This window comes from Scomber scombrus, chromosome 11, assembly GCF_963691925.1.
Source record: "Scomber scombrus chromosome 11, fScoSco1.1, whole genome shotgun sequence".
In the NCBI taxonomy this organism is placed as follows: domain Eukaryota; kingdom Metazoa; phylum Chordata; class Actinopteri; order Scombriformes; family Scombridae; genus Scomber; species Scomber scombrus.
The window spans coordinates 9,911,565-9,981,334 of NC_084980.1; the positions used below are offsets into that span (position 1 = coordinate 9,911,565).

Genomic DNA, 69,770 nt, shown 5'->3' on the forward strand with positions numbered 1-69,770 from the left:
TTATGAAAGATCTGTCTTGTTCTCGTGAGACTGTAACATCGCTCTGTACAAAAATAAATCTATAGCAATTTACCAAATAACATTTAATCATATTTTACTTCATTAAAATGCCCTTTTACGTCATACACCATACTAAAATAGTGTACAGCAGAGCACGCTCTCTGATCTGTTTACCAGACAGGTGGGGAGGAAGGCTAAGAGCATCCTGACAGATTACATTTCTAGTTGGGTTTACTGTTGTGTAAAATGACATCAGTCCACTGATTTAATTTTATACAATCAAGTTTATTATTAAATTGTAAAATATCATGTCTATATATTCACTGCAAAAAAAAAAGGTGGGTGAACTCAAAATTTCAAGGCAACAAACTTTGATACAATTTTAAGTTGGGCAGTTGGGCCATAAGTTGCACTAACTTATAATTTTACATTGTAATTACTTTATATCCTTACTTCTATGAACTCAACTGTAAGTTGCAGTAATTTATAATTTTACATTGTAATAACTATGAATCCTTATTTCTATGAACTCATCTGTAAGTTGCAGTAACTTATAATTTTACATTGTAATAACTTCTAATTCTTACACATAGAACCCAAATGTAATTTGGTTAAGTTAGTATCAGAATAAGGGGAATTTAGAATTTCACACTGCAATGTTAATAATGTAACTAAATTATCAATTAGAACCATTAACCTCCCATCAAAGTATAAATAATTACAGATGCAACATATACATTCAAAACATTTGTTCTATTTAAACTGTATCTGCATTAAATCCTTTCAAACAGGACCAAGTAAATGCAAACTAATGACAACCAATTGTCCCAGTCCTAGCAGTCAACGTGTGCTACATTGTAGACCTGTAAACATCTTTGAGGTTGAGTAATCTACTAAGATAAAAGATGGAACATGAGTCATGTATACAAGACCATACAGAACAAGTATGATACACAACCATGAGTCTAATAAATCTGCTAACAAGATTACTGAGAGCAAGAACTTTCAGTCTCAAACTGATCAGTAAATGCCTTTGTAATACTGCTCAATACTATGTGTCCTCAATTTACAAATATTGAATCTGAACATGTAACATGTTTAGGAAAAACCCAAAAAGTGCAAGACAAGTGTAAGGGAGTAGGAGTTTGAGGTAGATAAGAGTTGAGAGTGAGTAACACAAAGAGTAAATTAACATGGTGTTGGCTGGACAGAAAGGAACTTTTAGAGATCAACAATTCCAGATCCATCATTCTCACTTAACTTGTGGATTCACTGAAGGAGTTTGTTTTTGAGGGATCTGACCCTTGCAGAGAGGTCTGTTCCGAGTTCCATGAAAACCTTCTGAATAGTTTCAAACGTGTACCTGAGATCTTTTGGGTACTTTAGGTTTAAAGCATAGATCAGCCCAAAGAGGTAAGCAAAAGCAGTTGGCAGGTCAGGGAGATCTTGAAGGACAATCTCTTCTTCCACAACAACAGCGACAATTGTAGGAGCTGCAGTATTATCATCCTCCAACACAGTGAGGATACCCACAATGACGCCCTTCGTCTGCTCCTCTTCTGGGTCAGTGTACTTGTGATGACAGACAGGAAAAGACCAACACATGAATTGCAAGTCAAACTGCAAGACATTAGTCATTAAAATACTGTGAATCAGAATAAGCTATTACTCTAAAATAATTCCAAATAATTGAATAAACATTTTTTTTCCAACTAGAATGAATTATGAGTTTGACATATTAAATATTTCCATCCCATACCCCACAACCAAAAATGTAACCCCCATATAAACCAACTGACATCCATTACATCAAGTCATAGCCAGCACAGTACAACTATTGAAGACACTCTGGACATGGGGACAGATGAAGGGAACAAGGAGGACAGTAAAATAATCTAGAATGTCTAAGAGTTGAAGTCAACGTCAAATACAGCATTATAAATACAGTACAATAACATATATTTACAATTTCTATTTATAACCACTCACAAGACAGTTCCTGAGGAGCTTCTCCTGACTGTCACGGACATACAAGGGAAGACCCTTCAATTCCGCAGTTTGTCGATGTACAGTGATGTCAGTTGTCTGAAATAGAAAGAATTGTATGAAATATTACAATATGTAACTGACATACAGCAATCTTAGAGTAAACATGCAAACAGCTGTCCTCTTCCATATCCAGAAAATTGAATGAATGAATTTGAACTGCAAAAGTTTATTCCTTTTAAAGGCTAATTTGGCATTTTTCAACCTGGGCCCTATGACAATTGCTCACTGTCAAGGTATGTCCACTGAAAGTTAGTGCCACTGATAGGCTAAGATTGTTATTAAAAGAGTCTGACAACATTATGAAAAAGATCCCCACAGAGCAAGATCTTTTTTTAAAGATCAAAATCTCCTTTGTTTAACAAGAAAGAGCCACTATATCTCATATCTATGACAGTAATTTTATGTGTTTGTGTTATTGTGTCAGTCCCTTAGGTTATGTACCCGTGCATTTATTATGAGGGTGTTTCACTACAAGCAAAACTTAAGATTGAAACAATTGCTACCAAAAATATTAAAAACTGCAGCTTCATAAAAATATAAAAAGGCCACAATTCCCTTTTATATCCATAATGTTCAGTTATTAAATGATTACATCTAAAAATCACCTCTTGATCCAGGCTGTTAAGGAGTCGATCCATCTCAGATGGAAAAGCTGTCCTCCTCGCCCGATACAGTCTCAGGAGCCTCCAAGTGTGTTGATTAAGGGCTGCTCTGAAGTTGTCCATAGGTTCTTATTGGTGATGCGATGAAACTCTTCCCTAATCTGTTGAAAAATGTGGAACAGGAAACAAGAAATTTTAAATCCTCAATACAAAGTCGATACAATTTCAACACAATCTTCATGTTAAAATATGCATTTTAATAAAGACACTTAACTCTTCTACTCTCTTATTTTAAAAAGACTAAATCAGAAACACAACATAATATATTCTTGGTTCACTTGCTATCTGCCTGGCAAAACAGAGCAGTATCCAAAGATGATGTTTTGATGTAGTTACTTTCTCCACATGTAACATTGGCTTGAAAAGACTCTAGCTATCAAACTGGCATGCCATCATCTGTTGGTGTTTTGAGGACAGCATGAACATCATGAAATGTCAGCTAAAGTTACGACCACAATTTCAAGCATGAATACCCTAATGGCTATTTTTGTAACTGTAACAAGTTAGCGAACATAAATTAACACAATACCAACCAGTCAGAAGAAAACATGCCTGTCCTGTTTGAATGGTACTTGCCCAGACAAGCTAGCGGCTAGCATCAGTTAGCCGCTAGCTTTCGCTAATGACTGTTAAACTGTTTGTGTTTAAATGTTGAAAATGTGTAGGTCGCCCTCTCCATTAATGTAAAATGTACGGCACAACACTACTATTAATAAAATTAATGTATGATTTTAACTAAGGTTGGTTAAAACTTACCTGCGTGGAGTCCAGCTGCAGCAGCACAGCCAGACAGACTTTAAGTGTCAAGTGCCAACTCGGAAATTTGGCTTTCCCGCATTTCACAATAAAGAAATAAGAGTTAGCAGAACTATTGTCCCTTGTATTGAACCCCAACTTAAAGATGTAAGTATTATCAACTCACCAAGTTGTTTTGAAGCAAATAATTGGCTTGTTAACTAATATTATTGCCTAAAAATGTGAATAATTTATATTTTCAAGTTTTATCAACTTAAATTTCTGTTTTAGGCCAAAAAATACAAGTTGGCTTTTTTACAGTGTTGTTGTCATAAGTGTTGTAGAAAAACATGTATAGTAATGTTTTTTTTACCTCTATTGTTTTATATGAACTCTTTTACATACATACTATGCCTTTTAAAGGTATTGAAAAAGCACTTTAATTATAAGAAACAATGTAACCTTCAAGTCATATGTTGTAGTAGTCAAAATAGTTAAGTTTGAGCACATAATATAAGATTATTAGCCTTTTTAGCTAATATTTTTGAAAATATAATTTTCTTTAATACAGTGTCAATCATTTTAAACAAGCTATGTACTTTAAGATTTATGGGGGCTATATTAGTGTGACGCAAATAAAACTCTTTAAATATCACAGAAAATATTTCACGGAAGTACCTGGAAGCACACTAATTCATGTAATTGTACATTAAATGTTCCCATAGCCCCTGTTGAACAATAAAGAAGAGAGAGGCAGTAATACAGCTAAAGCATGGGGCTCTTATAACCTAACAATAGCCCCAGTCATGAAACATGACTACACTAGTAGAATACACTAGTTACTGTTTTCTCATGATGAATCTGCTTTTACTGGTTACTTATCTGTGAATAAAATCAAAGGAAAGATCTTCAGTGAACGTCCATGTCTCCATCTGTACTGGTGTAAGACAGGAGTAAGAGTTGTCACACTCACTGCTCCGAAATGAGGATCCAACAGATGGCAATCACAGACCGACAACTCAACCGTAAAACCAGAAGATATTCGTCAATACCAATATGTGGGATGGTTCATATTTGTTTTGGGGTTGTTTTGGGTTTTTTTTTTTTTTTACAATCAAATAGATTATTCCTGTTTCTACAGGCTGACTTTTGGCACAGCTGTATTTGGTATTTCAAAAGTCTGACCTCTGATCACAACAGTCCGGGAAATCATTTTGAAATCTAAACAAATTAGTCATTGTTGTGGGTTTAACAAACAAGCCAAGTTCTCTAGAACTTTATTCCCTGTCCTCTTTCTTTCAAAGTTTAGGTTTCAGTGAATCATAATGTGGACAAACATTAAAACATACCGAATCCGAGTTTTGACTGAAGCCTTAAGACACTAAATGTGTACATATCATCTTTGGTCAGGAAAGCAAGGTACTTAAGTGTGCTTACTAACCTAGTTTTTATGATTTGTTTAGTAAAATAACACAATATAATTACAATATATAGATCATGTAATTGTGAAATACTCAATCATTATTACTACATTATTACTTCTTTACTCATAATTACTAAGATAAATTAATAATCCAGGCACTATCTCATGAATATCACTTAATATGTCATAATTACTTTTGAAAAATGATCTTGTAATTTTGATGTAAGTCATATTATGAGACTTAATCTCATGTTAATCTCATGTCATACAAAGCATCAAAAACACTGAAGAAACTTGTGAAAAGTGTGTTTGTAATGTGCTTCATGTGCTTGCTGCATTTCATCAACATATTGACTTCTGGCCTGTGATGTCACAGTTTCAGTGTTTACTCCAAATTTCTTCATTTTTTGGGGGAGAGGCTTTCAACAATCATTAATTGGTGGTGAGCTGAACAAGGCTCTTCATTCTGCTTTATGGTGGAATATTTCACTTCCCAGCAAAATGTGCATCAGATATATTGGATTTCTTCTTCTGATTTTGATTCCTGACTTGCTACATGGTAAGAATATTCAATTCTATTACCTAGAAATGATTTGATTTTATTAATTTATTCTTGTTTAAATCATTTCACTGTAGTGCTCTCTTGCTTATCTCTGTTACAGCACAAAGTGCAAAAGAGTCTTGTCATGCTCCCCAACTGGATAATGGTTATTTTGAGACTGAACAAGAGAGTTATCGTGATGAAGAGAGCCTCAATTATGCCTGCGATGAAGGACATAAGCCAGTTGTGGAAGGTTGGTGGGCAACAAGCATATGTAAAAACGGCACATGGTCTCATGAACCACAATGTATAGGTAAGTGTCCAATAAATATTTCCACTGGTTGATTTGAATGAAAAGCTGAAAGCCTGAAGCATGTTTTTCAAGGTAATGTCACGTTTCATGTTGTTTAGTTGGGTTGTTCAATGTAGCCATTTATGCTGTAAATACATGATGTTATCCATCTGTCTCTGTGTGACTCTGTAGAATAATGAAAATGAGGAGATCAATAACATTTCATTTCTATTTAGGCTACTGTGAACCTGGAGTTAGGAGATGGTTAGCCTTGTGTAGCCTAAAGACTGGAAATATAGAGAAACAGGGTCAGGCTTAGGGTTAGGGTTATCATATCTCGGATATGTAAATGTTGAACCCTATTTTAAAACAAAGTGACATGAAATGTGAATTTTATTGCACTGAATTTACACACTTCCCCTTTGCTTAACATGCTTTACGAAATACAGTCAAGACGTCATGCTCAGATAATCACCCCAAACCTAACCCCATTTTTTGAGTGTAACAATTAGTTTCATCCTACAAGCACAATTAGGGCAGCAAAGTATTCCCTTTAACAGTAATTCTTTTAAGATATTAGTTATTAACTAAAAAAAAAGAAGGTTAAAGACAGTTGCGATGGTAAAAATGATGTCACACTGCCTATTTGTTATGTTTTTTTCCCTCAGACGAAAAAGCCTGCTCTCCACCAAACATACCCCATGCAGAATACAATCAGGAACAAGAGCATTGGCATGAGGACGGATTCAAATTAAGGGTATCATGTCAAAACGGATATGAGCATAAAGACAGGATTGCAACAACTGTATGTTCAAATGGAGCATGGTCCCCTCAGCTGGTCTGTGAGAGTAAGTCTAAATAAAATCTGTGTCTAGACTTTAATTCTTAGGTTTGAAAAACTAGTCTCACCAAATATCCCTATGAAGTAGCTACTAATCAAAAGCACCTTTTCTTATTCATGACTGATGTGTTTATTTACAGGAAAATTCTCAGCATGTGACATGCCCCCTAAAATCCCCCATGCAGTAATCATTCATCAGGAATACCAGGATGTGTTTTCTCAAGATTCAGTACTACAGTATGAATGTGAAGAAGGATTTACTGTAGAAGGAGTAAACACCAATAAAACCATCATTTGTATCGCTGGAATCTGGACTTCAGGCCCACAGTGCAGTAAGTGAATAATGTTGTTAGATATACAGCAATGAAAATAGACAAAGAGTTCAAACCATTATCATACTCTGTATCTGCAGAGGGCGTCTTTTTCCAAACAAGTGTAATATCAGGCTGTAGCTGCAGAATGGTGTTGTGATGATGTTGGTATGGCAACAACAGCAATTACAAACTAGCATTGGCCAAATTCTCTAGCTCTTCTTCATCATTAGATATTTTTCTCTTGTAAAAACTTAATGTGCTAGGTTTACATTAAAGTTTAAACCTATCCATTATGTCACTAGTTACATAATTAGCTTTCAGACCACCTGGGGCTCCATTTCAAAAGATGATTTGGTTCTCTCTGCTGCTGAATTTGAGAATTTGCTATTAATTTACTATGATGTTTGTTAATCTAATGTTTTTCCACTTAGGCGAAGCAACCAGACCAAGTGCTGGACGTGATGAATCCACTGTGGGGGGAGGAGGTGGGGGACACACTTCGTCTGCTGGTAGGGGGACACAACATGCACATGGAGATAATTTATTCATCTGCATTAAATACAATTTAGTATATCCATTTAGACCTTCTCTGTGTAGAATATTTCTATACTGTATATCCAACTCCTTTTTTCCCCCCAACTAGGCAGTACAGGAAGTGGATCCACAGTGGGGGTAACAAATGGTGGACACACTACATCTACACAACCTACAGGTCGAGGTAGGTTATCGAAATTTATAACATTGTGCAAAGAAATGTACAATCGATTTCAAGGTCAATGGTTGAAGGATGACATTTTATCTGTAGACCGTAAAAAATACAAATAACAAAGACAATAAGAAAATCTGAGTGTTAATTCCTATCCATGCCTTGGTTTGCCTAAAAGAATCTAAGGATCTAAACACCAGACTCAACTAGCATCTGATTGGCTGGCGGGTATGCTGTGGCCCATTGCCGTGCTTGCTCTCATTGATTTGATGAAAAAAGAATATCATTTTAAAATATTTCTTTCTATTTTCTAATTATGTGTTGTTGGGTTTTTTCAGTGAAAAACTGAACTGAGGAATGTCATACGGTTCTACAATCTTTCAAGTTTAAAAAGCCTTTTGAGAAAATTATTTAGACATCACTGTGTATAAAAATAGATGCCAAATAACATCCCAGTCATACTTACTGCTGTGTCTTTGGTTAAAGTGTGTATGCTCTGTATCTTTCAGGATCTTCTACCACTTCTGGCATGAATGACAGAAACAGTGGACCTTCAATCGTATCAAGTAAATCATTTATATTCTTTGCTCCTTTTACATCACATGTATCAGACTTGGTTTGTATATTTGCTTAGTATAACTATTCATACATCTACAACATACATCTTCAAATTCTGACCAAGTGATAGAGTGTATTTCCTGTGGGTATCACTACGCAGGGGAAGCAGGAAATACAAATGTACACAAACAGGAATTAGTTATATTTTTTTTAAACCCCTGACCTAAGCAACACACAACATACTGACAGTCTTAAATAACCTGTTTTTTTATTTCAGTCAAGAACTGTGGAACACAACCAGTCATCCAAAACAGTGTTGTTGTGCAAAAACAAGACAAGTATTTGAAATACAAATGTGTGGCTTATCACACACTAGTCGGATTAGACACAGTGGTGTGTTACAGTGATGGCAGTTGGTCACAAACACCCGTCTGCAAAGGTATGAACACGAATACTCTTCATTTCAAAAAGTCTATCAAAGATGTTACCTAAACTATTATCTATGAGTTACTTTCTGTTCATTTTGTGCAGAATCATTCTGTCTCATCAATCCTGATCAATTTGCTGGGACAAATATTAAAGTTTCTGGAAGTAACATATATATGGAGGAAGGAGAGAGGAAGTACTATTACTGTACTCAGGACAATCAGTTCAGCTTGTTTGAGTGCACTAATCAACAACTTAGTGTTACTGACTGTAAGTATATAAATTGGATCTTTACATTTTAATTTACGTCAGTGCTTTTAGTTTAGTTTGCTTTGCTTTATATTTTCTTATTGTCAAGAAATCCCATGAAAAGAAAAGAAAACCAACAATTTATTGATGCTTCTATAACTTGTATATATCTATATATGACTCAACCAGAGCATATTGCACCCGATGAAGAAATTATAATAAAGATTCAACAACAGATAAAATGCCGCTCCGATAGTTTCCTGTGCCCACTTATAGGTGTGTCTTTGCCCTTTTTTTTTTCTTCATCACATCGCTTCCACACCTCCCACCACTAGCTGTTTTGCCTTTCCCATTGCAAAACTTTTGGCCAACAGCTTTTTACTTTTATCCTCCACTTTGTTTGCCCCATTTGTCACAATTCTGAACTATACTGCTGTTAGTTTGAAGCTGGTTCCTCTCTGGCTTGTGGTGCACATGGTTTCTTTTGCCTACAGTTCAACTCCACAGAGCATCAACCAGAGATAGAAGACTCATACTTTACCAGCATATACCAGCTGCATATTTTATAGTAATAGTAATTCTTTTGGTAGCAACGTCTCAAGTTTTTTCCAAACTTGCTCCTCCTGTGACAGTCCCCATGCTTGTCCCTATAAGACCACCAAGCATGGTTTATGACTCACTCAATACCTCAAAAAAACTTTTCATGGAAATGTATTGACACTAAGGAAAAATATAGATTAACAACAGTCTTGTCTATTAAGAATTAAACTGGTTTTCCTCTGTTGGTGCAGTCATGCAGATATTTAGAGAATCAGACCTCAAAAAGAAAAGTTTGTGAATTAAACTGACGACTGAAATATTAACTGATTTACTGTTGTTATTTGGTTATTTTTAGGTTGTCTTCTTTATTACCACGATCATGTAAGTGTTATTCTTTTATCTACTTTTCAAAGAATTACTTTATTATTGTTAATAAAGTGTTTTGTATATTCAGTACTAGATAATACTTTATTTTAATTTTATTCTTCCAGCAGTTTTACATAATTCAACTCTTAACGTTATTGCTTATTGTCTGTGTTCTAACCAGGGATGGTGCCAAAAAATACAACTGCGCTCTGGTTAACTCTCCATCGAGTGAAAACAAAAGTCAAGTTGGAAACTATTGAACAACTTCCACCAGAAAAAAACTACACTCAAAGAATGTTGTATTTGATTGATTCAAACATGTAGTTGTTTTGTTTGTTGTTGTTGTTTTAATTAAAGTACAAACACACACACTGCTGGAGCAGATTATTTTGTGACTATCAGCAGAATCTTATAACAGGAAGTGTAATGCACTAATATCATAAACAAATCAATACAGTGTGAATGGCCTGCAGTACTTTGAATTAAAAAATATGTCAATCTAACTGAAATAGGACATAATCTCTCCTTGGCAGTATATTCATATTTGATTGCTTATAAATACATTACATTATGAAGTTGCATCTGTTCTCCTAAAATGAGGACTATTGATTTGAATGATGTGATAAAATCACCTCCTTCTCTCAAAATAATGTTTGTGTTTTCATTCTTTTTATCCAGAAGAGGGGAACCTGTCATTGAATCACATAGTTTAGTCTCATACATGGGACCAGATGGAGGTAACTCACTCATGCTGTACATGAGATGATGACTGTAAACATTTAAAGGTTTTGGGGAGAAATAAAATTCCATAAATCTTTAATTATTATTATTAATGTTCTGCAACTGAGTCTCATTCTAACATAACTGTAGATTATACATGAGGATCTGAGCATCTATCTCCTCAGATTGTTATTGAAGGTGTCTAAAGGAAACAATACTAACATCAAGTCAATTAGGATCTTCTTTTGAGGTTAACCAGTTCTCAGGTGATGGCCTAAAAATATGTTTTTAGATATTCTGTTAATCCAGGAGGTGATGAGGACCAGCTGGATAAATGGTTTGATCAGGGCAGGAACAGGACTGACCTCTGATCACACCAATCCAGTAAATCCTTTTGAAATTTGGACTCATGTTGATTTTTGTAAAGAGCTTTCTGGCAGATGATCTGATTTGTATGCCAGTGTTTTAGCTGTACTTTTTTTGTCTTATTTTTACAAAAATGCTGGTGTAAACTAAGCCTTTTTTGTATGCTTCAGGAGAAAAACATTCAATGTGTGTATGATGTGACTCATTTAATAAACCAATAATATATAACACGTAACTAGCCTATTCTCCCTGTTTTGTTTTGGCTCCAGCACAGCAGCATGATGTCTGAGTGTTTACTCCACAAACATTTTGGGGAGAGGGTCCACAACAATCATTAACTGATTCTGAATTCAAATAGACTCTTAGCTCCACTTTGCTGTTGGATGATTTCACTCCTGTCAAAATGTGCATCAGATATCTTGGATTTCTTCTTCTGATTTGTCTTCCTGGAATATTACACGGTGAGAACATTGAATATGTTCACATGCAACCATTTTTGTATGAAAACAAAGTTTCTGTAGAATAATCATACTCACTATTTCATTTTAGGACAAAGTGCACCACAGTCCTGTAGTGCTCCCAACCTCGATGGGGGTTCTCTTTGCCCCGAATTGGTGACTTATCCTCATGGATTACTGCTGACCTACATCTGTAACAGTGGACGTGTACCAGTAGTGAGGGGGTGGTGGGCAACAAGCTCATGTCAAAATGGAATATGGTCTCATGAACCACAATGTATAGGTAAGTATTGGATACATTGCCGTGACATTAGTCATATCTCATAAAAAGTAAAAATGAAAAATATATCAACAGACGTGGACATTAGTGTCATCTCTAAGCCTCAAATCACACATTTAATGTTCTTCTTTGTAAAAATCGAGAGTAACTTCAACTGTTTATGTATTTGTTTGCTTGCAGAAAGTCTCCATGCATGCAGTGCACCCCCTAAAATCCCCCATGCAGTAATCATTCATCAGGGATACCAGTATGTGTTTTCTGCAGATTCAGTACTACAGTATGAATGTGAAGAAGGATTTACTGTAGAAGGAGTAAACACCAATAAAACCATCATTTGTATCGCTGGAAACTGGACTTCAGGCCCACAGTGCGGTAAGTGGACAATGTTGTTAGATATGCAATGATGAAAATATTAAATTGAGTAGCTGTAGTGTTGAATAGGTGACCACATCACCTAGCTGTAGTACAAAACTTGTAGATGGAAGGAGCTTATTGGTCAGTATCAAATATAAATTAACATACCTTTTTATGTAATCCCTTTATAAAAAATATTTTCATTGTACTGTATACACAATGTATTTTATTTTTTATTTTCCACCTAGAGAAGGACCAAGAGAAAGACACTGCTGCCTTTGGATTTGTCCACAACTGACTGAAGACCACCCTGGAAACTTTAAACAGACACCTACATTATGCTCATGCTGTGACACACTGTGCTGGGCTTTTCAAAATAACATATCTGGTTTTTCATTTTCAACTATGAATTTTTTCATAATTTAGGAGCAAATGTTTTATCTGTATGCTCAAAGCTGTGAAAATAACTTGACAGATATAAATATATGCAATAAATATATTGCATATTTGATTGATACTGATATTTATATTGATATTTTGATACTGTATGACTGGAATGTTTATAATGATCTTTCTACAACTATGTCTGCAGAGTTTTCATGTCTAAATCATAGACTGTATATAAAGATGAACGTATCAAAGTGTGACATCACCCACTGATGCCGGTTTGAAGCCCAGAGTTGCTGCTTATGGTTGGCACCATCTTTACATTTGGAGCAAGGGCCTTTCAAATAAAGAGTGCATGATGTCGCCTTTTCATTCTGTGGAAATACATAGAGAACTCTAACTTACTGGGAACACCATGCTGTGTAGACTTTGACAAAAATGAACTACTTTAGTTACATTGTGCTAACAGGGCTGGTATTGGAATCAAGTAACATTAAACTTAATGAAACAACAATTTATTGCAACAATAGTCTGACTCAGTAAGAGTCCCCCTAGTCACGGAGGGCAAAATGTGAGTGAACTGTGAATCAACACATACACAGCAAACTTTACAGCCAGGATGAGAGGGTGGAAGAAATTAATGATTGAGAACACAATGTGTAATAATTTAGACTTTTCTGTTGATTTTAGTGATCATGAAACAAAGTTTGAGAGGACCACTGTAACTGTCCGACAGTCAATTCTGAACATATTCCTGTAAGTGACACAGAATCATGATCCACTCGAAAAAACCATCCCAGGAAGCCGCAGTTGGTGTGGTAAAGTGAAAGAAAAGTACTGTTTTTGTCTGCCTTCCACCACTTAAATACTTAAAAACTAAAAAAATGTTATTTAATTTCTTTAATCACATTTTACACATCTGTTTAAATAAGGTTGATGCACTGCACACATGAGTAGTACATCCACCTGTAGTCATGTAATCATTGTGCTCATATGTACATTGTTCAAGTAATAAATAAATTCCTTCCATTACAAACCTAAAGCTTTTGAGAGACAGTTTGTACAGGCAATACACAAATTACAAAATACACTCAGCAGGCTTTATTAGAAACACCTGTGCAATCGAATGCAATCTGGTACAACAGCTCTGCCATAAATTCTACTTTTACAAAACTTAATCATTTTCAGTTTTTGCTAATATTGCCAGAGAGGTAATAATTCTATGTAAAGTTTATTACTGAGGTTGTCGTGGGTGGTTATGGTATACCTGGAGTACATCATATTGAAGTGCTAAAATTTTACCCCCCTCATGTTGGGGTTGAGAAAAATATTAGGAACAGGCCAGATCCAGATTTCCTTTCCTGAAACCCTTAGTCCTTTCCATGTAGATGTGCATGGCAGTGGGCACAACAATTAGAGCCTCCTGGAAAGCTATTAGCTCCAATGTGTCTAAAACAGCTGGCAGATCCCATGATGGAGAAATCTGTTTAGACACCAGCCACAGCTGCCAAGCACCTTTCATAAAAACGACAGACTGGTGGGTGTTGGCCCATGAGTTTGCTAAATCAGGTGTGACAGGCTAAAATCTGCCAAATAAACATTTATGGTAGAAAATGCCCTCACTTTTTCCAGAAGATCCTGCAGAAATGACAGGATATCTCACAAAGTGGTAACTGAATGATATGGTCTGGCTTTGAAAGCACCATTCTTCAGATACTCACTCTCCATCTACAATTGTTAAGTGCTAGTCTCATTTAAAGCTGTGCCCCCTTGTGGACATTTGTAAAAAAAAAAAAAAAACAAAAAAAAAAAAAACATTTATTTTAGTTGATTGGTGGTTTGAATTCAATTTCAATTTTTTTTCCCATTTAGCACCAAATTGCAAGAAAAGTATCTCAAAGAACTTTTCACATAGAGCAGGTCTAGACTACACTCTTAAATTTGATTTAAAGTGAACCAATGACTTCTTTGTTTCGTTACATGATCGTAAAGTGCATTTCTTTCCTTTAAATTCTTTGTTGCAAACTGATGCACAGCAGTTTTCAAGTCAAGTCAAGTCTTTTTTTTTTGTAGCCGAAAATCACAAATTTGCCTTAGGGCGCTTTACAGTCTGTACAGCAATACAACATCCATAGAAGAACAGATGGACAGACATGTAATAGATGTGTATTAACAGAAATACAGCAGCATGGACTAGGATAAAATGAATTATAGTGGATTTATAATATATATGAAGAACATGAAGAAGGATGATTTAGTTGCATACCTTAAAAGCTGAGGTAGCAGCCATCTAATGGACCGTCAGATGATCATGGCACGTCAAGCACTTCCCGCATTATTCACATTGATGTGTTTTCTCATCTGGAATACATTTTAAGTTTTCAGCACTTGATTTTTGGAACAATTTACAATCTGTAGGCTACTTCAACTTCAAAACCTCGTACCCTAAACAAACATTAACATTAAAACATTAGTGAAAGTGTTTTATATGCAGTGATGGGAATAACGGTGTTATGAATAAACGGCGTTGCTTTTCTACTTTCTACTGTTTCCCCCGTTACAACGCCGTTACCGTTACTGCCAAAAAAAATGCGGCGTTACTTCTTCAGACCTCACTACCACTAGGGGCACTAAAGATACTGGTCATGACCAGTGGTCAGTGGTCCGGACCAGCTCCTCAGTGGTCTGTCCTGTGTTCCTTGTGGTCTGTCTGTTGTCTGGATCAGTTAATGAGTATTACAAATTAGCTGAATGACCTAATCAATTTGATTAAGTCAGCCTTGTCTTTGGACTACACAGTCTTGAGGAATGTTGACTTCATCATTGATGTGATGGTGCCAGAGGTATGTTCAATTTCTGTAGAACAGATGAGGCACTTTTAGTCTACAATGATATCATTATTTAGGTCATACTGTTTACTTAATGCAAATGACACAATCTCCCGAAATCTGAAGGGAGGGAGCAAGAGTGTGCTGTAGAGAGTGACTGCATGTGTGTGTGCTTATGTGACTATCATTGCAGTGTGTGTGTGTGTGTGTGTGTGTGTGTGTGTGTGTGTGTGTGTGTGTGTGTGTGTGTGTGTGTGTGTGTGTGTGTGTGTGTGTGTGTGTGTGTGTGTGTGTTCATGTGACTATCAATGCAGCGCATATGAGAGCAAAGCGTCCTGATAGCTCTGTGTTGCTGCTTATTAAACCGACACCCCCCTACCGGACCTTTTTAATTTTTTAATTCATATCCAGTACAATTTTTCATTATCATATATTAAGAGAAGTTTATATTGTTATTGCTTATTGAGGAATAAAATTCAATCGCTACACATCTGCTACATGTACAATTTTATTATTTAGTTATTTTTAGTACATTTCGTAAGCATAATCTAATTTTGAATGTGTTTTGGGCCAGTTGTTGTTGATTGGGGCAGCCAAGTAATTTGACGTATTTGAACAATTTTTAAAAAAGGTAACGTAATAGTTACTTTTCCTGGTAGACTAATTAATTACTTTGACATTGATGTAACTTAGTTACTAACGCAGTTACTTTTGGGGAGAAGTAATGAGTAACTATAATTAATTACTTTCAAAGTACCGTGCCCAACACTGTTTATATGTAAGTTTTAATGTAACTAATGTATGTGTTGTCTGATTCTTTTACTGTAACTGTGTTGCTGCTGTCTTGGCCAGGTCTCCCTTGTAAAAGAGATCATTGATCTCAATGGGACTAACCTGGTTAAATAAAGGCTAAATAAAATTAATAAAAATAAAAATAAACATGGGTTTTACATTTAAAAAAAAAAAATCTGACTAGATTAGTATCTGAGTGTATATCATATAAACATTTTAGTACTCTTGCTTTAGTTTCTGTGATGATGCGTGCATGTGAAATACATACGTGCAACTGAATAGACTGCAGCACCATTGTAAATCTGACTGTACTGTAGCCTTTTTGGCTGCTGTAGCCCTTATTATCAAGATAAAAGTACCTAATAAATTATATATTTGACTGTTATAGTGTCCCTAAAACTTCCCTCTGTTTTGTATGGTAACTAGAAACAAAATTAAACATGTAAAAGAGTCCAAAGCAGACCTGGTCGCAAAAGAGGCCAGACAAAGACATATTAGAATACTGCTCCTGTATGTCGTATTATGTACCAGAAGGTTTGCTCAGGTGTTCCCACATCGTGACACTCATAGAATTATTATAGAAAAATGGTGGCCTTCAAGCTACCAGTTTCACATGATTAACAGTTTTGAGTCAGTGTGTCCAGAGAGATCTTCAGGGAGTTTGCTGGTATAGATTTTGTCTTGTATTGTGATTTTGTCATCTCAGAGCTGGCTCAAATACTTATTATTTTAGCAACGGGTGATGGTGTTCTCTTTTTTGACTACCACAGTGCTACTTTGTAAATATAATTCAAGCTGTGTGCCCACCATTCAACAGTCTTTGCCTCACTGAAAGTAGAAGTCTGAATAGAAACATTTAATATAAACTCACATTAGAATTTAATACTGACTTGTCCTGCAATGAATTTCAATTAATATTCAATTTAATAATCTCACTTCCTGACGAAGGCTCCTTAGCCGAAACGCGTAGAAGTACAGTTTTTAGTTCATTCATTAAACATGCACAACTCGCATCTTCGTCATCTTCCCGAGATTATTTGTTATTTTCTTTGAATGCTCACAGCGACAATGTTAATGTGCTGGTTTCAGCAGGTATAGCCTAAAAGTTACTATGGCAACCATTTTAGTATAGCACATTACATTGCCTATTTAGCGAAAAACACAAAGTACATGCTGATGGGAGGATTGTTAGTTTTGCAGCTGGTCATTTTTAACCTGGCCATGACACTAGATGAAAAGTAAATGAATCACCAAAGTTATTAAAATTTACTGTGAGGGGGCTAGGGTTATTACTACTACTACTACTACTACTAATAATAATAATACAAATAATAATAATAATAATAATAATAATAATAATAAAACAATCTCAAATACTATACACAATAAACAATACATTTGCAAAACATTAGTGGGAGTGGGAGGTACTGGAAGCTGTAGTTTTTTACAGTCTGATGGCTGAGCCCCCCAAGCGCTTTGAGGCTTTGAGTCTGTGGCTGAACGTACTCCTGATGTAAGCTCTCTCTGCCTCAGCTTGGCATAGAGAGGATGAGAGGGATTGTCCATGATAGCTTCCAGTTTTCTTTTCATCTTCCTCTCTGTCACTGCCTCCACACTGTTCTGTTCCATCCCCACTACAGAGCTGGCTTATTCACTTTATTTGCACCACAGCTCCCGATGTCATCTCCCCAGCCACTTCTTGGCTGGGGAGATGACATCGGGAGCTGGCCACCACAGATTGGTAGAATATACATAGCAGCCTGGTGCACATATTAAAGGGCCTGAGCCTCCTCAGAAAGAACAGCCTGCTCTGTCCTTTCCTGTAGATTTCATAGCAATCCATCTAATAGTTATAGAAACATTTCTCTTAAAACCCCAAATTCAAACCTCATGGTGCTCCAAAGTAAAAATCAGGTGAGTTGTACTCAAAACATTAAAAAAACGGCTCTGGCGCTTCTAAACTGATTTCAACCTTTATCAATGTTTTTATTCACACCTGTTATTTTCCTACTGTGATATGTCAAAATGTCCTCTTAGCCTGGTAGGCCTATTAACCACTGTTAAGGTCTGTGGTCCTCTTTCCATATTGCATTATCATGCTGTGGAACACACTTTTAGCTGCCAGCAAGAAATATGGCTCTAGTGGGATCTTTAAATCTTAGTTTAAAAGTTGATTAAACTTTAATCCCTCTGTATTATTAGTGCTCGTATAGCCCTCGAATTTTAGTTGGATTCAGTGCAAGCCTCAGTTGTGCAATGCAAGTGTTGGTGCAACTCTGGCTTAGCTCAGCTTTTGCTACATTTATTTCTGTTTTACTAAGTTGTGAGACTTTTGCTTTTGATGCATGCATGATGCTCAGCTGGCCCCACTTCATAATGTCTTTCATCTTCCTTTCTCACCCCATGTTACACTGTGGACCAACATAGCTATGATACATTTTGATGTGAGACTGCATTGCTACATGACACAATGCAGCGCACATGAGGATCCAGCAGATGGCAGTCAGGGTCTAAGATGGAAATTTGCTTCATGATTGACCATGCGACCTCAAGGTAAACATGATTCCCTTTCTACTTGTGTTTTAAAATTGAATGTATTTTTATGAAAATTACACCTCTGTTTGTAGCGTCTGTCCTCTGACTTTACTGTTGTTTTGGTATATCTTAATGCTGACCTCTGGTCACAGCACTCCGGAAAGTCATTTTGAAATCTGGACTGTGAACAGTCTCATAGATTTTTTTCCAGGGACAAATAAATCGCAGTGGATTTCCAAAACAAATTAAATATGCAATAATAAGAGCAGTGTTTTCTAAAAAAAATGGTAATCCTCCTCTTAGATATGTTCATGGTGTAGTTCAGACTGTATCAAAGTGGAACAAAATTTTAAAAAAGAAAGAAAGAAAGAAAGAAAGAAAGAAAGAAAGAAAGAAAGAAAGAAAGAAAGAAAGAAAGAAAGAAAGAATTTTCACCATAAAATCAGCTATACAGAAAATAGGTCTGTGTACTTTAGGAGCATGTTACCATTTGTAAGGAACCTCATGTAAACAAAACACTGATCTGATCAGTGTACATGTAACCTCTGTGTACATTTGTGTGTTAGATTCCGAGCAACAGTGTGATAGCAGTTACTCAACGTAATGTTTACTATTTCTTAACTTGATAACTCTTTGGGGAAATGACCCCAGCAATTATTAACTGGCCCTCATCTCAACTAGGTTGCTTTGGTTTGTCTGCTTAGTCGTGGTGGTTTCATACTTGGCAAAATGTGTGTGAGATTTCTTCTTCTCATTTGGTTTCCTGGAGCATTACATGGTAAGAACATTAAATTCTGTCAATTAGAAACATTTTAATTCAAAATAACCTGTATATGTGTCTAGCACGTACAATTGTTAATAATTGTATTTCAGCACTAAGTGGGCAACAACGTTGTCGTGCTCCCAAACTGGATCATGGTTATTTTGTCCCTGATGAAAAGTCTTATACTCATGAAACCAGTCTCACTTATGCCTGTGATAAGGGGCATAAGCCAGTAGTGGAGGGTTGGTGGGCAAGAAGTACATGTCAAGACGGGCAATGGTCTCATGAACCACAATGTATAGGTAAGTGTTTACTATTCTGTATCTGTCTACTGGGTTACTTGAAGGAACTGAAGGGTTGCTTTTGGGCCATTTAAATTAAAGGTACCCATGAAATTTTGTGTAGGCTGCTACGGAATGTCATTCATTATCGTCGTACACAAGATGAACTTGTCAGGAAATTCATTTCAGATCATTTCAGAAATTAATAAATATGTACAGGAATAAATGGCATTTCTGGATTTTTTTAAAATCATGTCTTTCTGATATACTGTGTGTATTTTCTATAAATTCTGTTAAAAATGCAAATTAAACACACTAATAAATACTCTCATGTTAAAATATAAAATACCTTCCAACCAATGCTTCATAACCTTTAAAAAGCAAGTCGTTTATGGCTGTAACCCTAATGACATTTATTATTACTACGCTAGTCTTGAACTGGGGTTCCAAACCCCATGAGGAATCACAAGATGAATCTAAGGAGTCACTAGTAGGGAAAAAAGGATCCTGTTACACAGATTTGTTTGGGTTTTTTTGTCAAACTATATAGTTAAATTTTTTTACACCAGTGACTACTACTACTACTACTACTAACTACTCATGAAACATCTTTTCTAATGCTCTCTAATTCAGGACCTTACAATATGATTATATCTATTATGATTAATATGACATGTTAGTAATGACAATAAAATCAGTACCATAAATTCATCTGAGTCTGAAAATGTTTTTTGTTTTGTTGTTGTTTTTTTATAACAGATGAAAACGCTTGCATTCCACCAACTATCCCGAATGCAAAATACACTGAAAACTTAAATGGTTGGTATGATAATGGACATAAAATAAAAATAAAATGTGACATTGGTTATGAACACAAAAACTGGAGCGCCTTGGCTGAATGTACAAATGGAACATGGTCCTCTTTGCCGCCGGTCTGTGAGAGTAAGTCTGTGAGATGTGTTTCTCAAGTTAGCTGTGAAAACATATTTACAGTAACCAGAAACCCTTAGCATACATCTCGACACCTTTTCCTTCTCCTATTTATTTATTTATTTTTACAGAAAAACTCCAAGCATGTGATGAGCCTCCTAAAATCCCCCATGCAGTAATCATATATGGGGGATACCAGGATGTGTTTGATGCAAAATCAGTACTACAGTATGAATGTGAAGAAGGATTTACTGTAAACGGAGTAAACACCAATAAAACCATCATTTGCACCAATGGAAACTGGACTTCAGGCCCACAGTGCGGTAAGTGGACAATGTTGTTAGATATGCAATGATGAAAATATTAAATTTAGTAGTTGTAGTGTTGAATAGGTGACCACATCACCTAGCTATAGGACAAAGCTTTTAGATGGAAGGAGCTCATTGATCAGTATCAAATATAAATTAACATACCTTTTTATCTAATCCCTTTATAAAAATATTTTCATTGTACTGTATATACAATCTATTTTATTTTTCAAAACCTAGACAGCAGACCAGATACTGGAAGGGATGGATCTGCAGCAGGGGGAGGAGGTAACACTTGTGGAGGACACAGTACATCTGCTGGCTGTGGGACACGGCCTACAGGTTGAAGCAGTATATTGATCTGTATTAAATATAAATTAATCATTTTATTTAATCCCTCTATAAAACATGTTTACATATACAATGTATTTTCTATTTCCACCTAGACAGCAAACCAGATGCTGGAAGGGGTGGATCTGCAGCGGGGGGAGGAGGTAGCACTTGTGGAGGACATAGTACATTTGCTGGCTTTGGGACACGGCCTGTATCAAATATGAATGAAGAATATAATATTTTTACTCTCCATGTCACTGATTGAAGTTTATATTTCATATTATTCGTTTTATTATTTAAATTTTAGAGGACACAATGGGAAAATGTTAAGACATTACTCTGATTCTGGAAGAATTGCAGGACAATATCATACTAACTGCTGTGTCTAATGTATGTTACAGGATCATCCTCCAGCTCCGGAGGGAATGACAGAGAGGGAGGACATCACACCACAAGTAAATCAGAAGCTACATTCTTCTTTTTCTTCAGTTGCTGGCCAGTTAGTTACAAAGCTTATTTGAGGATAGATTGAGTCCATTAGTGAGGCCGTTGGTAAGGAAATTTTAGAAATTAAGTGGATTAACTACTATGGCAACATGAAACCTTTTCATTTTTTCTATTTCAGTCTCCAATTGTGGAAGAATCCCCAGAGTTTCTAATGGAGATGTTGTGGAAACTGGACCACTGTTTTTGAAATACCAATGCATTTCTTTTTACAAAAGAGTGGGTCCACAGAGAGTGGTGTGCTACAGTGATGGCACATGGTCACAAGTACCAACCTGCAAAGGTATGAACAAGTCCATTGTAAAGATGGTTTAAAATGGTAAAAGGCTGACACTGAGGAACAACGTTACCAAACTTGCTATTGTTTCTTTTGTGCAGCCGCCTTCTGTGAAGTGGACACTGCTGATTATTCTCAGTTGAAAAATGTTGGAGTTAAATTTATAAGCGATGGTGAAGATGTGAGATTGGAATGTGAGAAACTAAAATGGTACTGGTTTAATGATCATCATTCTGCGGTCCAGTGCACTGATGGAAGAATAACGCTCGGCAGATGTAAGTATCACTTTAAGCTGTTGACATTTTAATATATTAATATTCCATTTACAAAAATAATGAAAGCTACAACATTTAGTGTGATCATTATAGACTTGGTCTGGACTCAAATCTGTTGTATGTGCAACCTTAAAGGAGAATTGTACACATTTTTAGGTCTGTATTTATAATCTGGGGCTCTACTGGAGTATCTTTGCATGATTTACAGTTAAAGGACCCTTCATATCATATTTATCTCATAAGCCCACTTACCCTTTTTAAAGCCTGTCAGTTCAGCCTGTGTTTGAAACAGGCCATTTTAGCTCCAATATGTTCAAGCTTGCCCTCCCGATGTGCCTCTGTTCTGATTGGTTTGTTTCCAGCAGATACAGATGTTTAGGAGTCTGCGACAACAAACTATGAGACAACTGTAGTTGTAGGATATCACTATTTTTTGTAATTCTTTACTCAAAATGTCGACTCAAATACATTGAGCTTAAATCAGATCTGAAAGTTTAGAGTGGACAATGCAAACAACGCTTGGAAAAACCTTAGCAAGAATGTTAGTGTTGCCCCCCTAACTTGATGGGAGTTAGGAGGAGTGGCTGGAAACCCGGCTGCCGCTGAAGCTATGGCAGTCGCAGACCATGTAAAGTGAATTCAGACATTTTCTTCTAAACACATTAAATACATCATAAATGTATTTCTAAAAAAGGTGTAAAAAGCATTTTTACCATTTAGATTTGAATTGTGGAGCTAGGCTTCACAAACTGTGTTTCAAGATTTCTGTGTCTGGATTTAATGTCCGGGTCTGAAAATCACTGCCGTGTTACATAACCCGGCGGTGTTTAGCATAAACCCGCCCCTGCTGCTGTAGGTATAAATACATTCAGCGCACACTACTACTACTACAGTCTACAGTTAGCCAGTTAGCTGAGTTAACAATCAACCGTAACATAGTCCCTCAATGAACTGACTTTTTTTTAACATCTTTGAAATTTCCTTCATATCACCTTTCAAATACATATGCTGCATTTTTTAACCCTTTACATTAGCACCCAAGGTTATGGAACAGACAGCTGTTTATGAGCATGCATGACGAGCCAACCTCAGCTCGTTGGCAAAAGACAGCACAAAAAAGGTGTTCAGGGCAGGTTGAAGCCGTAGATGTATTACAGTGAACTGGATACCATGTTCAAAAATGGTGCCCAGTTCATTCCTCAAAAATGTATCAGATTCTCTTTATACAGCCATGGCTTGACAGCCCAATGCAGTTCTTGGGGGCTTGGTTGACACCTGGCTTTTGACTTGCAGGGAGCATTTCTACGTATGTTTTGGCACTTTGGCCATGTTTAGCATAGATATCATAACAGTATATAAACAAGAGAAAATCAAAAAACAATAATATGGCCCCTTTATAGGAAGTCTGACAAGTATTCTTATGGATGTGGAGATTGATATTACTCAGGTATCAATCTTCTCATCTAACACTCATCAAGAAAATGAATAAACACATTTCCCAATATGTTGAACTTTTTTTTTTTACTCCACTAATTAAAGCATTGCACTCCTATAAAATGGTCTTACTTGAAGTGGACTGTTCAAAAATCTGAATCCATGCAGCAGAACCAGAGTCCCTCTCCAATTAAAAATACATAAGCTGTTTCACATATTCACTGCTGTGTTTCTATATGATTGTTTTCAGGTTGTAGCTGGGTAAATGATCTGCTGGTGAGTGTTACTCCTGAGTCTACTTTAAAAAACAATGTATTTACACTAATGTTGTCATGTTGTCTTCTATTATGAAGTGTCTAATATGAATCACTACTACTTTTATAACTTTTCTTATATGTGTGTGTGTGTGTGTGTGTGTGTGTGTGTGTGTGTGTGTGTGTGTGTGTGTGTGTGTGTGTGTGTGTGTGTGTGTGTGTGTGTTTATTTTTTTATTATATTTGATTGTTGTTGTTTATTGTTTGTAAATCCTCTGTCTAAGGATTGCTAAGGCTGTACCACCAAGAGAAAGACACTGCTGCCTTTGGATTTGTCCACAACTGACTGAAGACCAGCCTGGAAACTTTTAACAGACACCTACATTATGCTCATGCTGTGACACACTGTGCTGGGCTTTTCAAAATAACAAATCATTCGCTTTTTTTCCCAACTATGTATGTCTACATCATTTAGGAGCAAACGTTTTGTCTATATGCTCAAAGCTGTGAAAATAACTTGACAGATAAATATGTTGCATATTTGATGAACTGTCCTGAATAAAACCTTTGACTGGAATGTCTACAATCATGTTTCTACAACTGCATCTGCAGAGTTTTCCACACCCACCGATCCTGTTCATGGTTATGAGTGGCTGGAGGCTCTTAGGTCACAGCATTTACACACACAGTCATCTAGGTTTTCAAATCTGATTTTATTGATCATGACACAAAGTTTGAAAATACCATACCAACTGTTTCAACTTTACAGGAACTCAATAACAATTAATTCTGATCTTTTTGTAACTGCCACAAAATTGCATCTGTAAAACTATCCTCAGATGCAACAAGTATTTTACCACACGGTGTGTAGTAGTGATTCCACTTCACTGTTTTGTTGGTTCTTACGCTTCTAAAAGCCTTTTAGTGAAATTTAGCTCATTGTTTAACTGTCCAGTCCATAACTTAACTTTTTTGGTTCACTCCCTCTGCTCCCATAGCAACATTTTTGGCTGAATCAGGCAGCTGTATTAGCATAACAAGCTCTTAAAACCCACTGTACACTACCTGCTCAGCAACAGCAAACAGATACAGTTAGGGACAAGCTGGTGAACGTAGTGGAGCATTTAGCAGCTACAGAGTAAGATATTTCTTCAGGAGTTCATAGACTGAAAACAGCTAAAAGAGAGAGAAAAATAAAAAAACAAATGAATGCCAACGTTGCTTCATAACTGCTGGATGTTTCAATTAGCACATTTGCTAACAAGTTTACGATAATCAATGTGAAAGGTGACAATATGAGTTTTGTGTCCACAACTTGTTTCCGCTGCCCCCAAGAGGCCAAAAAAAAAAATCCCTTAATGCAGATTTAAATACTAAGAACAGAACAAGATGTGACTCTAATTATTCCATCACCTTGTACATGACTTTACAACTTTTAAAAAAGACAGGTTGTACAGGCAGTACACAAATTACAGTTTTAAGTCTCCTTCGTACCAGACTGCAACAAGTGATCTTTTTATCCTAAAGATGGATATTTCTTAATTTAGCAGTTCAATTAATTGTTCAGTTCAAACAAATATTAAAACAGTAAATGTCATATCATAAGCCATTAAAGGCTAGATTGATAAAATAGAACCAGCAAATCATTTTTACCAGATAAATGACTATTGTCAAAACTGTCTTCAATTCATTTTCTGTCAATCATTGAATCCATTAAAAAGTTCATTGTTCCAGCTCAAACAGAAAAAAACAAAAACAAACTATCAGTGAGAATGAGAAGAAAATAGAAAATAGAAAGATAAAGCTAAAGAAAAAAGTGAAAACTCGACGCATGTGTGATGCATACTGTATGACAGCCATGTTTTTGCTTTAGTTCTACTGAAAATAGCTCTGTTTGCATCCTGCTTTCAAACACGTCACGTTTATTTTTTCAACAATAAGGGGAATTTTCTGTGAGATCAGGCTGACTACAATGCAAGTTATCATCCCATGTCGCAGCAGAACCAAAATGAATCAAGTGCAATGGTGCAGTTTAAATGTAATCATTTAACATAGAGGTCAATAATTGGGTATTCGAAATGTAGATATTTATTAGTGGTTGTATAATGTAGCTTTTGTTCCTCTGACTTAATAATTGTTTAAGTTGTTGGACTGGTCCAGTGTTTGGTTATAGAGCATCAGTGGGTGTGGTCAGAGTTGGAGATGTTCTGCACAGCAGAGGCTGAATCCAGTCCAAGCAGAGTGCCCAGATAAGACTGCTCTCGGGGGTCCAGCATCTGATCAGGTCTCACAGGATGGACAATGTTGGTGGGCTGTGGGGTAAGGGTGTACTTCTCTAAGAAGGCCAGGTCTGTAGCGGCCTGGTAGGCAGAGTTCTGCTGCTGCCCTTGAGCCTGGATGCCCACAACGGTGTGAGTTTGGGAGGAGAGAGACGTGGCCCCGTGTGTGTTCAAGTTGCCCTGCGCCCCTCCTGCCATCTGGACAGGAACTAAAGTGACAGGCACGCAGACATTCGTAGGAGGGGGGCTGCTCTGGAGGGTCGACTTAGGCTCAGCATGATATACCTTTGAGGTTTCCTCAAAAGGAATAGAGACTATTTTGTCCTCGCTGAGCGTCGTGAGGGGCTGCTCTGTGAAGCGGGTGCTGTGCACATGGTCCACATGGTACTTGAGCTTGTCTTTTCTTTTAAAGGTGGCGCTGCAGTGGGGGCAGTTAAAAGGACGAGCGTCTGAGTGAATCACCATGTGCTTTGTCAAGGTCTTCTTGATCCGAAATGTCTGGTGGCACTCAGGACATCTGTGCGGTTTCTCACCTGTACATGAACACACAAATGAGCATCAGTGTGGAAATATTTAAAAAGTATAATTTAGATTACCTTTCCTGTTGAAAACCCTGTTTTCAAGACTAATATTTTTTTTTAAAAACAATGGCTTGCATCGTGAAGCATGTAACTGTTAAGTTTTTATTCTTTGTTTCCTTACCAGAGTGGGTCCTGAAGTGCATTTCTAGACTGGACTTTCCTTTAAATTCTTTCTTGCAAACCTCACACTGATGCACAGCAGTTTTATACCTAGGGGGGAAAAAAGAAAGAAATTACTTAACTGTGACAGAAAACTGAAATTTTGCAAAACTTCCAGTTTAATCTTTCAATGTAGTAGCCAAAGGAAAAAACTATAGCTCTTACAACATTACCAAAGCTAAGCTATTTGTGTGATTACATACTTCTGCCAAACTTTCTCTCCCAAATGAACGCTTTTGTAGTGGACCGTTAGATGATCATGGCGCCTAAAACACTTCCCACATTCTTCACACTGATGTGCTTTCTCACCTGGAATAAACATAAAAAAATGTTTATAATGTTTTTAAGATACCAACTAGATGCAGTAAAATGATAATTCATCAAAGTAAATATGATATTATAAACAGTATACATTTTATTACTCTAGTTTTAAAGGTATTCTCTCTGTGACTGTATCTGCAACTGGAATGCAAAAGTGCAGCTGAATAGAGTACAGCACCATTGTAATGACAAAAACAAACCAACACATGCATACAATGTCATTTATTGCATTCAAACAAAGAAGGTGCACAGATTGAAATGTTATCTCAAGGCAGTCTGGCATACTGTAGCCTTTTAACTATCAAGATACAAGATATGTATCTCTAAATAATATAATTGACTATTAATAATAGCTCTCCTGAAATGTCCCACTGTGTTATATTGTAACAATAAACAAAATTAAACAGGGCTGTAGGTCTTATACTTTACCAGAGTGTATTTTCTGATGTTTGGTCAGGTGATCATGGCGTATGAAGGTTTTCCCACATTCGCCACACTCATAGCGTTTGTCATCATGGTGGACTCTCAGGTGGAGCCTGTCCCCGAAACAGATGCCTCATTTTAGGGGACTCTAATAATGACACAGCTAGTAAAACTGACAAACGTCTTCAAATCTTTCTGGACCCACCTATAGGAGCTGCCGTGACGAAAACTCTGCCCACATATGCTACACAGGTGAGGTTTCTCCCCACTGTGGATCCGCAAGTGCTCCCTCAAAGTGGTCCTGCCAGGAGAAAAACACATCAGCTGAGAATTTGCAAATAGGGATGCAGAGAATTCAACGTTTTTGCAGCTAAGCATGATGCTCTTGAGGGAAAATGTGAAGAAAGTATCGGGATAGAGACGCACCTTTCTCTTACTGATTTCCCACAAATAAAACAGGTCCACTTTCTTTTGCCTCCATGTGTACATTCAATGTGCCTCTTCCTGTTGCCTGTGTCATTAAACTGTCGGCCACAAATCTCACAGGGAAAAGGACCTGGAAGTGAGACATTGTTATACACACTTCTTATGCATAGTTTGCTACAGTAACCGGGTTTTTGACTACAGCTTCAGAAAGGTAGAAAAGAACAAAGCAAAAAGGCCACACATTTTATCTCCTGATTTTTTTTTTTATCACCTCACCTAAATGGTACTTTTCCTGGTGCTTCAGCCGGGCAAACCTGGACTTGAAGTGTTCATCACAGAAGGAGCATTTGAAAGGTCGGTCCTGGGTGTGCAGGATCATGTGCTCTTGCAGATGAGGCCTGCGGGTGAAGCTTTTCAGACAAATCTGGTTTGGAAATAAGAAACAGAAGAGTGAGGTTACGAACTGTTAAAATCAAAGCAAACACTTGATATTCATTTATTCATCATACCTATTCATGAACACATATTCCAAATATATTCAAATGATCAAACTTTTTCCTTACAGCACATTTCCAGCCTTCACTTTTCCTCTTCCTCTTGGTAAGGAACTCTTGGATGTTGTCCGGATGAAATCTGGCAGGAGAGTAAAGACACATGATCATACAACATGACTGTGACAGCAGCTCAGCTAATGCCTTCATGATCCAGTGGAGAATTAACTTTGTACTATAGCTTACTTAGAACTTGGAAACCACAATACAGAGAGTATGTTCACTACCAAAGTCTTTTTCGAAATCTCATCAGCGTAGTAAGAGGACTACAAATCTTCACTTTTTACTGGGTGTCCATATATTGTTTTCCTCTGGCAGAAAAATGCTGGCAGGGTGCTGGGCTAAGTTTTAGTTTTATGACAATATATTACCACTCTGACTGTTGTTGGATGACAGATTAGCATTGTCCCTTTGATTTGTATTAACCATTTGTTATTTTGAGGCTACTGTTTGTTTGACGTTGTTTTTTCACCATGAGAACCAATCGGAGGACGTCCCATTTAATATATGACTGTTTGCCTGAAAAAGAGCGAGAGTGACGACACCAGCATCTTTCTGAAAAGTTAAAAGATTTTCAACTGGAAACACTTAGACAGCAGCACAAAAAACGCTGAGGGCACAGAAAAAAGACACCGGGCGAATTGTCCTTTCATTAAGCAGCCGCATACACTCTCTCCTTATTGGAACAATTGAAAAAAGACGCTTGTTCTCAAAAAGAAAAAAAGAAAAAGCCACTATAGGGACACTAATACAGTGCATTTTTACATACATGATTACAATTAAAGGTACAGGACAATGTCAAGATAAAATAGGGGGGGGGGATTTTTTTTTTTTAACTTTGACTACGTGAAGTGAGTGAGTTTAGAAGAGGCCAATCAAAATACTTCAACTTATGCCTGACTATAAATTACTACAATGAGAAAAGTAACTTAGTTGTGTAGGTTTGAACAATGTCATAAATAGACAGAAAAGGTTTGTATGTTTCCAAAGTTTTGAACTTCTGAACTAAAAGTTTTTTTAATTTTGTGCTTTTCCAATTCTGCCAACGAACTCATTTATCAAGGCGACTCATTTTAATGTTAATCTGGCATGCAACAACCTAACAGTAAAGCTATGTAAGTAACGTCATCTAACCACCAAACTGCTGCATCAGCTTTAAGTGTAAAATAGCTCCTGTTGCTTCGGAGGATCAGTATGGCTGTCTGGTGTAATGTCAGCATGCAGCAGAAGCCGTGTCCTCACCTCCTGACGTGCTTAGCAAGGGTTTTCTTGCTAGCATGCAGTTTGTTACAGAAGGGGCACTTGTGCTCTTTCTTCTGGAAGGGAGCGTCACTGGCGTGTTTCTTCTTGTGTACGGTCAGGTTAGACTTGGTGGAGTAACGCTGAAGACAGATGTCACACTGGAAGGGTTTCTCTCCTGTGTGCACTCTGGTGTGACTCTCATACTTCCCTAAAAAATGCAGGAAAGATTTGTTTATAAATAATAATACAGGTGGAAAGACTCTCTTACTCTTTTAACAGGGAAAATAGAACCATGTCATATTAAAGACAGGAAGCAGGGGAACTTTGGCATGTGAGAAACTAGCAATTACAATTACTTTCATTTATTGATTAATCTGGCAATTATTTTCTTTAAAAAATTGTTTAATCTTTTTTTTTCTAGAAAATAACAGGAAATAGTTATAACTTTCTTAGAGGAAAAGGAGACGATTACAAATGTCTTCTTTAGTCTAATCAACAATCAAAAGATAATCAGTTTACTACCATGTATGACACACAAAGAACTTACTTACTAAAACAATGATATGTAGAAAGCTGCTGATTAATTTTCTGCTGATCTAATCAAGTCATTCACTAATTTTTGTAGCTCTATGACAAACTGCCTTTACCATGAAATAATATGTTGTGTAAAGTGTAACACTAAACTTTGTTGACGACATAGCAGAAACGCTACACATGAACATTTGATGGAATGAACTGTTGGACATTAACGCGATTAGTCGATTAGTTAAGTAAAAAAGTCAAACATTTGCTCATTCTGGCTCATCAAATGTAAAATAAATGTTAAATAAATGTAAATTGAATAACTTGATTCTCAGTGGCATTTACTTGGCTGTTGCTGAGTGTGATGGGCATTTCTCACTATTTTCAGACAATTTACTGACACACCTTCAACTGATTAATTAATAATGAAAATTGTTGTTAGTTACAACCCTAGCCCCAATTAGATCATACTAATGGGACCAAGACTACTCAGCTCCAATAACCCCCACTACTAATACCGCTACTGCAAGACATAACATTCATCTGTGCTCCATTCCATAGTTCCCACCTGCGCGGTCAAAGGTCTTGTCACATTTGGGACACTTGAGAGTTTTCTTGCTGGCGGTTTGGATGATAACTGGAGCCAGACCCTCAGGGTACACTGGACTCTGGTTCGAGGTTCCCGCTGCTGGCACTTGCACTTCCACCTCTCCAACAGCCTGCGGCTCTGTCCTTTCTACATCTGAACACTGCTGATCTGCCCTCCTGTCTGCTGCACAAACCTCTGAAACTTTCTTCTGAGCAGCCGAGTCCTCATTCATGTCTCCCTCTTCTTCGTGTTCCTGTTCCTCCTCTACTACGTCTTCCACCAGAGCTGGTTTAGATGTCTCATTCACATCCAAATGTTTGGGTGTTTGTTTTTTTACAAAAACGTGTCCTGTTTCTTCCTCTCTTTCTTCACGCTGCTCTCTTGGTGACACAGTCCTTCGATTTTCCTCCAGAGTGTTGATAGCGTACTCCACATCGTCTTTCTTATACTTAGTGGGTGTTCTCCTCCTACGAGCTGATCTCCGCATCGTAGTCTTCTCGGTCTCAGTTGGGGTATGCTGCTGTACATCAGTGTGACTCTCAGCCAAATGGTTCTGCAGGGAGTTTTCAGTGCTAAACTGGCGACTGCACAGGGAGCACTGAATATCAAGTGGGCTTAGGCTGTCCGTGTCACCTGCTGGCGAGTCACCGGATGTCATCTCCACCTCAGGAGACTCTCTTGACTCTGCCTGGGCTTGGATCACACTCACTGGGTTGCTGTCCCCTTCTTCACACAGAAGCTTGAGTATATCCATCATGTCCAGGAATCGGGCCGCTTCTGTCAGAGCCGGGATGTCCATTTCTGTGACGAGGCACTCAGAGGTGTACAAAAAGCCAAGCAGGTGCTGGAAAACAGAGTCCTCCACATGGTCCAGAGTCACAAGTGTCGTGGTAGGGTTCTTGGACAGCTCAGCGTGAAAGTAGCTGCTCCCGTGGGCCAACACTACCTTGTGGGCACTGTAGATTTTCCCACCTACTGACACAGACACATCGCAGAACCTTTGGCGTGTCCGGTCCTCATTCAAAAACTTAAGGAGGTTGTGACTGTGCTGCGACATCGTCAGGTGTCTGTTTTGCGAGGCTGATTCTGGGACACTTTCAGAGTTTGGTGGGGCGGTGAAGCCCAGCACAGTGCCCATCTCTGTCACCCGTTCATTGCTGGCGCTGCCCTGCCTGCTGCGTTTGGGACGCAGAGGATTACAAGACTTCTTCTTCATTGCTGTGTCTGATGGGCTACCATGAATCAATCCTAAAAAACCAGAGGAGGAGAAACAGAGTGTGAACGTGAAGAACTAGGCTTTGATTCAGCTGTTATTGGACACATTGCTAGACAAAATGGCTAACATGTAACTAAATGGATACAACAATGATATTAACAGCATGACGCTGACATGAAGAGGACACTGTGGTGGAAAGTTCATAGCTGTGCACGAACAAATGAACAATATCGATTCATTGCTAACGTTGGGGGGATATTTCTCCAATTTGAAATGACAATGCTGCAGTCGTCAGGCAATAGAGACGTACGTTAAATGTGAAAGTTTATAACCATGTTGCTATCCTGAAGTCAGTTGCATTTGCACCTTTGCTCCCCACCTCAAGGACCCCTAACATATGTCATCTGCCTGACGGGCGGGCCCCCTCCGAGGAGAATGTCGACAAACGACCCTCACTGCTACCCTGGAAGTGAACGCTAATATCGGGATGTTTTTAACAAAGTCTTACCTTAAAGATGCGAGCTGCGTTTATAAAGCATGGTACGCCCCGGCTGACATCAGTTATGCTGAAAATAAACGGCGGAATAATAATTTCCTGAATATCTGTAACGCCACACCTCCCCATCCTACCAGAAATGTTACACATCGTAACAAACAACTCGCCCATTGGCTGCTTCAGCTTTTGTCCTCGAAAGCTCTTTTTTAGAGGCGTAAACAGAAGTGAAAAATGTAACAAACAGCAACAGAAATACAAGTATTGATACCACTTTATCTACTACATTTTATCTGTAACACATAATAAATTAAACACGAATTAACACTAAAAAGGGAGGCGGACGTTTTTCCTTTTTTTCGCTTTATTGCACGGAGAACGTCCTGTCGTCGCGCAGAACGTTCATGACACCAGGGCATCTTGGGTAATGTAGTCTAAATGATGATAGCCTACCTCATCACCTGTACCTCACTGAATATTTGCCTGTTATTGAATAATTCTATCTATCTATCTATCTATCTATCTATCTATCTATCTATCTATCTATCTATCTATCTATCTATCTATCTATCTATCTATCTAAATGTGTCTGTAGGCCTGTCTATCTATAGGCTATATGCATATCTTACATAGTTTTTTTAAATTAATATTATCCTATGTCATAATAACACTTGCACTTTAATTAAAAGCTGGTTTTCCTACACATTAGATAATAGCACATTGAGTGCCACTGTAAATCCTGACCAAGAACAACTGTAAATTAAGTAACACCAAAAACAGCAGTAATTAATCATGCACCAATTAAATGCTCTTAGGGCCCTTCAGAGAAATGACATGTGATGACATCAGTGCCGTTTCAAAGACAGAGATGCTACCCAGATTAGAACCACTGGCTTCAGTTGCCTTTTTTCAGAGACTGGGCCTCGGTCCAGCTAACTGCTGCGGCCAAATAGGACTTAACTGAGGACACTATTTGTGCATTTAGGCATGTATGTGCACACATGAATTTGTATGTGTATTTTTCATGAATGTGGAGTTAAATTGTGGGAATATTTCTTTTACAGAAGATGAAAGTTATAAAGACAAAATGAGTGTTAAGATGCAATATTTGCACCAAAATTCTCACCCGCAATTATTTCTGTGGTTCAAAAATTCAATTTTACTACTCTTGGTGCAATAGAAGTCCATAGAGCTTTAAAGCAACTGGATCCTAACAAATCTGCATGTCTTGGCAAATGTACATCTTTACTTTCTCAAATTAGCTGTAAGACTTTACAGAAGAACCCCTGACTCATATTTTTAATCTTACCCTTTCCAACAATAAGACTTTTTTTGAGAATTTTTAGACACAAATGGTATTCTGTACAGTATCAATAGGCTTTAGAAAAATAACCCAGCACACTAATTACTGCTATTAAAGCGGTGAATGACATTATTTATGCACTGGTCTGCAAAAAAAATTATTTGCCCAAGGCTTTGGACACAGATGACCATGCCGCCTTGGCAGATAGACTCCACAATACCAGTTTATCTGAGCATCCTGTAGATTGGTTTTCAAAATAACTTGTCAGCTAGAACACACTGTGTCCACTTTGCTGGATCTTCCTCTTTCTTCCCCAGTATCAATGGGTGTGCCCCAGGGTTCCATTCTAGGACCACTAATAATGATAATGATAATACCATAATCTATTGCTCACCCACTTCAGTAGTACAAATCCTTGAATTCCAAGGGTTACAGTCTGTCTTTGATGTTGTTCAGTCTCATTTAACTCAAGTTGGTGTTAAATGCAGACAACTCTAAATTCACGCTATTTTCAAACGACGAGTCACCATCTAATCTTCCTAAGATCTCAACTCCTCAAGGGGTTGAAATTGAAATTGAAATGGTCACAACAAGTATTTAGGTATTATTGATCAAAGCTTGACATTCAAATCACTCATTGAAAACCTTGTTTCCAAGCTAAATCTTAAATTAAGTTTATTTTTTAGGTAAAAAAACACTTGATTTTGGCAACTTTCTACCTTTATTGGATTATGGCAATCTGCTCTTTATGAATGCACCTGACCAGTGCCTATCCCATTGTTTTCATCAAATATACCTTGGCTGTCACTTACATAGGTGTAGATCAGAATTCTATCTAGGAAAGATGTTTGGAGTTTCTCTAATTAGCATCCAGGCTGAACCCCTCCCTTTGCCAACTCATTTGATGTGTAAGACATTATAAGTGCATTAGTCTAATCCCTTCTGTCTGACAGTGAACACACACAGGCATGGAGGGCCGGAGCTGAAGATGGAGCTGCACACATGAGTATTCTCCACCTGTCTTTGACCTAAAATGAAGATATTACTAAACATCTTTTAATGTGGAGGATTTGTTGAGGACAATGTTGAGATTCAGCGTACATGTTTGGGTGGTATGGTTTCTTTGTGCAGGTAATCTTTAGATAAAGACTGTAGGTAGTAATAAGAGATGAATATTATTTGCAAGTATTTTCATGTCTATTCTAGGTTTATTTTGTATGTCTAAACAAAATGACATTTTTTAGATTTCTACAAATTTAAAGTTAGAGACCTGTTTTTCTTTCTCTTTTAGTTTCTCATGTTAATTCTGTGGTTTAATATTTACTGCTAGACAAATGTTTGCAACTGTCTGTTGACACTTACTGATACATGAGTTTCAAAGCTGAATACAGTTTCATTTTTTATTGTTTTAAATCATGTAGCCTACTGTAATTGTCTCTCCAGGTGCTTTCTCTGATGAGGATGTCACTGGATGTGAGCAGCAGCCATGCCAAAACGGTGGCATCTGTGAGAGTCACAATGGAGGTTTCAGATGCCTTTGCTCCCAGCAGAGCCAAAGCGGGCGCCTATATGGGGGGGAGACCTGCACTATTGCACTTTCTGGCTGTGATGACATCCAATGCGAGAATGGAGGAATATGTTCCCCCTTACTTGAAAATGATCAACACACTTATACATGCGTCTGCCTTGCTGGCTTTACAGGCCCTAAATGTGAGACCACCACTGTTTTTTCATTTGAGTCGAGAGGCTACATGTACATAGAGACTGAGCTCTTAGACCTAGAGGCCCCACTTAATGTGACATTCAGCTTCAGGACAGGAAGACCTGTCGGCACCCTCCTGCACCGCAGAGTGGATGATCTGCTACTCAGCATTGAGCTGATGGATGGACAACTCTGCCTCCGCAGCCTGAGAGGCCATGGGTCCAGCACACTGGTTCAGGAGCTCCCAGAGTACATGTCCAACAACAAGTGGCACACGGTGGAAGCGTCTCTGGGCGGGGTGGTCAGCCTAATCAGGCTACTCTGTACTGAAGAAAGCTGCACCAGGGACACACACACTGATGTCCATCTGCTGGAGCAAACCTCTGTTGCTCTCCCCCAGCCAGAAACATTTCGCCAAATTCTCTTCATAGGAGCAGTTGGGGTTAACTGGGGTTTTGGTGGAGCAGTGGATGAAGCAGACTACCCACCTGCTTTTTTGGGCTGCTTTAGAGATGTGTTTGTGCACTCACATCTGGTGGTGCCTGTTATAGAGCCAAAAGATTCAGATACCCAAGCAAACATCACCGTGGGATGCAGCGACAAAGACAAGTGCGATGACAGCCCATGTCAGAACCGAGGACGCTGTGTGAACCAAGGCTGGAGGAGCTACATGTGTGAGTGCCTCAGACCGTATGAGGGCACTAACTGTGGAGAAGGTAAGACATGGACACACACACCTACACTAACACCACTATATGCAATTTCAATGTCTCAAAATCAATCCAACCAACTCTGCAATTCAGTTCTCAGCACCATTTCTTCTCTTTTGCCTTATTTCCTTAAAGACACTGATTTATGATGATTTGGACTTGCATATCATGAATTTAGGTTTCAGTGATGTAATATTAGTATATATTATCTTGAGAAAGAATTATTGGAAGACCTATGCTGTAAAAACAAGTATAGGTTGAGTCAAGTTCATCCTCAGTAGCACGAGGCAGAAGTCTCAATGGGTAGCTATAAGGAAATCCACCCTACAGGATGATACATTTAGTTAGTAGACTTTAAAGGAGCTTAAACAGCCAATAGAAATAGCCACAGAGTTCAGCCACCCAGTCATGCAATTAGGAGGCATTCAGCAACACCTGAGCAAAGGATTAAAAAAACGTGGGTTTTAGAAGCTACTCTGGAACACCTCACTTTGGCAAATCACGCAGGCTTATGGTCTCACACCACGCAGGAGCATTATGGTTGGTTGGCATCTAGAGCAGCTTTTACTCTAATTTTCAATGAACGAAATTAGAAGAGAACACTTGTCCTTGTCAAAACAATGCTGAAAACAATCCCTAATCTCTTTCATTACAAGCTTTTGGCTGGTTGTATTCTATCCATTAAATTGAACGGCCAAAAAGATAATGTTTTTATTATTTCATTGCTGTACTCATTTAGAAGAAATGTATTTTTCTCTCTCTTCTCTGCACCCACACAGAGTATATCACTGCAAGGTTTGGAAGCAAAGACTTGGAGAGTTATGCTGTCTTCTCATTAGACGATGACCCAGGTGATACTGTGACTATATCCATGTTCATTCGTACCAGACAGTCCAGTGGCCTGCTCCTCATCTTGGCCAACAGCACAAGCCAGTACCTCCGCCTCTGGCTTGAGAAGGGCAGGGTCAAAGTTCAGGTCAACAACTTTGAGACTCTGGTCGGCCAAGGTGTGGTCACTGATGGCCATTTTCACCTGGTGACTGTGAAGCTGGAAGGCATATCAGCTATGTTGTTCCAGTCAGCCCAGAGCCAGGGCTCTATGTCCGTTAGGCAGATCCAAGCCCATTCTGGTGATTTTGTCTTTGTTGGAGGGCTACCAGACCTGAGGGCCTCTGCTTCATTTGGTGGCTACTTTAAAGGATGCATCCAGGATCTGAGAATTAACAGCAAACGACTGCAGTTTTATCCCATAACAACTTCAGTTGAATCTTACAACCTGGAGAAACTCATCAACATTGCAGAAGGATGCAGCAGTGACAATGCCTGTGCTGTGAGTAGCTGATTAAGCATTAATATAGCAATGCAGTCATGTTTATTGGGTTATCTTTGATTTTGGGCTTGTTTCTCTCCCTTAGGTCAACCCCTGTCTCAACGCTGGAGTGTGTTACTCCATGTGGGACGACTTCATCTGTAACTGCCCCCCCAACACTGCAGGCCAGCGCTGTGAGGAGGTGAAATGGTGTGAGCTGTCTCCCTGCCCTGCCACTGCTGTTTGCCAGCACGGCCCGCAGGGCTTTGAATGTGAGTGTGCTGAGATAAGGACATGTTGCACTATTCCTGTCTCAGGAAGACCACAGCCTTAAAAATACACTACCATAGGATTAAAAAGTCTGGAGACTTTGGTCGGGGAATGGGTTCAATGCTATAAATACCAGAATCTGTGCAGGCACTGTCACTATTCCTACATATGACATGTAAAAACATCATTCAGGAATAGGATCTATAATAAATGTGTATGCCTATTATTATACCAGCCCATATTTGATCTTGGCTTGTATCCACTGAGGGGACTGCCTGCAGTGTGCCGTCCCTTCAGACCACTCACTGGGGCAGGCACTGATTAATTACAGTGTGGCTAATTACAGTTGGGAACAGAGGTGAGGCAGGGATCCTACACAGGATTCCTCTAAGACGTGTTAATCCCTTGTCAGATTAAGTCTGCTGCCACATGCCTTCGGAAGTTTGTGATGATACTCTTCCTGGAAATGTCACATGTTCAAGAAGAGGAAAGCAGTGGAGCTGTTGATCCCGTGTAGCTGCCAATCTAAGCCTTTTTTTTCTGTATTCTTCATGTCACTTCAAGTGCTTAAATTTTCGCACAACAAAAATAGTGTTATTTGGGAAGCATTTTTCCATAGGTTGTGGATTCCTGCATGTGTGTGCATGTGACATGTTTACCACCAAGGACCCACCAAATCACATTATATATAGGTCTGTAAAATCCACACAAAACAAATGTTAACTGTTTAAAGTCCCTGAAAACCTTTTTTTCTTATTTAGCTTTGTACAATGAGTGGTCCTGATCAGCAGGAACACACAATTTATTTATTTGTTTATTACATTACAGATTTCTGTATTTTTCACTGGTTTAAAGTGAGCAGGGCTCTACTTGAGAAACATGACGTACTTCCATGCACAATGAGGACTGAGCAATGTTTGAATCAAAATGTGAGGAGAGGACAGTTGTCGGATTGTTGGCTTATGTCACCAACACTGTCAATTAGGAATGCAACTAATGTTATCTATTAATCGATTGGTTCTTGCTCCATAAAACAATAGCAGTGAACAGTGAAAAATTATGATCACCATTTCCCAAACCCCACACGTAATGTAATTTCTTTTATCATGACCAACAGTCCACAACCCAAAGATATTCAGTTTACTGTCATAGATTTTATTTTTTTAATGACTCAAAATGACCAATATAATTGCCAATTACGACTAATTATACAGCTCAACTGTCAATCAAATCTGATCAATCTGATTTTCTATTTAATAATTAAGAAATACTCTAAGAGTAACACCTCCTGAAAATCTTGGCTTTGCTGATGTCCAATGGTTTATGTTTCGCCTTCCTGCAGTGATGCACAAGTGTACTCCAAGACACCATGACATCACTGTTAGGTTTGGTTACAAATGCAACAAAGCACGCTGGAATACTACAATATACGTATATGGTAACATGTAATTTCAGTTTCATTAAGTTTCTTCCCTTTCTCTCCGACAGGTTTGTCTAATGTGACATTTCGGGCTGAAAGTGACGTTTTGCTCTATCAGAGCAATGGGAAGATTAAGCGTAGCCTGACCAGTGTCTCCCTCAGCTTCCGCACGAGACAGTTTGCTGCCACTATACTGCATGCACAAGAGGGCTCAGCCTACCTCACCATCTCCCTCCAGGACTCTCATGTGGTTCTGGAGCTTCAGGCTAGTGTTGACAAGGATCCCCTCAAGATGACTGTACAAAGCCAGGATTCAGTCAGCGATGGTGAGTGGCACACTGTGGAGCTCAGCATGGACAACCAGACTTCCAGGTGGTTCATGGCAGTGGATGAAAGTAAAGAGGAGCTGTCCAAAATAACTGCTGGAGACCTGGATTTTCTTAGGGATGGAGTAGACATCTTCCTTGGGGGGATGAGTCTGGATGCTGGAGTGAGCCTGTCCGGATGTTTGGGCCCAGTAGAGATCGGAGGCCTTCTTCTTCCTTTCCACTTGGACACAGAGCTGAACCTCCCCAGACCTCAGGAGGAGCAGTTTGCAAGAATAAACATCAACGCTGCCCTGCGATACGGCTGCTGGGGAGATAGTGTGTGTGAACCCAACCCCTGCCAGAACGAGGGTGCATGTGACGACCTGTTCGACCTCCATCACTGCATGTGTCCCTCCGAGTGGAAAGGGCCGCTGTGCCAAGACCCGTCAGACAGCTGCTACTCCAGCCCCTGCATCTATGGCGGCTGCGTCAACCTGTCTGAGGGCTACATGTGTGTATGTGAGCAGGGGTACACTGGTGAACAGTGTGAGAAAGAAGTCGATTTGTGTGAAAATAGCAATTGCAGCAGTGGTGCCACGTGCCTCAAAGGCTTCCAGAGCTACTCATGCCTCTGCCCCCTGAATCTGACAGGCCAGTACTGCAAGTGAGTTCTTCCACAGTTTGTCAGTATCAACAAAGTTACAGTAACACAACCTAAAACCAGAGTTTTACTTGTACTAATATACAGCACTAACTTCTCTCTAACAGTGAGAAGATTCCTGAGATCCCGTGGTACATTGAGACAAACCCGTAGGTGCTTCTACATTAAATATAAAAATGTTCCATTTCCATTGTTGCACTTTACCAATGTACTACTAAATCATCGACGATGGCATTGACATTGTTTGTGTTTGTTGATCTATAAAGACTTCCTCAGTTGCCTGTATCTACCTGCATGGGTACCAGGTGGAACTACAGCTGCTTTAATGGAGGGAACTGCTCCGAGGCAGACAACACCTGCTACTGCCTGCCTGGTTTCACAGGACAGTGGTAGGTCCTGCATAATAATTCTTAATCCTCTTAACTGCCCGAAGGTCCTGACCCCGAGGTTCCTCAAACTCTACGTCAAGACCAAATGACACCCCAACAGGTTGCTAAACATGTAAACAGGGATGCTCAGTTTAGATTTAAGACTGGTATATTGATGTCTGTGATGAACTTTAAAAGATTAAATTTAACTTTAAATTGAATTTAAATGTAAACAATCTAGAGAAAACTCTGCACTAAAGCCTGTGTTTAAAGCTTTTATAATCAATACGTCCATATTAACAATGGCTCTATTGACTAGGTGATATTTTAAAGGTGGTTGTTGAAGAACCCAAAGAAAACTATCTGCAGTTCTAGCCAGCTCACTGCTCTGAGTGTTGTTTGTAGATGCAGCTGGCAGCTTTTCAGCAAAAAAGAAATGGCAAATACCGCAGTGGCATACAGACAAAGTTAGTGACTTGCTGAATATTATAGCCAGATATTTCCCCCAGGAGTTGATGGAGAGTGTAACAGAGTAAATATTAGAAAAACATTCATCTGGTGGTCAGAAATATAACCTCAAATAAATGCTGATGTTGCTTCGTATCTGTTCGATGTGTAAAAAGGCTATTCTGACATGTTTTCTATATATCTACTTAAAAGGTGATACGGTCAGTGTTGCGCTTACAGCTTGTTTCAACTGCTCCCAAGTGGCCAAAAAATGAATTACTGCAGGTTTAAATTTCCAGTTTTGTGTGCAATTTCATTGCATTCTTAGCAGATGGATGTATCACAAGAACTATTAATAACTTCTCTTAATACACCCATGGTACAGCACCACAGGTGTGAGAAGGATGTTGTGAATAAGAAGCTTATTCACAGCTATTTGAATGGTTCACCCAATACTGTAACTTAACCATAGCACACCCTTAGGCAGATTCAAGTTAAAAGTCCTACACGTACACTGGCAAGCTCTGATTTTCTAGAGATGTTTTACATGGCGTTTTATGTTCTTAACTCTTGTTTCTTTCTGACTTTTCCTTCCAGGTGTGAGAAGGATGTTGATGAATGTGCCTCGGACCCATGTATGAATGGAGGCTTCTGTATCAACTACGTAAACAGTTTTGAGTGTGTGTGTGATATGAACTACTCAGGGATACACTGCCAAATGGATGTAAGTGACTTCTACTTGTACATGTTTTTGGGCCTGTGGCAGAACCTGTTCCAGCTGATGTCCTACCTTATCATACGCCTCGATGATGAGCCAGAAGTTGATTGGGGATTTCAATGATTAGGACCCCTGCTTGGATACTATTACTACGTATCTGGATAAAGTGTTACACTGGACTACATTTTTTAAAATGTGACTGTCAATACACAGAAATTATTTGTCGTAAATTGTACACAGAACATCAGTGGGCCTGTTACACCAAGAAATACCAAAAGGACAAGAGAGCTAAAACAACTGCTGGTGAATCCAGATCTTTAGGGACAGATCATTTATTTACTGCTGTACAGGTTATCATTTATGTACAACTAGTTCCCAATGTGCACACATCCAGTAGCACACCATTATGAGTCAGACTGTTCTGACCACATTACTATTTTCTTGATAGTCTTACACTGAGCAGCAGCAAGTGGTTCTGCTCTCATCTCTATAAAGAATATTTAACAAAATAATTAAAATTGTTTAATAATTCTTTTGCATTATATAAAAAAAAAGAGAAGACGACAGGAAAAAGGAGCATTTTGTGTAATAAATGTTATTTGTGAAACAGTATCTCATAATAACTAGTGTACTGACAGGGTCAGTAGAAATGTGTCTGTTGTGAACAGATTTATGCTAATGAATATTACATATTGCACCATATTTCGTTCAGTATAACACTCATCTGGTTCTCATACTGAAAACCACACGTTAGAGGGAGTTCCTCTTGTGCCTTAAATCTTCAGCTTTATTTGGGGCACTGCTTTCTAATCAGTGCATGTCTTATAACTGTTCAGGAACACATTCACGTACAGTTATAATATACTGGAGATTAATAAAAATACCTGTCGATAGCTAGAAAATCATTTATGTACCCTATGATAACTTGATGATGGCAGTTCTGGATGCAGTGCATACCTGACTTGTAAAATGAAAACATATAATAAAAGTTGTTGCAAACAGTCTGCTTTTATTTAAACCTTTTTATACATACTTCTATGAAGCTCTGATTCCAGTTCAATAACTTAACTTACTTCACAAACAAAATACAGACAGCTTTTTTTACGTCATCTGGTGCTAAAACTAAAACGAGAACACAGGGCGACAATGCACTTCAGACTTCAAAAATGTGCAAATAGGGTGTACAAATATCGTTACAGAAAATAAGTTACACCTTAACACAGAAATAAATCATGAAAGATTAGCAGTCCATTCAATAAGGCTCTGTTGGTGCACCGCTTCCTTCAGGAGAGGGTTAAACTGTAACATGAACAGTAAGATTTTTCTCTTAAGTAACATGCCTGTTTAAGCACAGATAATATAAATACAGTGATCCTGTTAATATTAGGATTTAGCATTAACAGTGCACCTGCTAAAACACTGACTGGGATCGTCCATATGCACTCAGTGCTGAACGACTGCTACAGAACAGTAATGGAGCCTTAAACAGACAAGTGTAGAAGGATGATTTCACACCCTAATCAGCAGCAGCACATATTATCAGCAATACTTTACATGTAACTGCAACCCTGTTCATCCCTGCTCGTGGAGCTTACAATCACAGAGCTCTTTGTAGATCCTCTTACGAATCTTTGGTATGTCTTTCTGTGAAAACTGGAGAGGTTGTGCCAGGGCAAGACATCTGGAATACTGAGAGAGAGCAGAAGAGAGAGATGATGTAATATCTGAACGGATGAAACAAATCAGACACAGTAACAATTGGAGTTGAGTGTATTAAGATGGAAAAATAATTCCGGTACCTCTAGGACAAAAACTCCACAGTCATTTTCATTAGTCTGTAGTGGGAATTTCTGCGAAGAACAGCAGGGGGAGACAAGACATCATATCAGTGAGTATGTCTGGTGAAACTGAGCAGCAAGTGACGCTTTTAGCCCTGATATCCTCTGATATGTCCTCTCTTTTGCTGTAACATCAATGAAACATACCTCATCGAACGACACCGCCCAACCATTTTCAAATGCTGTTTGCCGCTTCTCTTTTGCTTCTGTCATCAAGTATTTCAAGATGTTCTGTTGTGAGAAAACCATAAAGCCACTTAAAACAACTTCAGGAGAAGCTAATTAAATGGTTATCATGGATATTGGACTGAAAATACACAGAATTTCTTTATTACCCTTGCAACTTTCTGGAGTGAAACCCCTTGAGAGTCGTACAGGCAGATCTTCTTTTTGACCATGTCAGCAGTCACCAGACACCAGTGGACCTCCAGGTGGATGGGCACTAAAAGCAGACTCTTGGAAAACAAATCAACCTGCAGAAGAAGAATAGATCGGGTTAAATCCACTTACACTCACAGAATTATCTCTCAACTTCTAAAATCAATCTCATCTTTGAGAAAACTGGTCATGTGGAATGTTAAAGTTATCTATTCTTTCTCTTTTCTTCCACTTCTACACATGTTGAAAACCATCTTGGACCTTACCTGCTTTGTCCATCTTTTAACGCCATCGTATCCTTTGGTCATGAGCTGCCGGTGGAAGAAGCTGTTGAGAAAATGGACCTGGAAGTGATAAAAAAGCGGGGATAAAAAAATCAAACTACAATTATCAAACAACAGGCCTGCGTCAGATTATAAAAGTCAAACATGTTTGGTACGCATAGACCAAGGCCAGCACTATCTTGATGTTCTTCAAGTATTGTCTAGAAAAAAACTCAAGGGGATAATTGAGCTAACAGGATCACATTGATTGTGAGACAATTTAGATCACAGAAAAGGAAGACAATGAATAGTTCAATATTTTATGGGGAAACTGCTTGTCATGTGCATGATGACAAGTCTTCTGGAGGTTCCTGCACCCAAAAAAAAAAAATCCCACACATAAACCTGCATCAAACCACAAACTCTCAAGTTTACACTTCACTTTTTTAATAATCTGTTTATTAGTGAGCTTTAGAGGTGCTGGTAGCTGTTTCTCCCTATTTTCAGTCTTAATGCTAAGCTAACTATCAATTTCTAGTAGCTTCATATTTACCATATAGGCATAAGAGTGGTATCAATCTTCTCAACTAAACAACACAGTGAAAATATGTCAAACTTTGCCTTTAATTAGTGCCAATATTTAAAAAACCCTGGCACTATAAACTCAACCCATCTGGTGTTCCAGGTATAACTAGAAAAGAAAGAGCAGTTTGTCATTGACATAGCATTTAAGATTACCTTATGATGGGCAGATTGCATTATCAATTCTCCATACATGTTGATGACCTTCAACAGAAACAAGAAATGTACATACCAATTATACTCTGCATAAACATTCATCACATTCATCTTTCCAGTCAGAAATCTGCATGACAAACTATTAGACTGTTAGATGGTAACCTGGTCGTTGAGCCAGTTCTGATCCGCCAGTGTCGACAAATCGTCCAGTGTCAGAGTGTGTTTGTTGTAGACCACTTGGAAGGAGGGGATAGGTTTCTGAACCATGGCAGTTTGGTATTTTGTCACCTCGGACAGGGCGAGATTTTTCCTGCACGGGTGGAGAATATAAGATGATCCAGGAATAAAATTAAGACTTTTGACCTGTTACTGATGCCTTAACTTGGACATGAGGGCTAAACATTTACCTGTCATTGAAATCAGTGTTAAACTTCCTCTTCAGGTGTGTCAACACGTCACTCTGCTGTAGAGGGATGAAACTTCCGTATATTCTGTAGAAGTCATCGAGAAATTCTAGAGGGATTGAAAACAATTTATTCTCAAATAACCGTAAAAAAACTGAAATGTAAACCAAGAGATAAGAGGAAAACAAGAGTGTGTTAAGAAAAAATAAAGATATACCATGGATATCCTTTGTCAGTGCTTTAAGGCTGGCATCAGTCAGAGGGGACACTGTCTTTTTGCTGGGGATTTTCTCATCAGGATCTCTGTTTGTAGCCTGGTCCTGAGAGATGGCAGAGTGTTGTCCTGCTGGGCCATTAACCTCAAGCCTTTCGGCTGCTATCACTGTTATTGGTTTCTTAAAATTAGTAATTACCCCGCGTGCATCACTGTCTGTGCACAGCAGGGGTTTGACAGTGTTAAAAAGTTCTGCTGTGTCACTAAACTGTACACAGGTTTCTGTTCTTTGTGACGGCACCACTGCTGTTAGTGTGGTTTGACTGATGCCACCTGCTGCAACATCTGTGTTGGCGGCGATACGCGTTTCTGACAGAGCGACAGATTCACATGGTTTCGGGGAGCAATTCTGTCTTTCAAGGGCTGAATCTTCAGTATCGCATCCCAGAGGTGGTACAAGAGCAGATGTTCTGACTTGTGGATGTTGTAGGTTTGGTGTATTGTACGTTGGAAGTTTCCTTTTATTTTTCCGTGATTGTGTCTTTAAATTGAGGCAGGACTTTGAGCTCATGCCGCTCGCTTGTTTCTTTCCTCTTACTATCCTAAATCTGCATTTCTCCCTCCACTTTCTCCACATCCAAAGTTGCAATTTGCAATACAAGCGTCTCTTAGCTCGCCTGGAGAGGTGAGAAACTCCCTTGACTGAAGACTTGAATGCCTTCCTTCTTTTTAGGCATTTTTCTTTGCTCCGGTGGCTCTGTGTTCTGTGCATTTTTGGAGAAAATTAACCATTGGTTTGAGTGAATGATGGAGGATCACAAGAGAGCATGAGTATTCTTTTTGAGTATCCTTTCAGCTGCTGGAACAGCAAGTCTGAGTCAGACAGCTTGCATACTACTGTGCTGAATCTGGATTTGTTTGTGTCTCCTTTGTAAAAGAGGGATTCTCAATTTGAAAGCCATGGTCCACAGTCTCGGACTCAGGTTGAACTTTCTGTTGACCGGTCCGCAGCTACACACTGCTCCAGCGCAGACCTTGAGTGGAAAAGGTGAATACTAGCGTTGGATTTTCATACCCCAACTAGTTGTGTTTGTGTGTTTTTCTGCTCCTGATGTTTGTCCCAACAGAGTCATGCACCGTCTGAACATCTGCTGCAAAAAAAAACCAAATGCAACATCACACACAAGGCTGAAGGAGAGTAATATACTCACATCACGTAGGTGCAAGGCTATTAGAAAGCAACATCAATGAACAAAGTAACACTTGCATGCCGTCAAATTTTAATCAGGAAAACGCTTCGATTCTACTCGGATCACCCATTGTAAAAACAGAAAAACACACTTATATTTATACATCCTTTCCCACCAACAGGCTGACAAGCTCTTTGATGACAGGTGTGGTTAATCATTCAACCCGCCCAGGGTGCAGCGATTAACAATTCAATAGAGTGCATTAAAAAAGAGCAGGAATACTAACACCGTACCTCAAAAAAACAATACTATAAAAATATCATAAAACTCAAAAAACATTACATCAGATTCAACATCACATATGTTCAAAAAAGTAACATTAAGAAAACTGATACAAACTCTCTTTGGAGCAGGAGAGTATTCACATTGCCTCCTCTTCTCCACGTAAACACAGTGCTCCCACACATATTCGCACTTAAAATGTAACTTTTACAAAGTTTGCCCAATAAAAATATGATGTCCCCCCAACCTTCACAATTTATAAGATTTTCAGCTTTAATTATTCTGTGTGAACGTGATGCCCAGATACTTGAGTGTTACTTTAGTTTCAATTCAGGGGAAAATATTGTAACCTTTCTCAGCTACCTACTAATTGTGTGACAGCAGTAGATACACGTTACTTTACAGATTTTGGCAGACAAAACCTATGGTCAGCATCTAACATTTTAAGCATGGTTTCAGATTAAACTATACATATATTATGCAACTAAAATCAGATCTCCTTGGATCAGCAGCAATGTGGAAAGGATGAAAACATGCTAACACATCAGTAAAGATGATATAATATGATGTACAATCACATAACATTGACAGGGGGCATTCTGCTGCATAGTACGCCCTTTTGATAGATCAAGCATATTTTGCAGATGTTTTGAATGCTTTACTTTAGCAATGTTTTATTGCTGCTTTTGATTATCCAAATACTTTTTCCACTGAGTTACATCACAGCAACTTGGGTGTACAGCTGTAGCTACATAACAAATGTGACACAGATGCATAAGTACTGCTGTAGTAAAATTAAACAGCTATAAGAGGTAGAGCATTTTCTAAAGCTGCCAAGGCTTTGCAGAGCAGTTGAGTCTGGGCTTCCACACATGTCACAGTAGGTTATGTTAACAAGCTGCTGGACTAAATGGGAGATATAATTAAGATATGAGACCACTGATAGGTAACAGTCTTGTTCAGTTGTATTCTTCTCGACACGTGTTTCCAAGCAGAGAGCCTTGCTAAAGCAGCTAGCGAGGCTGCTTAAACAACTGTGGGTAACAAATGGTGAGCAGCTAGCCAAAAAATTAACACTTTGTCTTACCGTGACTGCCTCGACTGACGCACTGAAACCTCGGCACGGTACGAGCTCTTGTTTGATAATGGTCAGATAATGAACCAATAAAGATTTTTTTCTAGGTGTGTTCAGCTGTGTGACCCTCTGTACATGCAGCGCGTCTAGCATCATGTATACAAGCCAAACATGCACGTTGGGAGTCGCGTGTGGATGGTGTCACTCGCGCGTCGACCAATGACACTATAGTCCCAAAAAGGACACAAAAAAAGGTCCAATGGTCATTTTTTATGATAGGTATTTTAATTCTCAATGGACAAAAATGTTGGCCTTTTAATCCAACTTTTATCATTTTTGGTCAATTCCATATATATAAAATAAAATAGATAGAAAAAAGGGGGGGGGGTTATTTCTCATCTATATGAAGCTATGTTAGCTACAATTCAAGCTGAAAAACAGAAAAAGCAACATACACTATTTGAAATTAGTTAGTTACTTAATTATTAATCTGTGCCCCTTTATGTATCTATTTGTTCATTCATTCATTCATTCCTACTACTTTTTTTTTTTTTTTTTTTTTTTTTTTACATAAAACAACTCTTACACATTCTCTTTACTGATTTTTTTTTTGTCATAACTGAGCATCCTGGCACTTTGTTTCCCTTTTTGTACCTTAAACTTGTTTAAATGTTTCTGTTGTTTGAGTTTGACTGTTGTCAAGGAAGTTGAGAAAATAAATAAATAAAATGGACAAAATGAATGTTTTCTTTCTTTTTCTTTTTTTAACACCTAATAAACCAAAGAGCTGTTATATTGGATTGCATTAAGTTGCACAGGTGTACCTAATGAAGCGGCCATTGACACCCTGTAACTGAGAATTAAACAATATCATTAATTCTGGTGCTGTCTCAAAAATCATATTTTCACTGCCATTATGGACAGCAGCTACATTCATTCAATCCAAAGACCAACACAAACATAACCAAATTAACTATATTAAATTCTATGTGTTACTTTCAGATGTATCAAATGTATTCCTTTCCATATTCCTCTTCTAAATTCTAGCTTGCTTCTTTATGATAACATTGTCTCATATGGCCATCCACATTTAACTGTTACCAAACTACACAACACGTCACCAGCACATGTAACACTACCTGTGATTAAAATCAGTGTTAAACATCCGATTCCAGTGTTTCAATATGTCACGCAATCTAAATGTGCTTTTTAAAACACTGACTGGCAACAATGTGAGCTCAAATAGCTGTGGAAATAAATAAAACAATAAAACTATAAATGTATTTTATCTGTTCTTTTGCTGAAATCAGGTTGGTGCTGAATTGGAGGTGCAACTGGACTTTTCAACGTCATTCTTTGATCAGTATCTCTCTTTGTGGCCAGGCCCTGACCTGAGGCGACACCAATATATTTTGCAGATCCACTGCAGAGCAAATATAGGGGGAGGTTCACTGAATCACTCTGTCCTTAACTATGCTCCAAAGTTGGCAAACATCCTTTTTGCTTAAGTGTCATTAAGCAAATCACTGATTTCCTGTTGACAGTGGTGCCCTGCTCTGTGCTGACCTTTCACTCTGAACTCTGTGGGAAAGATAGCTAGTTACCCAATGTTTGAACATGGAGCCCTTTACATATTTTGTATGATACCTAAATTCAAGAAACATTCATGTCAGACATGGGCACAGCTATCAAATGCAAATCACAGGTAGAGGAGCTGTTTCTAGCTTCATTGGTCTTGCTACATCTCACAGTGAACCCCTGCTGTTTTAAACTGGGGACCATTCATCCCATGCCAGACTTTGTCAGCTTTCATTTGTTTTGGCAGAAATCCTAAAACAGGGTACGACTCACATGTGACGCAGGAGTCACGAGGGATGATCACAGTGTTTAACTTGGCTGTTTTCCTGTTTAAAGTACAAGATATATACCCCACAGGGCTACATGTGTTCTACCGCTCCATCTTAGCCATATCTGCTCGACTACTCTTATTCTTCTTGTGTGTATATCTCTTACAGAATGAAACCCCTGGGAATCACCGTGGTTCTGGGACTAGTGGTGGGGGCATTGGCTCAGCTCACTGTGCCACAGCCTCACTGTGACTCCCCTGAAGTAGAGGAGGCTGCTCTGGTGGCTCAGGATTACCTCAATGCCCAGCACACTCATGGCTACAAGTATGCATTGAACAGGATCGAGGACATCAAGATCTACCCTAATGTGAGTCAGCAAGTGTAGAGATTGTGTAGTGACAGGCAAAAACACTTATACAGATTATTATTGTTTTTCAACTTTGAGGTGGGAACATAAGATGCAGAATATAGCAAAAGTAGTGTATCAAATGTATTTCCTCTTTAACACTGGATAATAGGGTCACATAATTTGACAGAAGAAATGTGATGTGTATGTGTGACTGTGTATTAAGATGACGCAGACATAAAACTGAATAAAAAGGTATGAATAAATGTAGTAAAATGCCGCAGCAGTTAAGACATAGTCCATCTAAAATTTCAACTACACTCTATTTTCCAGTGTCATTAGAAACCAAGTATGCATGTTCAGTCAGGCAAATATGAAACCAGTCATACAATATAGGTATATGCAATGTACAGCGGACTTCTGCCAAATATATGTCTAGATTTTTTTTTAAATGATAATAATGTTTTGTCTCACTTCTTAGCCTGATGGAGACACATATGTCATGGACATCGACCTGCTGGAGACAGACTGTCATGTGCTGGACCCCACACCTGTTGCCAACTGCTCAGTCAGGCCCAAAGTATTCACGGTGAGACTGCATGCCACTAGTGCACAGAAGCTCTTATACTACAAGACTTCAACCGAATGTAAAAAACATAACAAGTTTAAGATATGAAATAAAATGACTGAAAAATACTACAAAGTACTTCTATGCTATTTGGGCTAATTCCTTGTCTCAAATCAGGCTGTGGAAGGAGAATGTGATGTTGTGCTGAAGAAGGTTGGAGGAGTTCTGACTGTCACAGCATTCAAGTGCAAAACAGAGGGTAAAACATAAAGATCATACTCTTAACTATGTGAACACAGACACACAAACACACACACACTAGAATATGCCCCACAAATGTAATCCTCAACTCAAAAACCTACACTTTTTTCCCTCTTAAATGACATATAGAATCAACAGAGGACCTGTGCCTTGGCTGTCCTGCCCTCCTTCCCCTTAATGACACCACTGCACTGGACTTTGTCCAAGCCTCTCTGGCAACCTTCAACAACATAACAGCTAATGAAACATACACTCTTCTTGAGGTTGGACGGATGTCAACACAGGTGGGCTTAAGCATAATCTGTTAAAAAAACATAAATGCACCCGCACCTTTTTCTGTGCCTGTCAGTACATTATTGTTCTCAATACCCTGTTTCAGATTGTGTCTGGTGGGCCAATCTATCTGGCAGAATATGTTGTCATTGAAGCTGATTGCACTGATGATGTCTGTGTTCCCCTGAATGATACCATGGCTGTAAGTACACTAAGCTTTCCACAAGAAAAACACACTTTTAAAAGAATGAGTTTTTGAAAAAGTAGTTGTTTGAATAATTAATTATATACATTATAACCATGCTTGCAAGCTTATCCAATGGAAAAAGGGAAATGGTCAATCTGGCCACCAAATTCCCTTTACAACAGTTCAAAATTGACAAAACCTTGGAAATAATCATTTATCCTCCATTTTTATTTTCTCTACTAGGTACGTGGTATTTGCATTGCTAGAGGCCTGAGCATTGCTCATAATGTTGACTGCAAGATGTTTTCCACTCTGGTATAATATAAAGACTTGTCCAAATATTTTCTGATGACCAGCAATGATTTACTTGGCTTTACTATACTATATTTGTATAGATTTTTTGTAAGCCTCTGTTGATGCATTCATTTTTAGATGCCTGTTGTTGATGCCAACAGTACTGCAGGTCCTGCCTTGCCACCAACCATCCATGTACATGAAGGCAACCTGTCTCGCAAGCATGGCCTAAAGCACCACAAACTGACTGCCCTCCATGACCCTCAACTGGTCGGCCTTCTGTCTGCAGAGTCAGCAGAGTCATCTGAAGTGGTACCTGTGGCCCCTGCAGTGGTTGGTGCTGCTGCAACTGCTGCTGTACCTACTACAGCTGTACCAGCTGCAAGTGCAGAACCTGCTGCAGATTCTGACAGTGCCTCAGATGGTTCAACCAGTGCAGAGGTCCCTGTTGTTGTGGTGAAGAGAGATGTACCTATAACACCCTCCCCTGTGGTTGCCCAAACAGACTCCAACTCCAATGGTGTTGTGAAAATGTGCCCAGGAAGGATCAGACACTTCTAAGAGTTCAGGTCCTTCCTACGGCACACAGACACTATACTGACCTCTTTCAGAAACACTGGCGCTAGTGTAACTAGTAACTGTATTTCATAAAAGAATGTCTTGTGGTAGGTAGATATAACACCAATATAGCTGCCTACATAGGAATAGTCTGTCAACTGAAATAGAAATTGCCAAGTCAGAGATTATGTATTACAGAACACAACTGTTGAAACCTCTAAAGTGAATAAAGGTTTGCATTTAATGCTACTTAATATCTCATTTAAAGTTTGTGTTTCATTTATAGTGTCATGGATTACATGGATTTTTTTTTAAATGTGTGATACTAATACTCTTAACACTTAATGAAAACACTAGTACCAAAATACATTTAATCATTCACACATCTTTAGGAATGATTGCAAAACTGTTTGCTGATTGTATTGACTCATGCCAATGACACTCCTGTGAACCCATTGGCATTCCCACTAAACAAAAAAATAATCTGAAATCATGTCAAATCAAACTATGAATCCACATTTTAGACACTTCAATATTTTAAACATTACTTTAAATGTTTACAGATTCTTAGCTGTTTGAATGCAAAGTTCAGGTTCAAAGTTACATTAACAAAACTGAGTTCATCAGTATATGTTTAAATGAGGAAAATTTGTTACAAAATATATTAACCGCTCTGTACCAATACAAACTGTACCAAACTGTTTATTGAAATGTCATGTTTCATAAAAGATTAAGGTTGCACTCACTAAGGCCACAGTTGAAGTTTAAATTCTAGTAGGTGTATTTCCATGAATGGGTCAATGTTCAGGAAACACCAGTTCATGGTGAGGCAAAATAAGCAGGACAGTTCAACAAGGGCATGTAGCTTTTGATTTAAAGAAAAAAAAAAAAGTGCTGATATAATGCAATCAAGTACTGACAAGATAGATAGAGGAAAAAAAACGTTGAAATTAGTTACAGGGAAAAAAGTGCTTGACTGCCCATGCCACAAGACATGACTTACGAAACACTGACTACTACGTCATTTAAAAATACACAGGACAAGCTCAGGTTTGTGTCAACTTTTTATTCTGCTTCTTAATTTACATCTCTGAATGGGCTGGTTAAGTCCTGCAAGAAACAAGCATATTAGTATAAATTATTGGGTTAACATTTAAAAGATAGGTGGGGGATTAAAAAAAAAAAACAAACCTTCCAATTGCATGGTGGTCAGCTGCAGAGCTCCATTGTTGAAATGTTTTTCCTTGTGGTGAAGTTTTGCGGCTGGAGCCTGAAGGTGTGATTAGCTTCCAGAAGTCTATGAAAGACTCAAGGAATTTAGGCTGGTTTTGTGTCACACCGAAAGAGGCCATATCACGTACAGGATTGGTCATTCCTTTGTCCAACCATGTAGGGTGTTGGGGTTTATCTTGCAGGAGGATGAAATCTTGATGTTGAGGATCAAGTTCACTTTGGCCCTTAGGATGCACTGGCCATATAGACTCACTGACTTTTCTGTTAGATGGCTGCCAGTCAGTCATTTGTGGAAATGTCCAACTAAGAGGCTGTTCAAAATAAGGGTACATTGGTAGCTTAGGGTTTGTTGGCTTGGTAGGATTATTCACAGGTAAAGCAGTAGGGTTGCCATCTGGTGGCTGGAGATGGGGCTGCTTACCATTTTCAAATGGAGGGGACTGAGATGAAATGGGTGTTTCTCCATTTGGTTGTTGAGGAAGAGGAGCAGTCATTAAGCCATTGCCAAACACAGAATATGCCATTGAAGGGAGGTTTGGGAGTACTGGATATATTGGAGGTTTATCATTACTGCCAAGTCCAGCAGGGACAATATGATGGAGATGTTGATGAAAAGCAATTTGTGGACAACAATTAGACAATCCAGGTGGGCAAAAATGGGGGCAATAAACAGGTGGCCTACTTGGAGTGCCCAGTTGAGGAACTTGTGGGACTGCACCAACATGACTTGGTTGTTGAATGTTAGACTGTTGGATTGGTTGTTGCTGGTTGTAAGAAGCAGGGGGTAATGTTACCAGCAGATGCACTTGTCCCTTAGGAATTTCAGTTGCTGAGGACTTTGTTACAGGGGTAGGCTTTGTGGTCAGTTGATATTCAGGCCCTGACATACCATAGAAGGGATGGAGGTGGAATGGTAGGTGCACTTGACCTTGAGGGGCTTCAGGCGTTGGTGGTTTTGTGGGCTCTGAAGCTGGTTTATTTTCAGGTTTTGGTTGGGGGTAGAATAGCTGGTACATTTGACGTTGAGGGGCTTCAGGCGTTGGTGGTTTTGTGGGCTCTAGAGCTGGTTTATTTTCAGGTTTTGGTTGGGGGTAGAATAGATGGTACATTTGACGTTGAGGGGCTTCAGGCATTGGTGGTTTTGTGGGCTCTAGAGCTGGTTTATTTTCAGGTTTTGGTTGGGGGTAGAATAGATGGTACATTTGACGTTGAGGGGCTTCAGGCATTGGTGGTTTTGTGGGCTCTAGAGCTGGTTTATTTTCAGGTTTTGGTTGGGGGTAGAATAGAGGGTACATTTGACGTTGAGGGACTTCCGGCGTTGGTGGTTTTGTGGGCTCTAGAGCTGGTTTATTTTCAGGTTTTGGTTGAGGGTCTTCAGGCATTGGTGGTTTTGTGGGCTCTGGAGCAGCAGTGGGCTTTATGGCTGGTTGATTTTCAGGTTGTGGTAGGGTGAACATTGGATTGTGGTAGAATGGCGGGTACGCTTGTCCAGGATGGGCTTCATGCTGTATTGGCAGTATGTAGTATGGGAATGGGTAGACAGGCTCTTTGCTCTCTTGACTTGGAAGTCTGCTAGGTGTATCAGGTGGCAATTGACCAAGGGGTGGTGCTTGGCCCTTTGGAGCTGTTGTAAGGGTTTGCTCAGTGGGTGGCACAGGTGTCTGGTAAGGACCATAAGGCAACAATGAATGGATTGAATTGTATATTTGGCCTTGAGGTGCCTTGGAAACCGGTGGTACAGATGGGGGATTGGATGGATTTGGGAGATGATGTTTAATCACTGGTGGCTGTGTATGGGTAGTACCAGTATTAATGAGTGGAAGATAAGGATAATGGTAAAAAGGTTGCATTCTTTGTCCTTGAGTAACTGGAGGAGATTTAGTAGTTGTAGGTTTCAGTTCAGGCCTGTGTGCTGTAGCGCCATCAGAGTCTGGCCTAACGTAGAATGGATAAGGGAAAAAAGGTTGTTCCACTTGGCTATTAGGTGGTTGGGTGGCTGGAGGCAGCACAGTAGGTTCATTTTTAACATGCTCATAGGGTTGGGCTGGCCAAAATGGTAGAGGACTGAATGGGGCCACTGGCAACTTTGCAGGAGGGACTGTTTGTTGGGATTGCAGTCCATTTTTCTTAGCCATGGGAGTAGGGTTTGGCTGTACAGGGAGTTCACTGTCTGTTTTTTTTGGGTAAAAGAAATTGGGGTAAAAGTAAGGAAAGAGGGGTTTAACAGCATCTTTTGGCCCCTGATCAAGTTTCTCATTAAGAACCTCTGGATTCTGAGGAATGCCTGGGACCTGGGAAACCAAAGTTTGCTCAGGATTTTTCAGGATTTGATCAAGAGTATCATGTGAATATCCTTTGCCTGGTGTTTCAGTTTGTTGTTTGGGACCCTTTGTTGAGATCTTTGTGGGTTCACGTTGAGCTGGTGACAGTGATGGACAGGAAATCTTGGTTTCTCCATCTCCAGCAAGTTCAATGGTATACATTCCATCCTAAGTAAGAGAATGTTAATGTTTAACCAAACATTTACAAAAAGGAAATTTTGAAGAAATGTGCCTTTACCTTTTTCTTCACACAGGGTGCAAAGCGAACTGAGATGACCACACCTTCAGGATGGACAACTACACTGAAGCCACACCTGGATGATTCCCTCATCAGAGGCTGCCAGCTACCGTTCACTATGACATAATACATTACTGTCAAGCACACATCCAAAAATAGTGTTAAAATGTTCTTGTCTCTCAAAATGAGCCAAACTGCCAACAAAAAATAAACCACTGAAAAAAGGGTGGTAAATTGTATAATTTCAATAGGATTCATTTGACCTCTCGCACAATATACACCCTCCTTAGGACTATTGTTATATGAAAAACCGCTTCAGTCACACCTCTTTTGGCTGAGAAAATTATTAAATTTAACTTAACTGAGAAATTATAATCTGATCTTTGCTTTAACAGGCATTATGATTCAGAAGTAAAAGTTTAACAATAAAGACTGAAAAATAGGTGTAAATACAGCTGTCATTGCCATATGTTAGAGTTGTGACAGCTACAATATTTCCAATCCAATAGTTGTGCCACAGCAAACACTTTCAGGACTGCCTATACTGTCATCAATATACTTTGCTGTGCCACTGACTGGGGTGTGCACCGTGTTTTCAAAGAGTCCATATTGCATATAAAGCAAGAAAAGCACAGGTGTCACTAATAATGGTTCATTTTCACTTTGGTGTACCAGCACACCAGCATAGACTAGGGTCCAAACACACCCAAATGGATGTAGCCATTATTTGTGCTTAGCTACACCAGTGTTTGACAATCACAATGTGAGAAAGGTCTATAAGGCAGTACAAACAACATGTTATGCTTTTATTAAGTGTTGGTTTATCTTAACAGAAAACTGGAATATTGAGAATAGAAAACTTACAGTTTACTTTAATCTGATCTACAGACATGGACCATTCTGTTTTCACAACCATGCCCTCTGCATGGCAGGTAACCATTGGAGGGTTACGTGAAGACTGTCTCATCAAAGGGCATGACATCCTCACTGGTAACCCACTCCAACGCAATGGGAGTACATAACTGTCCTCCTGAAATCAGCAACAATAAAAAAAAGTCATCATCATGACACATGTGAGCAACATTATCAGAACAAAGTATCATACCTCAAGTATGACAAAGCAACCATCATAGGGCGCGACTAAGACCAAATCTCTCCGTGTTGATCTGATATTGTAACCACAGCTTGATGGCAACTTGGACAGAGGCAAGGGAGACAGGTGACTTCCTGAGAGGTTAAAATATAACAGAACAGAGTTGAGAATTAACATTAAAGTAATCTGTGCATATTTCAAGTAGTATGTATAGTGGAGTTGTGAGGCATGACTCCATATAATGAAAAACATACCCCTGTCAACAAAAAACAGAGATCCAGGAGTGGAACCAGCATCTTGGACTTGAAGTTTCATGGAGTCTCCTGTACATTCAACCTTTGGTTCCATCTTCAGGAGGTGTTCCACTGCAGTGTTATCCACCTTAGAGAAGCCATCACCCTGTCCTTTAGGTTGCCTGGACACCTTCCATGCTTTTATAAACAGAGTGTGACATAATATAAATTCAGAGAACCCCATTTTAAGTAATGCACAGATTAAGGTGTGTAAGGTCTAACATATGTACTGTATGCATGGGACTTAACATATCAACCGCACTGTGGTAGATTTTATAAATAACACAAACCGATTTTGTGTCTGATTATAATCAGTACTTTAATTTACATACCCATGTCTGCTTGGTAACCTGAATCGGCATCCATGTTGTTCTTTAAGGCTTTGGTCCCTTTGAGTTTGGCATTTCGCAGAGGATCTTGCCCAATTAAGAGTCTTCCATGTCGCAGATCACTGCCTTGACTTCGACTCAGTGTCGAGTTTTCCTTCCATTTAATTGACGTCTTAAGCCTTGTGAGTTTTGAGCAATGGCAAAATGAACTAGCAACCACAAAAAGTCCAAAACATATTAAAACCTTAGAGCCCACACTCTCTGTACACGCCATTGGAACAAAGAAGATACACTTCACACAGACAGATCGCCTCAGCAGTGTGCCGCAAACGCTAAACTGCCCTGTACGCAACTGGTTTCTAAAGGCTGAGCGCGAGTCCTAATTGGTCACAAATCAAACATCCTGACCATAACAGGTGTTGCCTATCGTGCAATTAAGGGCGGGTCGTCAATTACTGGCTAAAATGTAGCTTACTGCCACTCAAATAACGTTGGGGAAATGTGACAAAAGTATAGATGTTTTATACCAGAACTGTTAAAAAGGACACTCAACTAGTATTTTACAGTCTGGAATTCCCACGCCTTTAATTATTTGACTTTGCTTAGGCTCATGTACCTGATCTGCCCAGTTTTTCATTAGCCTGTATACAATGGTTTTACCGTAGCAATTACTTGTCAAACAATTTAAACACTGATGTGATAATGGTGCCCATAGCTGCCTATACACCTGTGCTATGCAGGGATGTAGCTACCTTTAAGGTCATGGCTTGTAGGTTTTGCTTCAGCAACCTGGGGAGGTAACACCAGGTAACATTAAAATATTGCCTGACTACAGGTTTTTTGGAATAGGCTATTTATATTTGACTATGTTTAGCTGAACAACATTTTTATTAAAGTTACATCATTTCTATCAGAATGCTATTTTTGGCAGAGTGGAGAAGCCTTTGAAACAACATTATGCACATTTAACTGAATACATACACAAAGCAATTTGTCTTTATTTTTTCATTGCTGAATTTGGTCCTGGTGCCATACTGTGGGGATCTTTGTATCATGTATGGGTTTCACTTTCTTCAGGGTTTAATTGAGTAAAACCTGTTCGTGAAGGTCAATAATTAATTACTATAGAGCAATCTACAACACACATCCCCCTTACCTTTGGTCTGACCAAAAACTCAATTTAAAGCCATAAGTCAAGTAAGTATCTACATTTTACTTTAATTTAGAAAGAAAAAGGTTTGTTTCTTCTCACTCCTTCAAGAGATCGTTCTTATTATTCTGCTTTCTAACTTTGAAAAAATGCTGATCCTCCCAGTAAATTATTAAATTTAAATAATTAATTAAACCTTTTAAGCAATTCATTTCCCCATAAATGACAACCCGTCACCCATGAAAATGTGGTTGACCTTCCTCACAATTTGGGCTATGTATTTCTACTTTGTCACATTCATAAGCACAAGAGATTACTTCACTACACTTTGGACTCATTTTTCAAGCAAATACAATTTCATGTAGTGTGTCATTAATAAAACAATTATAAAATGAATACTTGAGTTAAACTATGGCCTGAATCAGTGTGCATACAAGTGTGTATTCACAGCAACAGACGGGACATACTGGATTTACCTCTGGTTGGAATAACTTTTATTTGATCTGTCTGTAAACAAAATGTCTCAACAATTCATGGCATTTGAAATAGCAGATTTTGTAGCGGAAGGAATTTCCAACTCAAAAAAAAAGAAAAAAAAAAAAAGGACAAAATATTGCAAACGTGTTTTTTTCTGTAGTTTAATTCTGTACATATTCCACAAAGTCTGGAGATTACTGATGCCAAAATATCCCTTAGGAAAGTGCCATTAAAAGTTACTTCTTGCTGGAGCAGCAGTTAAAAATCCAACTCGTAGTAGCAACAGATCAGATCGATTTTATGGCACAGAATACAGTTATTCTCAGAAAATTTTCACAAGACAACTTACAAATGTTCTTATTCCAACCAACACCATTTTCAATATGTTTAGTGTACACAGCATCATTTTTTCTTTTAAATATACTTCTAAGTACCGTACTATGACAATTTGTGAATACACCTTTGATGACTAAAGCACAAGGCAAATAATTCCAAGGTGTTGGAGCCCAACAGCCTGGGTTTACAGTCAAAATGCATTCATACTGTAGTAAAATGACATTGCTGTTTCATTGGTTAATGAACATGAAGTTAGCAACAAATCAATTAGTGATGAAAAGTTTAAGTAGTGTTTAAGTCTAAAGAAGCAGTTAAATGTTTATCTGAAGTTGTCTTAATGATTTACAGTCAACAGGTGATGCCAACAATCAACTATCAGAATGAGCTGAAGCAATTCTGATAATCCTCTTCTATGACAATTGGTCCGAAGGGGAGGGGGGAAAAAACCCTTTACATAACATTAGTGTGTGGTGATTTACAGCAAAAATTTACAAATAGCAGGAGCTGACTGACAAATGTCCGAGCTGTCACAGAGGCGGAATGTCCACTGAGACTCCAGGATGTGGTGAAGTATCATGATGATATCTTGAGACTTCAGCAATGCTGACCTTACACTACACTCAAACAACAGCCCAACACCACATCATTAACTTTTAAGACCACATTCAGGTACAACAGCAAAAGCATGTGATGGAGGGTAAAAACAAGTTGTTTGTGAAGGGTGGCAAATTTGTACATACAGGACTTTGTCAGAGGAAATTTGTAATTTCTTTAATGGAGGCTTGAAAAATTGAAGATGGAGGCAGATGAGAACATGGTTTTGGCTGGAATATAACGCTTCAACAGAGAGGGGATATGACTGGGATCTGTATACTGAAGAGTATGCATGCAACTTTTAAATGCAGACATGCTGATGAGAAAAAAAAACAAAAACAAAAAAGAACCCGGCATCTCTTAGTAATGCTCAAAAAGCAAAACTATGCAAACTGCCACCACCATTACATTTGTACTTCCCCTTGGAGTATTAGCCACTTGCTAAGTGAATGTTATACAAGGCGAGTCCAAATTTGTTGTACACTTTTATTACACTTTGCTATAATTTTTTTTGCACATTCCTTTGGTTAATAAACATTTAAACCATTTCAATGAACATGCCATTACTGTAGTGCCAAAAAACATGAGAAGTACAATGTTAAAGTGGGGAACAAAAGGAGGATGAGGGAGCAAACAAAGGCTGTGTATAAAAAGTACACTGGGGAGGAAGTAACATTGTTTGTCGTCTAATCCTGGAAGTAGTGTCAACACAATGCGGTGAGTGGGAGTGAGCTGCTAAGTTGATGGATGGGTGGAGTGGAGAGGTTGCTTAATATCCAGACTTCCTCAGGTACTCAGCCATTGTATATGCTTTCTTGTTAAGAATTCCACCATGGATCGCCTCCTTTCCCATGACTACAACCAATACTGGAGCACACAAGGAAAAAAAGAGAAATGAACAAAATTGAAGAGTCTCCCCCCTCCACATGATGAAGGGGGAGGGACAAAGGTGACACAGTATCTTACCACTCTTCATTGCTATTAAAACGTTTCCGAGACATTTTGACTGCTTGCAGGAGAAATCTTAACAGCAATATTTCTTTTCTCTTCTTTTTGTCCCTCAATTTTTGTCTAAGTGAGCTTGAAAACATTAAAACCCTGAATCCCTCAAGTATTTTGCCATTGAGTAAGCCTTCTTATTCAATCCGCCTCCATGGACCCCTTCTTTGCCCATTACAAGAACCAAAACTGAAAGAGAAGAGATAGGAAAAAAAGGGATAGTTAAGAAAAAGGTGAAAGGTAAAAAAGGAAAGGCATTCCAAGCAAAGTATTTTCACCATAAGTGTGCAGTGCAGGGGGATTTAACTGTGTGTTATATGCAGGGCTACTGTTTTTTTACGGTTTTCTTTGCAACAATACTACATAAATGTTGCCAATCGACACACTGTAGTTTCAGAAACAGCATTTTATTACCTTCTAGTGTTCTTAAATATTCAATAGTGAGCAATTTCCCATACAGCCCTGGTCCTGCAGGGCACATAGTTGAATATCACCTGTAATGTAACAATTATAAGCTGCAGAAAAGAGAAGCACACCTGACTGGTTGAGACAGCTTATGCTGACCTCTTGCTTTTAACAGCAAACCAGATGAAACTTAACACTAATGAGCCAGTGAATATAGCCAAGAAAACATTTATTGTCAGTGGGTACAGCACTCAAGCCAGGGCTGGATCATTCTGTTGAACGATTATAAAAAGATACATGCCAGTGGCTAATAAATGAGGAGCACCCTATACAGTTGTGTGCTAAGACTACAGGGTATCAATGCACTTGTTGGTATGCTTTAGGCAAATGCAATGCTTCATTTGTGCTCTTGTGAAAACTCTTGAGCATGCAGAGCAGGAGTGTGATAGGTGGAAATCTCCGAATAGAAAAAAGGGAGCGCTGTTTTGGAAAATGAAAAGAAAACAGTTTGCTTTTGATTGCAATCAGCATTTCTCACAAGTCTGCTAGAGATTAGTTGATTAAGGACAATTAGATAAAATAGAAATGCCATTTTTGTAGCCGATTGTCCGAGTTGTAGATGTCAGACCTGCACAAATTCTCAAACTGTGAGAAACACTGAAGCATACCAGACGCTGAGGACCACGAGGGCAAACAGATGGAGCAGGCAAACCTTGGCTTTCATGAGGTTTATGATGCAAATAATGCAACTGTGTAGAATATTTCAACTTGACAAGTCTGCTTCTATGTCTATTTCTTTGCCTGAGAGCATCATATGATGATGTTGATTCTGGGACCTGTTTGGAGCCCTGCTACATGCAGATTGGGAAATTTTGCCATTAGAAGTGAAACAATTAGTCAAATAACAAAAAGTCCATAAATATTCCAGCTTCTCAATTGTGAGAACTCAACTGAATATCTTTGGACTATTGATGGGCTTAGAGGAATTTGAAAATGTCAACCTGGCCTCTAGGGAACTGAGATGAGCTTTTTAAAATTATTTCTGTCTTACAAATGATTCATTGATTAATCAAGAAAATGCTGGTATGATATTGGTTTTGATTACCATGTGTCAAAAAACAAGCAAAAATTATCTCCTGTTGCAGATTTGGTTTCACTTTCTTACATCACAAAGATGTAAAGCACAGTACCAGCCAAAGTTTAGATGTACCTTCCCAGTGTGTCCAAACTTTTGATTGGTACTGCTTGGTACAGCTCTCATACCATGTGATGTTTTCATGACAGAAAAAAAACCAATATGATGTCATCACCCATGAAAGCAGCGTTTTAATAACTGCGATAGATCAACTGTTTTGAAACTAGACTTTTACCTTTTCCAGCTCTCCCGACAGAGATATTGTATGTTGGCTCTCCTCCTTGGCTCTTTGTCCTGATGTCCATTGTCCAGTCTCCGTCGTCATTGATGCTGTCTCTGAGGACTGAACACTTCTTTGAGCCCAGAGTGAGACCGCTGGTGTAAAAGGTCTCCCTGTCCTTACCGATAAGGACATCAATTTCTTGAGACTGAAAACACACAAAGCCACAGAACTGAACAATATTGCAGGAAGATCCTCCACTAGATGCAATAAATATGCTGCCAGTTAGATGACCAACAAGATTCATAATATAAAATGCTACAATATTCAAAAGTGTATAAACACACTTGTGTCAAACATCCTGACACATCTGAAATGATTAGACATTTAATTGATTAGTTGATTGACAGGAAATTACTTGGTGACTATTTTCATAGTAATTTACAATTTCAGTCATTTAATGAGCAACCATGTAAACTAAGCTTCTCAACAGTGATGATATGCTACTTTCCTTTGTCATATATGACACTAAACTGACTGTGTGGGTCTTGGACTGTCAGCTAAAAAGCAATTTTAATATGCAACTTTGGGCTGCAAGAAATCAGTGGGATATATTTCACCATTTTCTGCAGAGTAATTGTTATGAAATTGATTGCAGCCCTTGTTGGCAAAACTGCAAAGCTGGGACCAATTATTCATGCCTTATACGGAGAAAGGTGAGGGTTATAAACAGGGCTTGTAAACGTGCACCTCTATCGATACTAGTACCATAATTATGTTAAACTTTACATAAGTCGAGCAGTAATATTAGCTTGCAACTTCTGCCCGCAGTGAGTAACGGAAGTGATGTGACGTGTGTTTTCTGTGCACCGGGCTAGCACTCATGCCATCCGTATCAATGAACTTAAAAAAAAAAAAAAACACACACACTGACATCCTCCCTCAAAATATTCATGTGTGAATGTGCTGCTACACCCCCCCCGCTTTAATAGGGAGTGTCTATGGCAGGCTGACCAAACGCCAGGCAGTTAGCTGTTTTAACCACAGGTAGCCGGTAAAGCTGCGGCTTAACGTTAGCTAATCAAAGCGGCCGTGCACACAAAAGCATGCACGCTTCCTTCAAGTCAGACACCGTCTACTCTCTGGTTTTAAATTAGCATTAGGTCCATTTCATCAATCTTATTTTTTGAGTAGCGATTATTAGAAAGGGTAACTAAATGCTTTATGGCCTTGTGTACATGCAAGCCACAATGGGAGGTCTTATCTGATCCACACGAGGTCTAATCCTGCAATGTTTCCTTAGCAGGAAATAGCCGCGGCAGGCCACCGATAAGCTAGCTGGAGCCCCCTCCGCTAACACGGCACCGTTAGCTCGCTCGTCATGTAGATCCTGCGAGGTAAAGGTTTTAGCGCTATTCAGTCTGGCGAGGGTCTGCGTGGGTGATTCATAACAACACTGTCAAACAGAACCATACCCTTTCACAGGAATTACTTCTTCTTGTTGCCTTCTTACCGTGATATTGTTGAAAGTACCACCGGCATGTGCTGCCCAAACATATTTGGCGTCCGTAAACCCAACAATGGCGCTATCCTGACAGCTGCCATCGGCCATCAGGTTTTCCACGTAGCTTTGCCAAGACATGTTTAAGAAATTGATGCTGTATAAAAAAGCCCTACCGCTTTGGAAGCAAGGTTAACCAAACGAGAGACAGCCAAACTAGTGGGAGGGGAAAAGCCCTACAGACGAATTTAGAGTCTCCAATCTAACCCACACTTCGACGTTGTGCAACGTCAAGGCTGGGGCAGCAAAGAAAGCCAGGGTAGTGAGGCAGCGGCTGGGTGTAGTCCGTATCAGATCCCTCCGCACAATGAGCTCCCGGCGCTTTTATGGCAGCAGGCGGCGGAATAAAGAGGGACTTATCAGCTCAGCCAAGAGTCAACTGTCTGAGGGAAGGCCGGGGTACACATGAAGGCTAATGGGGATTTACTGATTGAACCATTAAGTCTATCAGTCTTTCATTCATTGGACGTGTTTTCATGCTGCCGGAATAACATGAAAAATAGTCACACCAGAGGGTTCAGTTTGTTTAGCCATCAAGGCTTCACAGGGACAAGGTCTGTGGCCCATGTGGCTGATGGATTCCAAAATGAATCCACTTTCACAAATACAGACTGCCCTCATAAAATCACCTTTGAAATGGCAAGAGCCTGGTTCAAAGTTGCTCATGGATGGCTGCCAGTCGGCCAATTTCTACCACTATAACTGACTGAAAAGAATTTGAGATACACTAAAATGTCTCCCAACATTGTGTCGGCAGTAACCCTAATGTTCTTTTTGGGGGGCCCTGGAGACTCCAACTCAACAAAGGCCTATTTAGGGTCTGTTTTGTTTACCCATTACCAGGCACCCTATTTTTATGTAAATGCCATGAAAATGATGCACCCAAAATAAGGTTACTGTTCTTCAGCCCTTTTGAGTAACCTACAGTATCATTTTAAAGGTAAATTTTTAAATGTTATGATCAAAAGGTCAAAATGAGTATAAGTGTGTGTGTGTGTGTGTGTGTGTGTGTGTGTGTGTGTGTGTGTGTGTGTGTGTGTGTAAGAGGTAAAACCTGTGTACCCAAAATTTGAGTTTAAGATATGCACCTTCAAACATGCATCATCATCAGTATGCATCATATTATACCACATCGTGCACAATTTCAAAGCTCTAGTGCTCATACACTGAGAGAGGACTTTTCAGTGAAGTAGGAAACATTATGTCTCCAGTAGTTTCAGAGGAAATACATTTGTATATTCATAGATTTTTGTTTTCATTTTCAATGTGGTGGATGGACAGAGGTGTAATTTTAACAAGAGTTTATTTAGTTTTTAACAAGACCTTTTTATGGAAAAACCATAGTAGAAACAAAATATTATTCATAGTAGAATAAAGCATGCATGGAGGTTATCAACATTATCATCATAACATCATTTTGTAAGCTTAATACTCTGTAACTTCACCTTATTTTATGATTTGAACAGATGCCATGTTTTAAAAGTCTGCTGTAGAAAATTATTAATTGGCTCTTTTGGGGGTTCATATCACGTAACGTCACTGTTTGGCAATCAAAGGCATGCACATACAAAGTTTATATTCATGTATACATATAAAACATGAAAATACTTATTACTTAATTGGTTTAATTAAAGTGCTTTATTCTTATTCCTGTATTTTATCACCTTCATATAACATGCAAATCTAGTTTGTAGCAAAAGGAAAAGTTACCACTTCAACATTTTATACATTAATATGGACAGAAGGCAAAACATATCTGAAAGAAATAATAGCTGATTTTACAATAATAATGATTATTACAAGACAGAGCATTGGGGTCTTTGGTACTCCAAACAACGATAAAGTAAAGCCAATTTCAATATAACACAAGCAATAAAGTCTGTCTTTCTTCATAGTCCCCTAAACATACATGCAGAGGAGCGTTGCTTTAAAGTACCCTTTGCGAGACTAATTTATCAGCCCATCTTCATCAAAACCAGGGATCAAACCAGGCTCCCTGGCCAGTCCCTGTGTCTTTAATGCCATATTTGCATGTCTTTTATTCTGGTCAGATTTAGTGATAAAAACATTGTCATTTTGTTATAATCCCTGAGCAGAGATTGAGATTTTACCATTAGAGTTGTTCTGTTATTGTGCTTAGACTCTGTGAAGAAGCTGGCAAGCTGGACTGAATGAACACAGAGTTACACTGTTATTCTGTTCATCAAGAGTGCCTATTTATGACTCTACTGAATAAATAATAAGATTGATTACGTGCTCATTTATGACCCCTGTAGGCAGATCAAAGTAAAAGATGCACCCATCCAACCACATACAGGCTCATACATTACAAAGCAAGTCAAAAGATTATTTTTGGTAGAGCTAATGAGTGAAATTGGTTCATTCCTTTGCTTTAAGTTAACATTATTTACCTTTAATCATTTCCCACAATATTACGAAGATCTAATTTCAAACCATATCATATAGCACATTTGTGCAGCTAAATATATAATAAAATAATAACAGTAACAGTCAGATTTAGCTTGTGGCACGTGATGGAATAACATGATGTGAGGTGATACATGTTATTTCTAAAAAGAATACATTATGGAACCATGTTGTTGGGTCCACATCCGTCTGATAATCAATGATAGACTTTTAAAATAATACAGTACTGGGCCAACACCTTTGTATTTACGACTGATATGCTGTCAATAAGAATTTAGAGAAACATTCAGAGGTATAAACCAATGTGGATGGTGGAGAGTTCAAGGTTCATCCAAGATAACCAAAAAAGGAAAAAAAAGAAGCATGATACCCTGACAAATACACTGCATAACCACCAGGGGCAGTGTTCCCTATGGTTTGTAAATACTTATGACTCCTCTACAGCATTTTCTCTGGTGCAAAGCTGAGCATGCCTTAAAACCTGTTTTATGTGTTTATTCCTGTTATGTTTCATAGGATATTTGTCAAAGGTCATCTTTAAATTTAAAATACAAAATTAAAATTGGCAATTAAAATTATATCATTTGACTACAATATTTAACATTTCTGTGCAGACTTTGTCAAACCTTGAATGCCTGCTTACATTTGTCACATTATATAGGCCTATAATAATTTTTTTTCTTCTGACTTAGGTAACAAAAAGCCCGTGTGGTGCTCACGTTTCACCTCACAGAATGCTGCAGATGTAATGCAGAGCTGTGACTTAGTCATGCATGATGAAATACTACTCTTTCAACCACAGCTCGATGAATCAGCCTTGTGTCATTTCCCTTAGATCACGCTGCTTTCTATGATAGCTGAAAATGCTTTTATTTGGCTTGACCCATTGGTAAAGAATACAAAGTCATGTGGTGGTCACAGGAGTTGCTGCATTGTCTTTCATATGCTAGATGTTATCATTCCCCAAAACCAACAAAGTCAGGACCAGCATACAAGAGCAACCATGCACCTGAAATTCATTTATCATAGAAAAAAAGGTTATGATGAAGGTCAGCTTGTTATGTTTGAGGAATAAACTGTATTGAGAAAAACAGCTTTGTATCATCAATCTGGATTATGTCAAATAAAACAGATACTATTGAAGCCCAGAGAAAACCTGTGGTGATGGACTGCAGTGCTGGTACACTTAGTGATGAGGATATGAAGGCTCAGAAAACATCAAGGAGGATTGTTTTATTATTATCTCATGATAAAACAGCAAATCCTGTCACGTTCGGAGCCTCAAAATAGACTGCTGTCACCCACATGGTCTACATTAGCACAGGATTATTTCAACAGAGTTAAATCTGTCTAAAAGTTTGCTCGCACAATATATTTTGGTGTTTTATCAGTCAGCATGTGTGAGTCATGTATCCCAGTCCTTATTCCATTCTACACACCACTGTTATGTGTAACTACCTGCAAATAATTTTCCATGATTAATATATGTATCGTATAACTGAACCTCCTTGACACTCTTTTAGACATAAAGCATATTGAACACATGGTTTCAGATGTGCACCTCAGAGTAAAGATAATTATTTGCAGGCTCAAAAACCCTGTTAGTAGAAGAAGAGTGAAGGGGTTGTTGCTGAGCTACTTCTTCAGAAGTTACATGATCCGTTGCAAGAGTCCATAAAAGTACTTGGGAAGAATGCCCACAAAGATTTTTTTAACAAAGTACCCTCACACAACAAGAACTCTACAATCTTGTGATAATTTTATGAGGGTACTGTACAACTCTGTAAAATGTACTCTGATAATATCACCTAACACATAGTGGTAACACTGCAGCATATAGAGGGAGGGGCAGAGAAAGTGTGGATGCCTTCAATTGCCCTCTAAAAAAGTCAGACTACTGTGGTTAACAGGAATTATGATTTAAAAAAATAAGGATTTAATTAAAATTCATGTTTCTGGTGGCTGCTGTGTTGTTGAATTGAAACAACGCAGGATTTTTTTGAACTGTAATAGAATGAAAATGTGCAGAAGTAATTCCACTGGTGTTTAAACTGCATGTAAACTTAACATCAAACAGCACATGCTCAGCAATACCAATTATTCTTACAAGCTGCATACTTGATAATAATAAATTCCATAACTGTCTCCACACTTTCTTCCATTACACCAGGCGCGCCTAAAGTTTACTGTGACTTACCTGGTTTGTGCTAATTTGTCTGAGAATATAACCAATTGAGGACAATGTTAACAGACACTCAGGGTTCATTTAGTTGCTGTTGTGGAAACTTTTGATTGTATCTCATGATCTTCCTCTGCAGATGGTGTTAACACAGTGGTTATGGAAACTGAAAATGTGTGAATCATCCTAAGATGAACAAGAGGTCCATAAATGTGCTCCAAAAATGGGAATTTAAGCAACTTACTACATTTGCTCAAGTATTGCA

General features: G+C 38.6%; 7 protein-coding genes across 9 annotated transcripts; 4 read left to right on the forward strand and 3 right to left on the reverse strand.

Annotated features, from left to right (window-relative positions):
- The first annotated feature begins 4,816 nt into the window (after positions 1-4,816).
- On the forward strand, positions 4,817-10,073 carry LOC133990432 (complement factor H-like). The gene is made up of 12 exons (XM_062428745.1): positions 4,817-4,865; positions 5,246-5,428; positions 5,532-5,723; positions 6,371-6,550; positions 6,684-6,875; positions 7,289-7,366; positions 7,501-7,575; positions 8,073-8,129; positions 8,399-8,560; positions 8,653-8,817; positions 9,692-9,717; positions 9,884-10,073. Exons 1-12 carry the CDS (start codon positions 4,832-4,834, stop codon positions 9,917-9,919), a joined length of 1,380 nt encoding a protein of 459 aa, XP_062284729.1. The 5' UTR covers positions 4,817-4,831; the 3' UTR covers positions 9,920-10,073.
- A 1,094-nt stretch (positions 10,074-11,167) lies between these two features.
- LOC133990433 (coagulation factor XIII B chain-like) lies at positions 11,168-24,358 on the forward strand. The gene is made up of 12 exons (XM_062428747.1): positions 11,168-11,210; positions 19,162-19,200; positions 19,296-19,487; positions 20,226-20,408; positions 20,528-20,719; positions 20,945-21,046; positions 21,151-21,198; positions 21,439-21,492; positions 21,663-21,824; positions 21,920-22,093; positions 23,778-23,803; positions 24,066-24,358. Exons 1-12 carry the CDS (start codon positions 11,192-11,194, stop codon positions 24,072-24,074), a joined length of 1,200 nt encoding a protein of 399 aa, XP_062284731.1. The 5' UTR covers positions 11,168-11,191; the 3' UTR covers positions 24,075-24,358.
- Positions 24,359-24,386: 28 nt separating this feature from the next.
- Positions 24,387-32,713, reverse strand: zbtb41 (zinc finger and BTB domain containing 41). Its single transcript, XM_062428744.1, has 11 exons — positions 32,599-32,713; positions 30,854-32,122; positions 29,764-29,971; positions 28,534-28,603; positions 28,247-28,394; positions 27,971-28,100; positions 27,750-27,845; positions 27,551-27,657; positions 27,004-27,109; positions 26,763-26,851; positions 24,387-26,593 (listed from the first exon to the last, which is right to left on the reverse strand). Exons 2-11 carry the CDS (start codon positions 32,088-32,090, stop codon positions 25,959-25,961), a joined length of 2,826 nt encoding a protein of 941 aa, XP_062284728.1. The 5' UTR covers positions 32,091-32,122; positions 32,599-32,713; the 3' UTR covers positions 24,387-25,958.
- A 2,255-nt stretch (positions 32,714-34,968) lies between these two features.
- LOC133990434 (protein crumbs homolog 1-like) lies at positions 34,969-41,922 on the forward strand. Its single transcript, XM_062428748.1, has 8 exons — positions 34,969-35,017; positions 35,330-36,304; positions 37,078-37,628; positions 37,714-37,879; positions 39,366-40,269; positions 40,374-40,415; positions 40,533-40,655; positions 41,679-41,922. Exons 1-8 carry the CDS (start codon positions 34,969-34,971, stop codon positions 41,920-41,922), a joined length of 3,054 nt encoding a protein of 1,017 aa, XP_062284732.1.
- An 877-nt stretch (positions 41,923-42,799) lies between these two features.
- LOC133990435 (sentrin-specific protease 5-like) lies at positions 42,800-48,347 on the reverse strand. 2 transcript variants are annotated; one of them, XM_062428749.1, is made up of 10 exons: positions 48,194-48,347; positions 45,638-46,782; positions 45,424-45,529; positions 45,179-45,326; positions 45,017-45,064; positions 44,282-44,359; positions 43,973-44,110; positions 43,785-43,868; positions 43,599-43,649; positions 42,800-43,488 (listed from the first exon to the last, which is right to left on the reverse strand). In XM_062428749.1, exons 2-10 carry the CDS (start codon positions 46,404-46,406, stop codon positions 43,372-43,374), a joined length of 1,539 nt encoding a protein of 512 aa, XP_062284733.1. In that variant the 5' UTR covers positions 46,407-46,782; positions 48,194-48,347; the 3' UTR covers positions 42,800-43,371. The 2 variants fall into 2 exon arrangements, with proteins under 2 accessions (XP_062284733.1, XP_062284734.1); XM_062428750.1 differs by having other exon boundaries at positions 45,638-46,785.
- Positions 48,348-50,113: 1,766 nt separating this feature from the next.
- On the forward strand, positions 50,114-52,776 carry ahsg2 (alpha-2-HS-glycoprotein 2). The gene is made up of 7 exons (XM_062428751.1): positions 50,114-50,395; positions 50,856-50,963; positions 51,120-51,201; positions 51,333-51,487; positions 51,583-51,678; positions 51,907-51,978; positions 52,096-52,776. Exons 1-7 carry the CDS (start codon positions 50,198-50,200, stop codon positions 52,516-52,518), a joined length of 1,134 nt encoding a protein of 377 aa, XP_062284735.1. The 5' UTR covers positions 50,114-50,197; the 3' UTR covers positions 52,519-52,776.
- A 6,873-nt stretch (positions 52,777-59,649) lies between these two features.
- LOC133990891 (profilin-2-like) lies at positions 59,650-65,133 on the reverse strand. Of its 2 annotated transcripts, none has more exons than XM_062429309.1 (3): positions 64,852-65,133; positions 63,354-63,546; positions 59,650-61,446 (listed from the first exon to the last, which is right to left on the reverse strand). In XM_062429309.1, the coding sequence occupies exons 1-3, from the start codon at positions 64,978-64,980 to the stop codon at positions 61,349-61,351; spliced, it is 420 nt and encodes a 139-aa protein (XP_062285293.1). In that variant the 5' UTR covers positions 64,981-65,133; the 3' UTR covers positions 59,650-61,348. The 2 variants fall into 2 exon arrangements, with proteins under 2 accessions (XP_062285293.1, XP_062285294.1); XM_062429310.1 differs by lacking the exon at positions 59,650-61,446 and adding an exon at positions 61,461-61,767.
- Between the last annotated feature and the right edge of the window lie 4,637 nt (positions 65,134-69,770).

Excerpts from the sequence above, each read along its gene's own strand:
- LOC133990432 (XM_062428745.1), top strand. The coding sequence starts at position 4,832 with ATGTGTACATATCATCTTTGGTCAGGAAAGCAAG. Across the intron at positions 5,724-6,370 it reads TCATGAACCACAATGTATAG|ACGAAAAAGCCTGCTCTCCA; the intron begins GTAAGTGTCCAA and ends TTTTTCCCTCAG. Across the intron at positions 7,367-7,500 it reads GGGACACACTTCGTCTGCTG|GCAGTACAGGAAGTGGATCC; the intron begins GTAGGGGGACAC and ends CCCCCCAACTAG.
- LOC133990433 (XM_062428747.1), top strand. Across the intron at positions 19,201-19,295 it reads GTTTCCTGGAGCATTACATG|CACTAAGTGGGCAACAACGT; the intron begins GTAAGAACATTA and ends ATTGTATTTCAG. Across the intron at positions 20,409-20,527 it reads TTTGCCGCCGGTCTGTGAGA|AAAAACTCCAAGCATGTGAT; the intron begins GTAAGTCTGTGA and ends TTATTTTTACAG.
- zbtb41 (XM_062428744.1), bottom strand. The coding sequence starts at position 32,090 with ATGAAGAAGAAGTCTTGTAATCCTCTGCGTCCCAAACGCAGCAGGCAG. Across the intron at positions 29,972-30,853 it reads CAAGACCTTTGACCGCGCAG|GGAAGTATGAGAGTCACACC; the intron begins GTGGGAACTATG and ends TGCATTTTTTAG. Across the intron at positions 26,852-27,003 it reads GGAGAGAAAGTTTGGCAGAA|GTATAAAACTGCTGTGCATC; the intron begins GTATGTAATCAC and ends TTTCCCCCCTAG.
- LOC133990434 (XM_062428748.1), top strand. The coding sequence starts at position 34,969 with ATGTTGAGATTCAGCGTACATGTTTGGGTGGTATGGTTTCTTTGTGCA. Across the intron at positions 36,305-37,077 it reads GGGCACTAACTGTGGAGAAG|AGTATATCACTGCAAGGTTT; the intron begins GTAAGACATGGA and ends GCACCCACACAG. Across the intron at positions 40,416-40,532 it reads TGGTACATTGAGACAAACCC|ACTTCCTCAGTTGCCTGTAT; the intron begins GTAGGTGCTTCT and ends TGATCTATAAAG.
- LOC133990435 (XM_062428749.1), bottom strand. The coding sequence starts at position 46,406 with ATGCACAGAACACAGAGCCACCGGAGCAAAGAAAAATGCCTAAAAAGA. Across the intron at positions 45,530-45,637 it reads ACTGACAAAGGATATCCATG|AATTTCTCGATGACTTCTAC; the intron begins GTATATCTTTAT and ends CAATCCCTCTAG. Across the intron at positions 45,065-45,178 it reads AGAACTGGCTCAACGACCAG|GTCATCAACATGTATGGAGA; the intron begins GTTACCATCTAA and ends TTTCTGTTGAAG.
- ahsg2 (XM_062428751.1), top strand. The coding sequence starts at position 50,198 with ATGAAACCCCTGGGAATCACCGTGGTTCTGGGACTAGTGGTGGGGGCA. Across the intron at positions 50,964-51,119 it reads TCAGGCCCAAAGTATTCACG|GCTGTGGAAGGAGAATGTGA; the intron begins GTGAGACTGCAT and ends GTCTCAAATCAG. Across the intron at positions 51,979-52,095 it reads GCAAGATGTTTTCCACTCTG|ATGCCTGTTGTTGATGCCAA; the intron begins GTATAATATAAA and ends ATTCATTTTTAG.
- LOC133990891 (XM_062429309.1), bottom strand. The coding sequence starts at position 64,980 with ATGTCTTGGCAAAGCTACGTGGAAAACCTGATGGCCGATGGCAGCTGT. Across the intron at positions 63,547-64,851 it reads GTACTTTCAACAATATCACG|TCTCAAGAAATTGATGTCCT; the intron begins GTAAGAAGGCAA and ends GTGTGTTTTCAG. Across the intron at positions 61,447-63,353 it reads TGTCGGGAGAGCTGGAAAAG|TATTGGTTGTAGTCATGGGA; the intron begins GTAAAAGTCTAG and ends TGTGTGCTCCAG.